Source organism: Alligator mississippiensis, chromosome 3, assembly GCF_030867095.1.
Source record: "Alligator mississippiensis isolate rAllMis1 chromosome 3, rAllMis1, whole genome shotgun sequence".
Classification (NCBI taxonomy): domain Eukaryota; kingdom Metazoa; phylum Chordata; order Crocodylia; family Alligatoridae; genus Alligator; species Alligator mississippiensis.
The window spans coordinates 134,962,502-135,034,590 of record NC_081826.1 but is presented as its reverse complement, the minus strand read 5'-3'; the positions used below and the strand labels follow the sequence as shown (position 1 = coordinate 135,034,590).

General features: G+C 43.6%; 1 protein-coding gene and 1 long non-coding RNA gene across 2 annotated transcripts; one reads left to right on the top strand and one right to left on the bottom strand.

Annotated features, from left to right (window-relative positions):
* Nucleotides 1-13,135: 13,135 nt before the first annotated feature.
* Nucleotides 13,136-46,480, bottom strand: EEF1E1 (eukaryotic translation elongation factor 1 epsilon 1). Its single transcript, XM_006269672.4, has 4 exons — nucleotides 46,336-46,480; nucleotides 38,408-38,608; nucleotides 22,327-22,422; nucleotides 13,136-13,818 (listed from the first exon to the last, which is right to left on the bottom strand). The coding sequence occupies exons 1-4, from the start codon at nucleotides 46,441-46,443 to the stop codon at nucleotides 13,678-13,680; spliced, it is 546 nt and encodes a 181-aa protein (XP_006269734.1). The 5' UTR covers nucleotides 46,444-46,480; the 3' UTR covers nucleotides 13,136-13,677.
* A 293-nt stretch (nucleotides 46,481-46,773) lies between these two features.
* Nucleotides 46,774-58,009, top strand: LOC109284022 (uncharacterized). Its single transcript, XR_009460872.1, has 2 exons — nucleotides 46,774-46,844; nucleotides 49,789-58,009. It is a non-coding gene; the product is annotated as an uncharacterized LOC109284022 (long non-coding RNA).
* Nucleotides 58,010-72,089: the final 14,080 nt, after the last annotated feature.

The following is a 72,089-nucleotide window of genomic DNA, read 5'->3' as shown; positions in this document are numbered from 1 at the left end:
TGATAGATTTCCGGTGTGCGCTCATTCTGGTGTGCAGTTGTTGTCTGGTCTCTCCTACGTATTTTCCATCAGGGCATTTGGTGGATTGGATGAGATATGTTACATTTCTGGAGGTGCAGCTGTAAGATCCTGGGATGCTGATGGCTCTGTTGTGGGGTGTAGTAATGGTGGGGGTGGTGGAGATGTGTTGGCAAGTTTTGCATTTCTTGTCCTGGCACGGTCTGGATCCTTTTGGTGTGCTCTGGGCTTGAGGAAGTTTGCTTCTGGTGATGAGGTTGGCGAGGTTCGGTGCTTGTTTGAAGGCTAGGATGGGTGGCTCTGGGAAGATCTTTTTAAGAAAAGGGTCTCTTTCTAGTATGGGTTGCAATTGTTTGAGGATTTTCCGTACAGGTTCAAGGGATGGGTGATAGGTCATAACCAGCGGTGCGCGATTTGTGGGGGGTTTTCTTCTGTACTGCAGCAGTTCTTCACGTGGTATCCAGGTGGCTCTTTCAAACGTGCGATCTACCTCTCTGGAGGAGTGTCCTTGTTGGGTGAAAGCCTTTTTAAGATTGGTGAGGTGGCAATCCCAGGTGTTCTCTTCTGTACAAATGCGGTGGTATCTGAGCGCTTGGCTGTATATCACAGCTTTTTGGTGTGTTTAGGGTGATTGCTGGTTCTGTGCAGATATGCATATTGGTCTATGGGTTTCTTGTATAACGTGGTCTGTATTCTGGATACTGATCATCATGTCTAAAAAGGAGATGCTGGTGTTGGAGTATTCTAGAGAAAGGTGGATGGAGGGATGGTGATTGTTGAATTTCTGATGGAACTCAATCAGAGATTGTAGGTTTTCAATCCAAATGATGAAGATGTCATCGATATATCTCAAGTATAACAAGAGTTTGACGGTGCAGTTCTTGAGGAGGTCTTCTTCCAGGTGGCTCATAAAAAGGTTGGCATACTGTGAGGCCATTTTAGTGCCCATAGCTGTTCCCATCATCTGGAGGAAGTGTTGATTATTAAAAGTGAAATTGTTGTGTGTGAGGATGAAGTGTATAAGGTCAGTAATATCTTTGGGTCTGTATTCTGAGTGGTAATCTTGTTCCTGTAGATATGTAAGGCAGGCTTGGATGCCATCCTGGTGTGGGATGTTGGTATATAGGCTGGTAATGTCCATGGTGGCTAGGAGTGTGTTGCTGGGAAGGTGGTCTATGTTTTTAAGTTTCCATAGAAAGTCTGTAGTGTCTTGTACAAAACTTGCTCTGTGGGTGACGAGCGGTTTTAGGATTGATTCAACGAAACCTGATATTTCCTCAGTTAGGGTCCCATGGTTAGATATGATAGGTCTGCCAGGGTTCCCTTGTTTGTGGATTTTAGGGAGCATGTAAAAAGTCCCCGGGTTGGGTAGTGGGGGGATCAAGGTCTGTAGTTTTTCTTGTAGTCTTGATGGAAATGATTTGATGGTATTGTTGAGTTTTTTAGTGGAAAGGGGAGTAGGATCTTCTTGTAGTTCTTTGTACTAGGTGGTGCCAGAGAGCTGTCTGTTGGCTTCCTTTATGTAGTCTTCACGGTTTAGGATGACTATGGCTCCTCCTTTGTCTGCTGGTTTTATTACTATTTGGTGGTTAGATCTTAGAGATTCTATGGCCTTTTTCTCTGGTAGAGAGAGGTTGTTATGGTGGTGTGTGTTGCTGATTATTTCATTGTTCATTCTTTCCCTGAAGCAGTCAATGTAGCAGTCAAGGTTAGGGTTTCGTCCACTGTGAGGTGTCCAAACTGATTTTTTGCGGGGGTTTTGGTGTTGATTTTTTCCTGAATGTTGTCAGAGGATGAGTTGTTGTTGGGAGTGGGTTCAGTTTGGTCGTGGAAATATTCTTTGAGGTGCAGGCATCGGAACAATTCTACTAGTTCTCCACATTGAGGTATTTTGTTAGGGTATTTTTCTGGACAGAAATTTAGGCCTTTAGAAAGGACAGATTTTTCAGTTTTGGTAAGTGTGTGTGTGGAGAGATTGATAATATTTGTGGGTTGGTCGCTGCTTTCAGTTTCATCGAGTCTGAGGTTGGAATGTTGTAAGGTGTTGGTGTTGTTCCTCCGATGGTTGTTTTGTGTCTGGGGAGCTTGTTCTTGGAGTAATTGTTCCATTTCTTCTTTTTATGTAGGATGAATGTTGTAGAAAGTTTTTCGTAGTCTCTTTGTATCCACTGTATATTGTTAGGGAAGATGATTGGATTTCTGTCTTTTAAGTTGTTGTAGTATGTGGTGATTTCCTTCCTGAGTTGGTCTCTTTTGGAGTAGAGTAGGTAAGTAGATGATTTCTAATTTTCTCTGAAGTTCTTCTTCATAGCTGCGAAGCATATTTGGAGTTGTGTGTAGTAGTCAGAGGACTGTAGATGTTTAGTCCTTGGGGAACAAAGTTGTGTTTCTTGCAAAGGCTTAGAAAATATATGTCGCTGTTGAGTTTGGCTTCTTTTTCACATTGTACAGTTTCCATTTTTTCAGTGTATTACATGTCATTTCAGGTCCATAAAAAAAGCAAGCCTTCTTGAGTGTCTTGACCATGCATACAATGCATCACTGAAATTTATTTCCACACCTGAGTTAACGTTCACCTGAGCTAATGGTTTTAACTAGAGTTAAAAACAGTCTGCGGGGACTGTGAAAGAGGACCGATGTTACTAGGATCAGCAAAGGACAGCAAAACAAAAAATAGCTTAATTAGTGGAACACTAAGACCATTAAAAAGGTGAGAGTTGTTAACACTTGGGGAATGAAGAGTTTAGAAGGAATCAAGCAGATTATGAGCCATGAACTCAAGTGTCTCCCTCACCGCTGCCTGAATAGAAATGCTGCTACCACTTCCAGGCAGCTTGTTTTAAACTTTGAGTGGACCAAAGGAATTGAAGTGGGGTACAACTGCACCATTGCACATCCCCGCCCCGCCTGGGTCTGCCTCTGCACACAGCAGGTGTGAACAAGTTGAATGTTCTCACTTTTAGGGAAGAGCCTCAGAAGTTACTCTGGGTGATAGTCAGAAAAAAAGTGCCTTTTTTGTCTCCCAGTAAAAGATACCTTTACAGTACCATCAGCAGTTGGACTCTCTCTGTATTCTCTGCCATAGTCTTAAAAAAAGGCACCTACTTGGAAGGGGTCAATGGCATTTAAAAAAACTGCACAAATGGAAAGGTCTGCCTATATGGTATTTTTTTTAAATAATTAGAGACACTCAGTTTTTCACCAAGCATTTTCAAGTATGTTAAAATATACTCATTAGCTTTCTTTGGTGTTTATTACATGCGTATAGTGCAGGGGCGGGCAAAGTCCAGCCAGGGGGCCGTACTGGGCCTGCTGCAGGCTCCATTTCCCAGCAGCTCCTGCCTGCATCACTGTGACCAGTTTCTATGGAGACCCCAAAAGTGGCAGGGCCATGACAGCATGGGGCCAGGGTTTCCATGGAGATCGGCCCCAGCAGCTCTGGCAGGGCGCACATCTGGGTGGGGAGCTGTTCCGGGGCTGGGATCTTGGCACGGGGACAGCGTGGTCTGGAGCTGGGGCAGAGCTGTGATCCAGTGCCCCAGGCAGGGGTGCACAGGCAGTGGATCGTGGCTCTGCACTGGCTCTGGACCATGCTGCCACTACTGCAAGATCCCCTACCTACTACAAGGAAAAATCTTTTTTTATTCATTCTGCCTTTCAAAAACAAGGTGTGTATTATATTCAAGGGCATGTTGTATGTGAGAAAATATGGTATTTTGTTTGCTCTCTCCTATTGTTTAGGACATAGCTTCATACCTTATTTATTGTATACCAGGGCAGTCCAACCAGCCACCAGTGGAGTTAACACCAGGCCTGCAGGCTCCTGCCCAGCCACTGCTTTTCTCTCCACTCCCATTACTGCTGCCAGGGTCTCTGGGCTCCCTCTCTCACCTCCAGCTTCCTTTTCCTGCCTGGCTTGGGGAGCAGGAATGTCACAAACTCTGTCTGCTCTGCACCCACAAAAGGCTGCCAACCATTATATTAACTGATAGCAGCGATCATCTGTTATCCTTTAGATCAGTGGTGGCAAACCATTTTGGCAAACATGTAGGGGTTTAAGTCCAAAGTATAGGATAGCACCTCTTTAATAAGCAGCCACTCCTGTTGCGCAGTGCTGCTGAACCCCATTGCCACTGGGACACAGAAATCCTGAATTTGGCACCACCTACTTTTGCAGCTCCCACAGGACCAAACCCTTGAGGCTGCACTGATCCCTGACTCCTACTCTCCTCCACTCCAGTCTGATTTCTATCCCCTCCCCAATCCCTTCTCCCCCTCACCACCCCGACCCTTGCCCTCCTCTGACTGCTGCTCCAATCCCTGCCCTGCCTAAATTCAGCTTCTTGGTTTGGGAAAAGCAATTGCAGAACAAGGTATTTTCAGCCCTTGAAGACCTAGGACAGGTAAGGGGTCACCTGTGGGTATGACACATGCATATTTTGACTGACACCTCAGAGCTGTGATGGAGCATGCTCATCTTAGATTCTGAAGAATTAACTAGTAAACTCTTAATAAGTCTCTACAGAGCACATACAAATATTTTTAGAAGCTTAGAGGACTTCACCAAATTTGTGCAGTTTTTCTACAGAAGAGGGAAAGGGACATTCCTGGAAGAAAAGTCATCCCTCTGCCAAATTTCAAAGTCCCTGTGACAAACCATAAAGGCCCTAGATCTTCTCAATTAAATTCTTATTACTATTTATCTTGGCAAAACAATGTGTTTTCCCTTAATCTTGTTCTGGGAAATAGCGAAATTATTTTTGTTGAAAATGTTCCAAAGGAAAAAAAACCTGACAGACACCCAACATGGGAGATTTTAGCTTCAATGGTTAAAGTTTGGCAGAGTTATAGCAATTAAAAACAATCTTTTATTGGGAAATGTTGGGTAACCTACAGCATCAGCTCTGCCTGTAGGTGCAATTAAAGTGTTGTCTGCTCCATAAATATTATTCAAAGGATGAATTCTGATATTTGACAGAGCTAAGAAACATCTTAAGCTAAAATCTCTTGTCACTTACATATTTCTACCATTTGAAAGTCCTATTGGACTTTGTAAGTAATAATGATAATTCAATAATATTTTGCACTTTCATCCAAAGTTTTCAAGGCACTTTAGTATAATTAATGGATCAGAATATCATCGCTTCATTATTAACAGCTAGAGGTTACATACTGTTTGTCCCACTGACCCTTACTGATGATGACAGACATACTTGCTCAAGCACTGATTTTCTCCCACTCAGCCCTAGCAGCGTCAACATATCGTTTGCCCCAGGCAAATTCCTCCTTCCATTCTCCATTCCTACATTAGATCCAAACTGCCCACTTTTTGATAAAAGGGAAATTCTGCTGTTGAAGGATTCTAGAATCACTTCATCTGAGAGGGACTTGTTTGTATCATGAATATCAGCATGTGAATGACAACACAGAACCAAGGGCAAATACTGTGACCGACGTGTGCATAAATCTTCATAGCTACTGTTCTGAAATGATCCCTTCCTTTTGTTTGCTTTCTCTCCCTTTTTTAAAAGAAATCATGCCTTAGTTCCTTCATTCATGCTTTTTTTTGCTTTGCTTTCTCACAAAACCCTAACTTATTCTCGACACATACTGTAAAAATTAATGGAGACTAGGGGAGGTGATGACTATAAAAAGACAATATTTGTGGAGTTCCTACCTGTCAGTTTATAAGTAGTCATTGAGTCATAACAATATGGAAATATCTATGGCTTACAGCATGAAAATCAGCATATGTAGTCATCATATATTTTGGGGGGGAAGATTTACTAAACGAACACTGTCACTTTTGCCTTGCAACGGAACCCGCTTTCTCTTTTAGGGATCATTGTGTCATTTGCTATTAATGTTAGCAGCATTCTGGCTTACAAAATCTTCAGATTAACGTGCCAACTCCTGTCAGTTTTCCCACAGGCTGTCTAGAAATGATAATCCACTAAAGGATTGCTTCATCCAAGTGGCGGTGTCCAAGTCAAATGCTGGCAACAGGCAGGGAAACCCAAACCTGTTGAGGCAGACTTTGCCCAAGCTTCAAGGAATTGGAATGACAGCCCTTATAGGAGGGGGTGGTTGAGGGACATATTTTGCGTGAGTAGAATAAGTCCATGGGCTGCACCCATGATGGAAGGCTGAGACTGCAATCATGCTAGTTGGAAGTTTGTGGGCCATGATGCTGATCCTGGTCAAAGTAGGCCTGCGGCTGCACTGTTTGGAGTAGTGCCTTGTCAGATTAGCTGTATGATTACTGTATTTGATACTCAACCTGGATAGACAAGCCTGCCAGGCAGAAACTGCTCAGGCAGATGATGTTAGGAAGGGCAAAAATGATCCACCGCAGGACTAAGACGACAGATGACACCCAGCAGTAACAGCAAGCCAAATCCACAGAATCCACTGTACAGCTGGCTTGCCCTGGGCTGCCTGCCCCTTTGAAGTGGAATAGACATCACAAATGAGCTGTCAAATTAGATCACCAGTTTACAAGTGCTGAAAGAGACTTCGTTCTTCTAATAGAAGGGAAGTGGAATAGATCAAAATCTTCCTAAAAGGGGCAAGGTAATATGGGAGGGGAAAGGGGACTCCTTAAGATTTTACAACAGTAAAAAATAACCTCCCTCCTCCCTGCACAATGAAAGATGAGCCTGGTTGTATTTGGTAGCAGCTAGAATTATTGTAGTCGCTACCAGTACAGGAAATAAAAGTGAAGCCTGCAGGAATGTAAGCACAGTAGCAACAAGTAATCATTACTGTGAAATCAAATTCTCTACCCAATCTACAATATCCCTATATGTTACCCTAGAGCTGGGATCCAAAGTGCTATAAATCCAGTATTTAAGACATGCAGCAGTGGGATAAGAAGCCCCTGTGTGGATCCAAAAGCTTAGCACAGCAAAATAATATATGATCACAACTTTCTCCCCATTGCTTTTGCAATAAAATTCACCCTGAGCACAAAGAAAGGTGAAAATAATTCAGTTTCAATAAATCAAGAATAAAATTAAGATCGCCTAACATGCAGGAACGTGGTCAGGTGTATGGAGAATATGAAATTTAGAGCACCAGTGAGGGACAGAGGCAGGATGATCTAATTATGGATGTGAAGAAATATTGCTCTCTGGGGGCAAAAGTTAAACGTACTAATCTATTGAACAGCCACGTCCCTGCAACTTCTATATGGTAGTTAAAGACCATGAAACATGCCCAAGTTTTATTTAAAAGATGTATGAGTGTGTGTGTGTGTGTGTATACATATATATATATATATATATATATATATATATATATATATATATATATAAAATAAAATGGGAAACTAGAAGGAAAATTAATTTATGTACCTTATTACTTCTCATTTTAAGTATTGTAAAAAAAAATAGTGTAATTTTATTTACATACTAGCTTTTGTGTACATGTATGTGCATTAAAGCCAATTTATAGACAGACCAGTGCAAATGCTCTTTGGAAAAGGCCTCAGGAAGCCCTTGCTCCCCCTGCACCATTGCTGTACACAACTATAGTTCAGCTGCAAGAAGATAGGCAGTACAGAGGACAGAAGATGCCAGTGGATTTCAAAGGGGATATGTACAACTGAGGGACATGAACATTGACTCCTTAAGAGCTAGGACAGCTGAACCGGATGAAGGCCATGACAGACCTGGTGGTGCACCCATGGATCAATATTATCTATCTACAAATCACTCTCAGCTTACAACTGATTTGCCTTAGCTGCTTGCTGTTTAGGGAAAAAGATCCTTCCATTGATGCCCTTTTGAACAAGGCAAGCAGGTAGTGCCCAAGGCCCCAAACCCTGTATGTTCTGCTCCACCTGAAGCAAAACTGTGAACCTCCCACTCAAAATAGCGAAATTATTTACAAACCAAGATTAAGCAGTAGAGAAAAAGCATCTAAAACAGAATGAACACTTCCTTAGCATCTCTAGATTTAAAATGTGCCTAAAAGTCAATTGAGATTAGGCCCTGAAGTTGGTTTTAATGAAAATGAACTAACAACATGCATCTTTCCTAAACAGACCTCGAGATCTGACCCTCCATCAGCTGCTCAGTATCTAGCCCAGTAGTTCTCCACCTTCTTAGACTCAAGCACCCCTCAGAAAGTGCCAGCTTTCTTTGCGCTTGTCTTTTGACTACAGATAAGTAAATAGAGCAATTCTTTGGAAAGTACTCAGACAGATCACAGCAGGTCAGAATGTTTTTGACATTATGGATTTCTCTTTGAAATCTCTGGGTTTACCTTGTGTGTCATCTTTGCACACCAAATAGTCCTAACATTGCATGGCAACCGGAGGCACACTTGAAAGGATCTCAAGGCACCACAGGGCATCATGGTACTCTGGTCAAGAATCTAGCCCTATGCTGGCAAGTCAACAGGTGCATCTGACTTGTATCCTGCCTCTTCTAATTCACTGTGCTATTCCTGGAAGCCCTCCAATCTCATCTTCTCATATTTGGAGGGAAAAGCCAGATCTGTCTACTAATGGTTTAGCGATCCTAGTGCTATTTTCTTTTAATAGCTATTTTAATTGTACTCATTAGTCTCAAAGATGGTGTTTTCTGCCAGTTGCAGATAGAATTTCACAAACATGTTCCTCATCTCTATGTTCTTAAAATAGATAATTAAATGTAGACGACAATACAATCTGATTGTAACAAGCCTTGTTTAAAACTCCCACTTGAACAATTCTAAGAGCAAGAACTGTTCCCCACCCCCACGTTATTGTGGTACACCATATTGACTAACTCTAATCTAGCAAACCACATTTTTAAATTGACTTCTTTCTTAGTCTCCTAGGAATTCATTGCAAGTTTGTAGTCTATCTTCAGGTGCAGTTACTCTTGCATTGATGGTCTCCCCCCCCCCCAAAAAAAAAATCTGATTAGCAAGATTAAAGATTAGCCATATTACTCATAAACAATGAAAAAACATTTGCAATTATGCAATTTTATACATTGCAAGTGTTTCAGGAAAACTATTTTAGGAATGTTTTAGCTTTTTAAAAGCATAAAACTGGATAATCTTTCGCATACATCTGCCTGCAAAATCAGGTGTCTTAGTTCCCTTTTGCTGTACAGCCATATAATTTAAATACCAGAATAACATGTTTAGACCCCATGTCGTGACTTTTGATATACTGAGGCCTTCCAAACCTAGAAGCATGAACCAGTTTACTTATTGAAACCTTTGAAATATTTCCTTTCAAATGGTATCACAAAAGGTTTACATGAAAACAGATTTTAAAAGCAGTTACTCATACATAGGAAGCCATTATTAATTCATCAAAATATTTTCTTTGAGGGTCCAGGAGCAGAGATAAGAAAAGTAAAAGGTTGAAATAATAACCTTTTTACACAATCAAGAGGTTAAAACACTACAGCCCATGGTGTTAAAGCTACACATTCTACCTGAACACTAATTAACAAGGTAATGGAAACTGAAAAAGCCAGCTGCAGATCCAGGGGAGGCTATAGTGGTGCAGCTACACCCCTTTGATTCCTCCTTCACCCAAATTTTAAAAACAAACTGCCTGGCAGTGGTAGCAGCATTTCTATTCAGGCAGCAGTGAGGGAGACACTTGATGTCATGGGTCATCGTAATCTATCCGATTTCTTCTAAACTCTTCATTTCACAGGTATTAATACTCTCTTCTTTTCAAGTCTTAATGTTCTACTGATCAAGATATTCTTCCTTCTACAACTCTGTTGTCTGTTCCCTGCTCCTGGCACTGTAGCTCCTATTTCACAGCCTTACAGACTGTTTCTAGCTCTAGCTAAAAACATTAACTCAGGTGTGGGAATAACTTCCACTGAAGCACTGGATGCACTGTCAAGATGCTCAAGAAGTCTTGATTTCATGAATCTGAAATAGGTTTACGCTTAACTCTAATGACCACAGAACTAGAAAAAGTTTATTTTTTAAGTACATGATATACGATACAGCAAATCAATGTGCATTCCAATAGTTACATTATTTTTGCACCAGTCTTCAACTGAATAATATAGCCGTAGGCCCCTAACCTAATAGTAAGGCTTCTAGTTTCTTTTTATCTGGAGAAACGGTGCAGCAGGAAGTGGCAGAGAGAGAATGACAGAAAGCATGAGGTACAAAATTGTGATTAATGCATGTGCCCCTCTAACAGCTACCCAGTGACAAGAACAAGTTTTTATAACACAGCAAATGAGTTCTTCCTGATTTCTGTTCTGGTGCTGAAGGTCCTCTGCTTTGGATCCCTTTTAACAATCTTTGTGTTCTTGCAAATGGGATCATAGTTTGTTACATGTTGTTTCTCGAACAAAAATATAACTGGAGACTTCCTATCTCATGCATCTCTTTGCTGCACAGCTACTCCGAGTCTCTTCTTTCTTCCCTAGAACTTACACAGTGGCAAATTTAAGTTCTCTTTTCCCCTACAATCCATTATTACCCAAAAAAATAAGAATGGGTTTAGCGACTCAAGTTCTGCTCTGGCTGCACATACGAGACAATGAAGTTACATGTATAGGAAAAAAGTAAATATTAACTAATTTTGTATTTCTAATGTACTGAGGGGAAGGAGTCTCTGGTCACCATTTTTTGTTTGCTAGCAGTGGTCATCTAGAAAGTAGAAATAGTGAAGTCAAATCAGAGTGATAAATAGATAAAGTGCACATTTAAGATGATCACATGCTGGGGTTCCTCTGCTGATTTCTTCAGTTGTTGAAAGGTTGTTGTTGCAGTGCGATAGCACCATATGGCAGCAACCTCAAGTCCTAAGGGCACATACTTAAAAGACCATAACATGTCAGGCCCTTGAATAAATTGGAAAGAACAATTATGTAAAAAAAATACTAATAACACCACAATGATGAGATGCATTACAAGTGGCATTGTTCTGTGCTGTGAAAATGAATTCATCACATCTCCATGGTCATCATCACAATTCATTTGTGAGGCAACAAAACCAAATAAAATCCCAACACAAAAGTTATTGTGCCCTTAAGCGAACACAACTTTAAGAAAGCAAATGGGGACTGAGGGAAGAAAAGAACTGTTTTTGTTGAGGTTTAACAAGTGGATAATAAAATATTACAAAACAGAAGCAAAAGGACATGAAACAACTGTCTTTTAAATAGAGGAGCATTTATCCACCCACATTCCTTACACAGATCACCAGAATGTCAATTTGATAGAGAACATCCACTCTAATAAATGAGCATCAGCAGCACATCATGTGAAGATTAGTTTTATTTTTAAAAAATGCGCCCCATACATCTTTAAATAGGCCATGCTGTATTACTGGTCATTATTTCTCAATGCTCCCATTATATATCTGATTACTATGAACAATCCAAAATATTAATACAGAAAATAAAAAGTCAACCTATGTTTTCCAGACTTTCCTCTCAATACAAAAGGATTAATTCATTTTTTTTATCTTCTGCTCTGAAAAGCCCCTTTGAGTCTATCTATCTGTAGGGGAAACAAAATCAGAAGTTTTAACAATATTTGTATAATTGAAGTCAGAACATGCTGCTTAAGCAAAGGCCTTTCCAGCCGGGGTAATGTTGTTCATATCCTTTCTTCTCAAAACTTCATAGATACCTGGGAGGGTGTTAGTACTGGCCAAAGAGCATTCACTTCTGTTTTCTCACTACTGTTTCTAGAAAACTCTAGGGCAAAACTAGAGCAGCAGTCAGCAATTATTTTTGGTGGCAGGCCAGAATAACTCAGCTTGGATTAGAGGCAGGCTAGGGCTAGGAACTGGCCAGTGCTGCTGCTTCTCTTAGTTGTGGCACAGGCAAAGCTCCCCACTGCTGCAACATCACCAGAAAGCCATTGAAGCCCCTGAGCTCTATGAGTTGGATCCTGCAGACTGCACAGGCTATACATTACCAACCACTGAACTGGAGCATTGGCTGGTAGAGAACAGTGCAGACTTTGGATTCTGCAGGGCTACAATCAAATTCCCATGCATATGTAGGCACTGTGGGTTAAAAACCTATTCATCTTCTTTAGAGTGTTTATCAACCCATGGGTCGCGACCCAAAAGTAGGTCGCAAGAATATTTCTAAGGGTCATGAGCCTGTGCCAGAAGAATGTGTGAAAGCACAGGTTTCCCCTTGCAGGACGACAGCGTTCCAGCCTGCAAGGAGAAACCTGGGCGTTCACATAGTTTCAGCGGCTGCTGGGGGCACGGCCAGGACGCAGTCAGGCAGGGTCGTGGGAGCAGCCCCAGCAGCCAGATGAAGGTTGGTGGGGGGGGGAGGTGGCTGGGTGCTGAGGCTGCGGCAGGGCAGGGTGGGGCTGGGGGACTGTGGGTTGTGCACTGGCAGGGTCAGAGGGGTGTGGGTTGGGACAAGCCATTGATCTTGGCAAATGGGTCCTGGTAGGAAAAAGGTTGAAAACCACTGCTTTATAGACTCCCAATTCTGACTGGAGAACAGGGCAAGTCCACAAAGTAAGCCTCAAAGATCTTCCTGGATTCTAAAATAAAAGCATGGTTTTTCTTCCTTCCTTTAACACCACAAAACAAAACAACCCCCTCCCCTTCCTCTCCCCCAACCCAAAATACAAAGCAAACAAAAGCATCCTCACCACTGCTTTTACGAAGTTCTCCGAGGAGTTAGAAAAGGGGTCAATTCAATCTTACCAGTTCTTTGTCCCACTCGCATATGAATGCATTAGACAGAGCAGTTATTTATTACCGAGGGACGATGACAATGCATTCTTTAAAAGATAGGTTTTCATGGTCTTCAGGCTTCACTTTCCTTTTGTGTGGGAATAGCATATAAAATGAGAAACGTGTGGAAACTGAGAAACCCAGAACACTACTGTGACAGGTGCTGCAAGTGTTTTCAAACAAAAAACAGGCAAACCTGCAAACCCTCAAGATTCGATTTTGGGAGAGACAGTCAGAAGCAATAGCTAACTTTTGGTGTGTATGTTGTTTCTACCTGGTCAAGATTTTTTGTAGCCTAAATCAAGATAGGAAATGCCACAGTAATTGGGTTTTTTTTTAAAGCTTAATTTACTTCAGACATTAAACTTGGAATTTTATACTGAAAAATAATTGAAAAAGATTAAAGTATCACACCCAAATTAAGACTAGACTTTAAATAATTTATTAGATCACATAAATATTTGTTTTCTCCCTTTTTCACATCCTTGGCACATAATATAGCTCTTATATAACTTTTACAAAACTAGCGTAAACATCCATGGAAAACAAAATGGAAACAATGAGGTACAATATATGTAAAAGTTCATTGAATAGCAAAAGGAGTGAAAATTGAAGGAAAAACAGTTGCGCTTTCCTACATTAAAGACTGAGACATTACAGTCTAATTTGTATGATTAAAAGGAACTCTCAATTTAAAAAAATAAAAAATAAAACTCAATGCTTGATTTCAGTCTTTTACTACTGTTACACTTGATCAAATAAGCCACATAATTGCTTTTATGAAGTTCAAATCCTTAACAAGTGATAGTTATTCAATGCAACTTTATTACTTGAGGCATCAACTGGTCAGGTTCACATAAGGAAGTACACATCAATGCTTGCAAAGCTAGTGGTTTTGAAGACTGCAGTTTTGAAATCCAGAAAAAAAAATTCCCAATTACCCTTCCAGATTCCCTATTACATATCTCCTAATGAGCATTAGTATAAAGTCTATTCTTGATGAAGACAATACTAGACAGATGTTGCCTGATACCCGGGTAATGTTGAACATGATTAAACCAGCGTGACACATTAAGATATTTCTCCTTCTCTTGCACTGTAAGGTCAACCTAAACAAGGGAAGAAAAACAAGAGCTTATAAAATCATACGACTACTGATATTGTATCACAAACAATGTGGTAAGTTCCAATACAATGCAGTTTTAAAGTTAGCTTGATTAAGTTATGAGTCTAGAAGCCACGATAACTTTAAACCCCAAGATTTTCAAGAATAATTTGCATAATTTAATAATCATATACAGAACAGAGGCTCAAGAGAGTCTTCCCTATTGGGCTCTAGTCTTGGATGTTGTTTGGTGAAAAAGACTCATGTCTCAGGCCGGAGACTAGTTTGCATGTGAAGGTCAGCAGTGTAGAAAAACATATGTTCAAAATACATTCAAACCAAGCAATAAAGAATTAAAATCTGGTTTCTAATAGGGCAATCTGATCTTGAGTATCAGCAAAAGCTGCTGGATTGATTTAATCATAGGAAATCTCATCCTACAATGGAGTTATGCTCCCTTTAAACTACTTGTTTTTCAGATAAACGGCTCAGTTTAGTATCTAGGACAGCAGTAACTACAGTGGTTAACTTCACTGCACCTTTGCAAACCCCTGCATGACAATCGTAGGCTGAAATCAAGAATGTGGCCCGTTTTCCCTAAGAACCCCTAATTTTACAACCACATTTTCTTTAATGCCTCAGGGTGTGGATAGATGATCCATTTGCACCACTGTAGTATACATTGGCTTTGTATCTACAGTGGACAAACTAGCAGCTATTTCAAGATGGTTGGCTGCCTTAGGCATTATCACCATATCGTAAGGATAGGTGACAGGTAAGCTTCCCTTGCTTGCTTTGGGCAGACAGCTACCCTGGGATGGAAGTAGACAGACAGCTACAGCGGTATTACTTACCCAAGCAGTTTCTTGCTTGATTTCTCTCCCACACACTAATTCTATAACAGCTTACAGAAAAATTACATGGGTATAAACGTGGTGTTAATCCAACCCTAGGAAACTTTGCATTGGAATTTTAACTGCACTGCTAAATATTTTCTCTTCATTTCCTCTGTTCTCCTTTCACTAGGACAGGGATTTTATTTCTTTTACTAGAATTACATCCTCCACAGCCAGGTTAAAGTTACAATGTGCTCATACTATATGCCTCCCTCAAATCTTTCCATACTAACTGGCATAACAATGAATGACTAAAAATGGTTTAAACCCAAAAGTAGATTGCAAGCACTTCAGGCAACACTATGTACTGCACCAAGACTAGCTGATAATCGATTCTTCAGGGCTTGTCAAGCAAGTGTGAGATTTAAATGGAATGTGGCTGAATGTGTTCACTGCAAATTAGATTTTGGACAGCTAAACAAATTCACACCTATTATTCCTCCTCTTCAAATCTTCAACATTTTAAAATAAATTTAATGAGTATAGAAAACCTGAAGTTTCAGCTAAATGATTTTGCTTCAATGCTGGCAGACTGCCTCCTTTAACTGCCTTTATTCAGAAAAAAGTACTATACTGAAATCACTTCATCTTCCCCTGAAAAGAGGCTGGATTGACAAATCCAGCTCTACCTAGAGAACAAGTAGCAGTCTAATTTTCCCTACAAAGAACAGCAAGACAATAGTTCAGTTTTCTGCCTGGCAAGGGAACCATGTAAAAACTGGTCAAAATATTTGCACCTCAAAAATATGTATTTGGGATAAAGTTGGATAAGGTTTTGAATGCAGAGATTCTCTCTCAGGTCTCATTTGAAAGCTTGTCTAATTTTATCCCAACTACTTTAGTTGGTCTAATAAAAGCTATCACACTAAGAAATCCTTGCCTCCTAAAATATTTTAGATTATACTATTTTATTTTAGTGACAGCACTTAAAGTTAAATGTGTAATTTTAATGGGCAAAACCTGGCTATAAAATGTAGTTACACTAAAATTTAGCAGTGGATTCAAACCTCCACATACTAGTTGTAAACTAGTAACTTGTGTTTTACTTAAGAGAAAAATCAGTTGGGTTATTTCTGTTGGGTCCTGTTTAGCATAGGCAGGGGAAGAAAGTTATCAGAAGGGCAAAAATAGCTAGTTTGAGGACTAAAAACCTTTTATTCTCCTGGCAGAACAAGCAAATTATTTTTGCTTATTTACATAATGTACTCTCTATTGGTGCAATATATTAAAAAAAGCACTGTGCGTCTTGCTCTACTTTTTACACAGAACATAACTCTTAGGTTAATTGTTTAGAGATCACTTTCATGGCATTCATACAGCATTTTGTTAGATAGATATTTTCTGTTCTTCTTCATTAAATTAGATAATTCCCCCAAGTTAGGAAAGGCTGCTGTTCTGCTAGTACAATAATTATTTGCTATTTAAGCAATTATTTTAATAGCAAAGCAGCTGCTGCTCAATTTGGTTATTTATTTATTTGTAAAAAAAGGGGGGGGGGACCTTGCTGGTTTTATGCAAAGTTGATAAAAGGTCACCAAAGCAACCATCATAAAAGAAGCCTAGAACTCAGCTCTTAAATAAACTATAAATCCTATCTGTTTTAAAGGGTATTTGCTTTTAATGGTATTTTGGAGGCAGGCATAAGTTTTCCTCCTCCAAATTCTGTGAACAAGAGTCTTAAAGTTGTTCAAGCAGCGTGCCTTTCAGCTAGCAGAACATTACGACATGCTAAACACTTGAAAGAATTTAAACAAATTTAGAAGCAATGTGGAGGAAAGAAATGAAAAAATAGTAATAGCAATTTAATAATGCTAACTGTCAAGATAGTATTTCATTAGGATAGCCCAGTGGTTTTTAGCCTGTGTTCTGGGGAACTCTGGGGTTCCACGATAGGTCATCAGAGTAGGGCAGGGGTGGGCAAAATGGCATATCCGGCTGGCAGTCAGATTTGATTTCCCAGCAGCTCCTGTCTGCATGGCTGGGGCCGGGCTCCATGGAGACCCCAGCCGCAGCTGCACTATGATAGCGCAAGGCTGGGGCTGCCACGGAGACCTGATCCAGCCTGCACACTCCAGGCAGGGACCTGAAGGCTGCAGATCTCGGCTCTGCCCCTGCTCCAGACCAGGCTGTCACCACTGCAAAGAGCTGGGGCAGAGCCATGATCTACAGCCTGCACGTCCCTGCCCTGAGTGCGCAGGCTGCAAATTGCAGCTCTGCCCTGGCCCCCAACCAAGCAGCCCCTGCCATAGGATCCCAGCCACTCTGGAGCAGTCCTCTGCCCTGCCAGCGGGGCTGGGGCTGGTGTCCATGGCAACCCCAGGCACCCTGCCATGTGCCCTGCCAGCACAGCTGTGGCTGGGGTCTCCATGGAGACCGGCCCCAGCCATGCGGCCAGGGGCGCTGGGAAATGGAGTCCACTGCTGGCCGGATCCAGCCCGCGGGCCGGAGTTTGCCCACCCCTCGGGTAGGGTGACCATATGACCAATGTGAAAACAAAAAACACAGTATCTTCCCCCACCCTTTTCTACTGGGGCACCACTGGTATTACTGTTCAGGCAGCTAAGGAGTCAGTAGCCAATAACCCATTGCTTTCTTCATACATGTTAACAATCCCCTTCTTAATGGTCATTCCACTAATCAAGCTAATTTAAGGCAATTTTGCTGTCTGCTAGGGCTTCCTATTTCACAGCTCCTGCCTCCCTGCCTGGGATGCTTGTTTTAAATTTTTACAAGTCAGTGAGGACTGGCTTCCAAAATCCAGAACTGCCCCAGCCAATCTAGGACATATGGTCACCTTACATCAGGGGTTCCGCAAAGAGACTGAGGGTAATGGTGGAGCGGGGTGGAGGGCACTGTGCTGTTGCTGCCAGGCTGTATCAGCTGGCTCTGCATCAGTCTTTAGGACAGGGATAGGGATTCCGTGGAAGAAGTTAAGAAGTTTGAAAACTTTAAGACGTTTTAAAACCACTGGGATAGCTGGATACATTACCTTATAAATTGAGAAATACAGTATCAACTTCAAACAAAATACTGCACAAAAAATAAATGAAACCGTGCTTCATAAAGAGGTGCCATATAGCAGTCTGGTCCCTAATTTTCAGGATGCTATGCATCATAATAAAATCTAAAGCAGAAAAAGGCAATAGTTTAAAAATCAGTAGGCCCATTTCATTTTTTTAAAATGAAAATGAAAAAGAAAAATGGCCACATGCAATATGCAGCAGAATAAATACAATCTCTCATATTTTCCCAAATAACCTGTTTCTACAAATAACCTTCTTGCCCCATTTGGAGCTGTAACAAGGCAGTTTGTCCCTTGAAGGGAGGCAGCCAGCCCTGGGGTAGAAGCCCAACTGTGAGGGATTAGTTGGCAATTTAAAGCCTAAGCAGGGAGAGGAGGGGGGAAGCAGAGAAATTGAGCGGGGGAAGTAGCAGTTTGTGGTCAGGGATTAGAAAAACCCAGAAGCACTTGCCTTTAGGAAGGGGTACAGCTAAAGGGCCTTCTGCTTGGAGAAATGCTGAAGGTTTACTATATTTTTTTGTTTGTGTGGGCTAAGGATTATTGTTTGTAGTTACAAAAACTGGATGAGGGGCTCCCAAGGGAGGAAAGCCAGACGTGGATCTGCGGGCACTTGTGAACTACTGTGTGGACTGTCTGAAAGTCTCTTAATGGGGAAAAGCTGACTTGCATGGCAGCAAGCACATCAATTCACTTACAGGGGCAAGCAGCAAGAATAGTTTAAGCATGTTAAAATTTTCATTAGAATTCATTTAGAGTGATTTTTGGAATTAAAGCAAAACAACAAAAGCTTGGCTAATCTCTTCAGCTGGGGACTTGTAGGTAACCTGGGAAGGTAGCCTTCTGTTCATCAGATAAGATTTGAATAGGAACCATCTAAGTATTTGATCCAAACATGATACTTTTTTGTTAGTCAGAATTTTCTGTTATATTTGGAGGTAGTTTTCTTGGTGATGAATGTTAAGTATTATGGGTAATTAGTGAACTTCATTAATTCAGCAAGAAGCCTCAGACTTATTTATTTGGTTCCAGCAAGATTTGGGGAGCATAAACAGAACAAATAAGCCCTTGCACTGAATATTTCTTAAGCGTCTCTAAAAAGCATAAACCACATAGTTTTGCTAAAAAGTGTATTACTTTTTTTAAAAGCAAAGTTTCTGTACCAAAGCTAATCTAACTTCTTAGTCACAGAGGAACTATTCTTACCAAATGCTCACTGACTGAGCTATACCCTAACAATACTGCCAAATTCCTCTTTTTCCTGGAACCCTTGTTTTTAACTTGGCAGCTGTTCCTCATTTGTCCACCCACATTCAAGGAATATGGATGTTTAGTTTAAAGACACAAGAACAAGTAACTCATGACTTGTTTGACAAAATCCGGGTCTTACACAGGGTTGGGAAAAGGCTTCTTGGGTCGAAATGATGTTTTTATATTTTGAGTGCGAACTTTACTGTATACTGAGGTTCTGAATCAAAGTCTTTATTATATAAGATCGCTTCTAGTCTTCAGGGTTGAAAAGATAAGTCTTTAATGCACTAAATGATGATGATGATAATGTTAAAGATAAATCTTTAATGTGCTCTCTCAAATGGATTTCAAACAACTTGAAAAAAAAATGTTGGGTCTGAACCCCACTTTCCTCATTCACTTATTATGGTTCCAATTCCAGTTTTTAAATACACGTTGACTGTTTTGTTACTGTCCATTTTAACAGATGGGAAAGCTAAGGCGGTTGGCATGCAGTCCTCGTGTGAGGAGTTAGGAAATGCTGCCCAGAAGAAATTAAAGTGAAGTTAGTAGTCAGGAAAATGGGAGGAAGGAAGAACCAGAGAAAGAGAGAATGAAGAGCTGAAGTATTAGTAGTCCTAAAAATAAGCAGATTTTCTTACAGAGGTATGAGGAATGAAATGAGATATATTTAGGGTTGTTTTTCCTAGTGATAGAATTACTTCACAAAGGTCCCGCTCTGCCTTGAACTTTTACATTAAAATTTACTGATATCACTGAGGGACACTAGTAGGTAAGGTCTTACGTTTATATCCATCTACAAATTAAGGCATGAAAAATGATGCATCTAAAATAGAAAGCTGTTGTTAAGCAGCAGCCTTTTCCAATTATCCACCCAACATTTTTGGAAGGGCAGTTCCTCCATCTACACCCTCTCTCCTCTCCTACAGCAAAGAACAATGGGGAAAATTTAAAATTTCTCAACCATCAACTGATCAATGTTGAGCCGGTCCTGAGGAATACCATAAGACAGGGGGTGTTAAAGATATGGCCCTATGGGCCAGAACTGGGTTGTGGAGCCATATCATCCAATCCCCACTGCTAGTCCTGTGTCTCGAACTGACTCAGATCACACGTGGCATGTGCTGGACCAGTCCTGGACAAAGGGCCTGGGATACACGCCACGTGTGGCAGCTGTGTGGGGCCAGTTCAGGACCTCCCCCACATGTCTGATCCAGCCAGTGCAGGATACACAATACCCACTGCAGGCATTCTAGGGTGGGCAGCGCAGTCCTAGAGCTACAGAGCATTGGATATGGCATATGCAGGGGATTCGGAGGAAGGGAGGGAAGAGGTGTCCATAGGTCTGATCCAGCCCCATGCTGTTCACTGGGCCAGTGAAGTGGCTCACACCACTCATCTGGCTCATGGAACCCAATGAGGTTAACACCTCTGCCATGAAAGAACTCAGCACCTTCCATCCTGAAGCTTGGAGTAGGTAGGAATGAGCACTGTGTTCCTTTTCCCAAGAACAACTACCATATCAAGAAAAAATAAATGTATAGGACTTTAAGCTTTTAAAATTTTTTATCCATTTACTAAAGAATAAACACAGTAGAATTATGAGAAAAGAATACATAATTCATAATTCTTAGCTCCTATATTTCTTCCCTATTTTTGTAAGAGATCCACCCCACTATTTGCCCTTTATATCTTTTGAGCCAGAAAAATTTTCTTCTATGAAACATAATAAATTTTTTGGAGACTAATGTTATGCTACATACTCTCCCAACCAATATCTAGACATTTGTAGTCACCCAGGAGCACCAAGTCATTTGTTTCTGCCATCTGTTCTATTTCCCAAAGGAATAACTTCTATCTATTCTTGATTAGGTGGTGGTCTACTCTAGACCAAACTTTGAATTTAAAACATGCTTAAATTCCCCCACCTAATTTTTAACCACATCTCATTTGTATTCTCATAACTGACTATAAACAAAACAAAGTGTACACACAATTTTGTTTAAAAACAAAAATTATACACTTTTAGTCCTTTGTATAACATGTAAAAAATGGACATTCCTGAGATTCTAGTCCTGCAATTCATTCCACTGGTATTCTAGGACAGGGATTAGCAATACTAAAGCAGCTGCTTTAATGGAGCTTAACATTGAGCACAAGCCACTTCAACCAGCCCATACTACTGCTACCACCAGAAATGGAGTCACTGCTCCACCCCTGCAGTCTCCCCACCGTGATTTCTGCCTGTTGCAGAAATACTGCTGAAACATCAGGTGCTTGGCCAGTGCCTTGTCATTTCGAACTGTATGCTGAGCTCTGGCCAGAAGCCCCACATGCCGCTCAAGTTGACCTGGCAGGCACTGACCAGACATCATCCCCCATGTTTCTGACTAGCACCTGCCAAGTCACTGTGAGCTGCTGCCCCAGCAGCAGGTGCTAGATCAACTAGTCACAAACTGGCAGCCTGGACGAGTCTCTTGCTATGTGCTCGGTTGCTCTAGCACCTGCTGTTGGGGCAGCAGCTCACAGTGACTTGGCAGGTGCTGGCCAGAAACCCTGCATGCTGTGGGGACAGTGCCTGGCCAGCATCTACCAGGTTATTTCAAGCTGTGTGTGGGGTTTCTGGCCAGAGGCTGTTGAAGCAACTTGGCATACACTGGCAGGCGGCAGCTTGGAGTGACCCTTCACCAGCTGGCCAGGAACCGTAAGTCTGAAGGGAGCCTGGGCACCCTCTGTTGACTGGCCATGTGCTTGGTGGCCTCACGTGGCCCTCTCACTAACGCTTGATTCTCTCCATGCTGAATGGGGGTGGGGGTTAAAGATGAGGCCAAGGACTTCAGCTTATAATCAAGTAAATACGATACTTGACATGTGTGACTACTCCCATCACATTTTTTGCCAGCAAATTAAAACCCCTTAAAATTATGCTTTAGGATTCCAAAATGCATTGCAACTTGTCTTAATGTAGCGCTGCTAAACATATAACATAACCTGACCTACACAAGAACTCTAGACTTGCTCTTCCCTCTGCCATGCCTCTGTTTCAGTCAGTCTGTGCTAGATCTCTGGATTTTGCTCTTCGTAAGCAATATTACCCTATACTACTACATTCATTATTCCTTTTTGACAGATCTGTAGCTAAATATTACTTTAAATAAGAATCAAATCTTTTACAAAAAAATTACATATAAAGCATTTCCGTGAATCTGCGCATTTTCTATACTATAATTAACATTTGTAAAAAATATATATTTTGTTTTCCTTTGCAACTACTAAAGCATGAAAATGTCTATTCTTTAAATACATAAGCAATAGCTGTTATAAACAGAAAAAAAATATTACTTACCATGATGTGATGTAGTCCATAATACATTAAAATATCTGCTAAGGTAAAGTTGTTTCCTGCAAGGTAGACTTTGTCTTCCAGGTATGAGTTAAGATCCTAAAATAAAATAAAATAACCATTACAAAGGCAATATAATGCTAGCGTCCAGGAAAACAGTGACACAAGTTACATACTGCTAAGACTTGCAGTACTTGAAAACGTCCTTTGAAGTCAATTTATCACCTTTAATAAATCAAATAGTCAATTTATTTCAAACCAAAGTCTGCAATATTTCCTAACAGACAATATTAAAATGTTTCAAAGCATTTAGCCTATCATTTTTATATACAAAATTATACTGTAAATAAGAAAATCTGAATATGTCTGTGAATAGTTAAAGCATATAGTGTATTCATTCCTAGACTAACATTTAGTTTTATTTTATCTTGTAAAGAAGTCTAAAAGGGTGGTTTCAGGGGGTGGTGGTTTTGGGTATTAGCTAGACTCCACAAAAATAGGTTTTCAGACAGAAAGGTATTCACATTTTAAAATGGGTTGATATATGTATCTCACAGGCAGAAAGTTGTGCTCAAACATTTTATGAAGTTCAAAGTGGGTTCCTCTCTAAAAGACTGTAATTGAATATAAGAAGCATTCAAAAGAGTGGGTGCTAGAGGAGGCATACCGAGGTAGAATTTCAGAGTAGTTAACAACAAATGAGGAAACATATTCAATGAAAACTAGTTTTATATCCACATTACTGTACACTTTGAGTGCCTTTTTATAGAGTTTTAAGTACTCAAACCATAATTCAGATAAAGGGCTCTATTTTTCTGCATCTCCTTACATTCATCTCTTGTATACAATGCTACTCTGGTAAGAGCCTTGCTGACCCATTTAGGTCTCCATATTCCAAGAACAGATAACACAGCTCAGTCTTACTGCTCAATGGGCACATCTACGATGTTACTGCACAGAAGTGCCAGCGAACAGGGGGCAAAGGGAGGGACTTCTGGTGGCAAAGATTAGGGGTTAAGGGGCGGAACTTCTGGTCACAAGATGGCAACCAGGGGGCGGGGCACCTGTCAAGGGGCGGGGCTACCCATGTGGCCCTTGATGGCTTGCCAAAACTTGGTAAGTGGCCCTCTGCTTGAAATAACTGCCTGCCCTGGTCTACTAGCTATACCTGGTTTCTCTCCTATTTCACAGCCCCAAGACTATTTTTACCTCTGTTCAAAATCATAGACCCACAGACAGCTGCAGCTACAGTTACAGCTTTTGTTTGAGCAGGAAAGGTAGGGAGAATAAACTGAAGATTAGGCTCTGTGTCTGCTGTATGCTCTGTAAGTCTGGAAAAATATTTCTCTCTTCATTCAACCTTCCCAAAAATCAATGTGTGTGTGTGTGTGTGTGTGTGTGTGTGTGTGTGGGGGGGGGGGGGGGGGGGGGGTATGTAAGAAAATACCTAGAATAGACATCCCACCAAAAATATGAAGCTGCTTCTTAAGGCCAACACCACAAAGTTTGGCTTGTGGAAAGTTTTAAGTAAAAAAACTCACAAATCCTTTTTTGATGTTTTTCAAGTCTCCCCCCAAAAATTCTACCATGGGATGAGCTGGGTACATAGCATCTCAAGGGGGACTAGCTTCATTAAAGAAATCTGGGGCAGGGGAAAACAGTGGATAATCAAACGTACAATTAGAAACTAGACTCTAGTCTAGTTGGTCCCTACTGTTGCTCCCTAATCCCTTTTTGTCTCAAATATACATGGCACAGAAAATCAAAAAATTATTAAGAGAGAGAATTTACAAACCATCTGACCTCAATACAAAGAATATGGCAACTAACTTAGTTATACCAACTTGCTGTTCACACAATAACCTCTTTACTTGATTTTTCCCTATAAATGGAAGTGTTGGCCCCTACACAGGTTAATTTCAAGGTAGGGACCTACAACCTGCAGAGCCTTATCCTGGCTGCGGTGTTGACCGTGGGTCTTGGACTAGACCTTTATGTTTCATTCAGTGTGTGGGGCTGGGTCAGGGCTTGTGCTGAGTGTGGTGCCAGTGCCAGCCCAGCCGTACGTACTGGATCCAGGGTATGGAGCCAATCTGCAGACCTGATCATCTGGGACTTCACCCGACCTCCAAGACTTAAGGGGCTCCAAAATTTTTTATCTTATTAATCATATTTGACTTACTAAATGGAGCCATACAGGCATAACAAAACTCCCTGGGGAGTCAACACTGCAATCAGAAGTAACCACTAAATACAGTTTTAGTTCTGCCTCCCTTCCACTATTTTTCCCCGGGTCTCTATTGCACATAATAGGTGTTATACACCATCAATTATAGTATTTTATATATATGTTTTTACTTATTCTTCAGTGAACAAAAAACCATCAACACTTTGACAACATATGTTAATAAGCAATACATTTTCTGGTTTTGCTACTTTCTGAAAGGCAGACATTTAGTTTGGGCAAACTAGCATTCTTACATACATAGGACTGCTTATATGTTCAGGGTGGGTAAAATAAGTTTGCTACTTGTTTATATTAAATAAATTATTGTTAACATGTGTTATTTAGCAAACTAAGTTTAAAAAAAATCCCATTTTCAAAAAAAGAGTTTAGGATGGACAAGTTGAGCTATTTAGACCTGAAAAGTAATAAAGCTTAGAAAGTCAAGAGAGATTAATTCAACACACAGAACTTGTTCAACATTAATTATTCTTAGGGAAATTTTTGCCATTCTGTTTCCGAGTATATCATTTATCAGCTATTCCTATTCTTGAAAGAATAGCACAAAGATTCCATTCTACCTACTTTGTGAGTGCTAAGTTAATTTCCTGCATCATAACCATGCAATAAGGCTTTCCACAGATAAGGACACTCCAGTAGCAACTGGGACAGTAACTTCTTGGTTGAAATTTCTAGCACCAGTGATGAAGTGATAATGGTATTGAACTGAAATCTTCCTCAAGCCCTAAGGTGATTGGCAAAAAGAATATATGCTCCTAAATGGACAGCTTCCCCTTTCTTAACTCTTTCTTTCAGGCTTTTTTGGGGCTGTTCTTCATAGAAATACTGACTGCCACATATGACACCTCATTCTGAGTGTTTCAATCTGTTGGCACTGCAAACTGATTGTATGTAACCATCCAAGTATCTAGATTAGTGGTGCTCAACTTTTTGGCCTTGCGGGCCACATGAGGGGATGGCCCATAGCCTGTTTGCAGTCCAGATCAGGTCCTCGGCCTGGCACCACATCCTTCCTCCTACATACCAGAACCATGTTTCTGGGGTTGGCCCCCCAGTTTCATAGTTGGTAGGGTCGGAAGGGAACTGAGCAGATCATGAAGTCCGACCCCCTGCCATGGCAGGAAAGGATGCTGGGGTCAAACAACCCCAGCTAGGTGACCATCAAGCCTCCTTTTGAAGACCCCCAGGGTAGAAGCAAGCACCACTTCCCTTGGAAGTTGGTTTCAGATCCTAGCTGCCCTGACTGTGAAGTAGTGCCTCCTGATGTCTAGCCTGAATCTACTCTCCATCAACTTATGGCCGTTATTCCTTGTTACTCCTGGTACTGCTCAGGGGAACAGGGCCTCTCCCATGGCCTGCTGGTCTACCTTAGCTATTGGACTTGGCTTTGAGGCACCAGCTCTGGTCCAGCCTTTTCAGGCACCACACCCCTGTGTGGCTTTGTGGTCTTCTGCTCTGCCTTGTTCTGGGCTCTGTACTCACTTGGGTAGTATGGCAGGGCTCAAGGCAATTGTGTGCCCCTCAGGTACTAATAGGACCTCTGTATACTGCCCCTTACTGTCCCAACCCAAGCCACCAGTATGACCAACACAAACACTAAGCCCCTGAGCTATAACAAACACCAAAAGGAGAAGCAGCCATCTGCCCCTTTAAGAGGGAAAACTTTCCCTGACCTCTCAACTAGGATAGCCTCCCCACCCTGGGCTATCCTTGTGAGCTCCCTGAGCCTCACCAGGGATCCACATGCAGCACCACAGTCCCTTCAGGAGCCCATTTGCCAGGAGCTCTTCACCTTGTGGCTGCCAGGGAGAGACTAGCTTGCTAGCCTAAGCCTCAGGCTTATATTGTTCCAGAGCCCTGTCCCCTTCCTGTCAGTAGAGTCCCTGGGCTACCTGCAGGTGCCTGCTAATTGGCCTAATTGCCCCACTACCAAAAGTGACCTGCAGCTGCTGTGCCTTGCCTGCCCCGCAGTTCTCCATTGCTGGGCTGCTTCTTCCCTAAAGGAAGAGAGCGCCCCAGGATCTCCGTTACAACCTTCTAGTACCAAAATAGTGTACTCCACTGAGCAACATGGCCTGTCTCTTAACATGTATCGCCTCTTCAAGAGTCTCAGAGCTCCCACTTCTGGGGATGGGTATTTGGAAATACTTTACATAAGTCTCATGAATATATTAAACTGCTTCATACAATTTTCTTATTCTTGTATGCACCTTTACTCAAGCTTTTGAGCCTCCAAAAGCAGGAATACAATCTGACATTAAAGCCATTGTAGACATACTCAAGTTACTGAGATCAGGCACTTGAGTGTATTCCTAAAGATACAATTACTTCCTTACTGCATTTACTTTACCTGTTCATGTGACCAGTCTTTACTGTATGAAAAAACACTATTCAAAAATACTTTAGTGCTAGTTAGTTACTACCATCTTCTGAGGCTACCCTTCAATTTCTATTTACATGCTAACTAATGTTTAAGCTGCCCGAAACAGGAAATAAAGGTTGCGTACACACATTCAAATAATCCGGAAGAATTCTCCCAGGTTTGCTCTTGTGGTAGAAAAAAACTTACCCAGAGCTGCAGGTAGACATTTAAATGCTGAGGACCTGATGAGTGGACAGCTTGCAGTGCTGACAGTGCAGCCAGGTGAGGGCCCTTTGCACAGAGCATGCCTGGCAATAGATGACAGTAGTGCATAGGGTAGCCCTGACTGGCAAACCCAGATGGCCCATTGTCAGACTATGTTGTCAACATATACAGACATTTATTCTCCCAGGGGAACCTCGTGATTTAACCCTGGTTGTGCCCAGGTTCTCTCTCTCTCTCACACACGACTCAACATTAGCTTCAAGAATCATAGAACTGATCCAAAACTTAAAAAAGGGCAAGAACCTGGATTTAACCTAGACAAGTTTTAAATACACCACAGATTAAAGAATTCCTCAAGGAAAATAAATTAATGGACGGATAACAGGGACTGTCACAACCCAAAGTTGTGATTTTTTGTTTGTGCGTGTGCTTCGGCACCGCTAAATTATTTCCCGCCATTTTTGTCGCTTTCTTTGCACGGTAGAGCTCTCTGCTGCTAGAGAGAGCTCTGGTGCAACGGGGGATTTCCCGCCAAATTACAGCTTCTTTCCAGTGCGGATTCCTTTTGCATCGTAGTGATGCTCACCGCAAAGAAGTTCCCGCCATTTGTATTAGAGTCCACGCCCTGTTATTGGCCGACTTCTAATTTAGGCACACGTGGCGGCTAGCGATTGGCTTGCTAGCCGTACATAAGGCTTGGGTAGTTTCCGCCCAAGCTGGAGGAGGGAGGAGAGAGAGATATTCTGTGTGAAGATCTCCAAGCGCTGTGGACCCTCGTGGACCCGGCGCGCCTCCCCTAAGCAGGCAGAGAGAGGCAACAGAGCCGAGCCTACAGAGCTTTCGCTTCTCGCCTCTCCCCGTCGCCAAGTGCAATCCTAGACGTATCCCTTTCCTATAATTTCGGACCCCGCAGAGCCTAGCAAACTCTGGGGAAAACTTATCAGACCCGCGGAGCCTGAATAGCTCCGGGGAAACTTCTCGAATTCAACTTGACCGGACCCGCGGAGCCTAGCAAACTCCATGGGAGCAATCGTTTTGTCAGAGTCCTCCAACGAGGGTTCAAGTGGGAACTGTGCCTGGAAACTTATCCAGCCTACACCGATACCATCTTTGGGTGTAAGTAAACAATCTTTTCAATCAACTGTTACGCCTCCGTGACTAATTCTAACTCGCGTGCACAAGACCATCCCGCGGTTTCTCCCACCCTGCGTGTCCGGGCTGACGGCCATAGCCCGCGTGCACCGGAGACGGGTCCGGTATGACCTCGGTTCGCCCCCGGCTTGTCCATGGCGGCCAGAATGGGATCGGAATCATCGCTGCACATGGCAACAAGGGCGGGCTCGGGGCCCGGCCCGCACAGGGACAAAACTTCTGTTTGCTAGTCTGTTGGAAAACTTTAAGTTTTCTTTTGATACTGCATTGTAGATCCTTCAGATCCCCATGAAGACAGTGCAAAAGTAGTTCTAGAAATTACTAGACATTTTGCACTCCACGTCTGTAATGTTTGCCTTGGCTACTTATAACAAGTTGTTGAAACGGGCTGAAGGCTTGTGGCAACTATGTTTTAAGAAGCAAATAGAAGAAATCAAATTCCTATGATTTTTAAACATCCTCTAAATTATTATTATTTTTTATCTTGAGAAATAAAGTGTTTTCAGGCATTCTCCTACCAAGGGTATAATGGGAAAAGAGGCCCAATTGCTCCTTGGCTTCTTTGTCACTGCAGAATCCTAGAATAGCTGGACTCATGGTAGCAGGTAATGACAGTGGGTTGGGGAATCTCTGTAGATAATGCATCTTTGAGAACCAGTTATTGTAAAATATGTAATTGTTGAGTGACGGTCTATAGATTCTATAGCTGGCAACTAAAAGTTTCTCCTTTCCCCTAAATTCACCTGGCACCTCTTGCATTGCTCTGAACTTTAGAAGGGAGAAAAGTCACTGAAATTGGACAGAATAATCCTTGCTTAAAAATTCCAGGACAGTGAGTAGAGTGTCTCAGTCAACGAAAGGGCGGGGGTGTAGCTCTTTATGTTAAGGAAAGCTACGCGTCCCTGCAAGCCAATATTGGTGACCAGGGTGGATGGCTGGAGACCCTCTGGGTTAAAATCTGTGGGGAACACGGCACAGGGGACACAATGGTGGGAGTCTATTACAGACCTCCCACCCAAAGTCCTGAGCTAGACCAGGAGTTTGCCCAGGAACTGGCTGAGGCAGCTTGCTCCAGGACCATGGTTGTCATGGGTGACTTCAATTACCCAGACATCTCATGGGAGAATCGCTCAGCAAAATCTGAGCGGTCGCAGAGCTTCCTCTCGTGCATGGATGACTTCTACCTGACTCAAGAAGTCTATGGGCCAACGAGAGGCAAAGCGCTGCTCGACCTGGTGCTGGCTACTGGGGAGGACCTAGTCGGCGACCTAGTGATCGATGGGAAGCTGGGTGACAGCGACCACGAGCTGATCACCTTCACCATCTGCCGAAAAGCTGGCAAGTCGGTCAGCAACACGCAAGTCCTTGACTTCAGGAAAGCTGACTTTGACAAGCTCAGGAGGCTTGTCAGTGAGGCCCTAAGGGACTGTGACCGCAGGGAGAGGGGAGTTCAAGAAGAGCGGTTGCTCCTCAAGGGAGCGATCCTCAATGCACAAACTAAGTCTATTCCATCTCGGAGGAAAGGCAGCAAGAGGGCACAGCAGCCCCCCTGGCTCTCCAGGGACCTAGCAGACCTCCTGAGGCTAAAAAGAAAGGCCTACAAAGGATGGAGGATGGGAGTCACCTCCAAGGAGGATTATTCTGCACTGGTCCGGTCCTGTAGGGAGCAGACCAGGAAAGCCAAGGCTGCAACTGAACTCCAGCTAGCTTTGAGCATCAAGGACAATAAAAAGTCCTTTTTCAGATATGTGGGGAGCCGGAGGAAAAGCAGGGGCAACGTTGGACCCCTGCTGAACCAGATGGGGCAACTGACAACTGACGCCCAGGAAAAAGCCAACCTATTAAATAGGTACTTTGCGTCGGTCTTTCATCAGCCCCATGGGACGCCCGTGCCTGCTACGGGGCCGGGAAGTCCGGGTGAGGGTGATCCCCTGCCCTCCATTAATGCTGACTTTGTGAAGGAACATCTTGAGAAGCTGGATACCTTCAAGTCAGCCGGCCCTGACAATCTTCACCCCAGGGTACTCAAGGAGCTGGCGAGCATCATAGCCCAGCCTCTAGCGCGGATCTTTGAAAACTCTTGGCACTCTGGTGTAGTGCCCGAAGACTGGAAGAAGGCCAACGTGGTGCCTATCTTCAAGAAAGGGAGGAAAGTGGATCCGGCTAACTATAGGCCCATCAGCCTGACTTCTATCCCGGGGAAGATCTTAGAAAAGTTTATTAAGGAGGCCATCCTTAATGGACTGGCCGACGCCAACATCTTAAGGGATAGCCAGCACGGGTTTGTTGCGGGTAGGTCTTGCTTGACCAATCTCATTTCCTTCTACGACCAGGTGACCTATCACCTGGACAAGGGAGATGAGATTGATGTCATATATCTTGACTTCAAAAAAGCCTTCGATCTGGTGTCCCATGATCGTCTCTTGGAGAAACTGGCCAATTGTCGCCTTGGGTCCCCCACGATCCACTGGCTGGAAAATTGGCTCCGGGGTCGGACCCAGAGGGTAGTAATTGATGGAAGTCACTCATCGTGGTGTCCTGTGACCAGTGGGGTCCCCCAGGGCTCTGTCCTTGGACCCATACTGTTCAACATCTTCATTAACGATGTGGACACTGGAGTCAGAAGCGGACTGGCCAAGTTCGCCGATGACACCAAACTTTGGGGCAAAGCATCCACGCCAGAAGACAGGCGGGTGATCCAGGCTGACCTGGACAGGCTCAGCAAGTGGGCGGATGAAAATCTGATGGTGTTCAATGCCGATAAATGCAAGGTTCTCCACCTTGGGAAGAAAAACCCGCAGCATCCTTATAGGCTCGGCAGTGCTATGTTGGTTAGCACTATGCAAGAAAGAGACTTGGGGGTCATCATTGACCACAAGATGAACATGAGCCTGCAATGCGATGCTGCGGCTAGTAAAGCGACCAAAACGCTGGCTTGCATCCATAGATGCTTCTCAAGCAAATCCCGGGACGTCATTCTCCCCCTGTACTCGGCCTTAGTGAGGCCGCAGCTGGAGTACTGCGTCCAGTTTTGGGCTCCACAATTCAAAAAGGATGTGGAGAAGCTTGAGAGAGTCCAGAGAAGAGCCACGCGCATGATCAGGGGTCAGGGAAGCAGACCCTACGATGACAGGCTGAGAGCCCTGGGGCTCTTTAGCCTGGAAAAGCGCAGGCTCAGGGGTGATCTGATGGCCACCTACAAGTTTATCAGGGGTGATCACCAGTATCTGGGGGAACGTTTGTTCACCAGAGCGCCCCAAGGGATGACGAGGACGAATGGTCACAAACTACTACAAGATCGTTTCAGGCTGGACATAAGGAAGAATTTCTTTACTGTCCGAGCCCCCAAGGTCTGGAACAGCCTGCCGCCGGAGGTTGTTCAAGCGCCTTCATTGAACACCTTCAAGATGAAACTGGATGCTTATCTTGCTGGGATCCTATGACCCCAGCTGACGTCCTGCCCTTTGGGCGGGGGGCTGGACTCGATGATCTTCCGAGGTCCCTTCCAGCCCTAATGTCTATGAAATCTATGAAAAAGGACGATTCCCAAGGGAGAGGGTAGAGACTTCAGGGTTTAGGAGATTTCCTCACTTTCAACAAGCAGAAGGTATTCACTGAAGGGTATTGTCGCAGGGCACCTCAGTGCCTGCTCCTAGAGAGGAGAAACCACCAGGGAGAGAGCCCTAGCAGAGCCTAATGAGCACAGCTGCGAGTTGCCGGGGCAACTAATAAGAATCAGCTGGCCAGAAGGGGGCAGGGCCTGGCCCTCATAAAGCCCAGGGCTGAGGGCAGGCTGGCATTTCCCTGCTAGCAGCCGGAGAGGCAGGAGCTCCCTCAGCCAAGATATGGGAAGAAGCCTGATTTGCAAGTACAGCTCAGGATAGCCCTGAGAGGATTGAGCACTATGGTTTAGCCAGGAGGCTTTGTGTTTAAGTTATAGCCAGGGGGCTTGAGGTTATGTTTGGCTCTGTTATTACACCGGAGGTTTGGGTGAGGCTGTAGGAGGCCTCATAGGGACCCCAGAGGGGTGGGGCCCCAGTGCCTGAGTGGGGGCACAGTACTCTTAGGGGGAACCCCAGTGGTATGGGGACCCCAGCGCCAGTGAAGGCGCAGCTTGCGCGCCAGTGAAGGCGTGACTGGTGACGAGGAGCTCAACCAGTGGGTTGCGGGCGGGGAACAGAGACCCCAGGTTGTGTGCGGGGTACGTAGACCCCAGCCCCGGAGAGGGGCGGCTTTGTGAGGCCCCAGTGTGGGCATAACGAGCCCCAGAAGGGGGCACTGCTAGGAAGCCCTAGCGTAGACGTGGCGAGCCCCAGGAAGGGGGAGTGCACTTTAAAGGAGCCCAGCATGGGCCCAATGAGTCCCCGAGAAAGGTGGGGGGGGACTATTGAGAAGCCCAAGGTGGGCACAGCAAGCCCCGAAGAGGGGGAGCGCCATATTGAGAAGCCCAAGACGGGCGTAGCGAGCACGGCCGTAGGCTAGTGCAGCAACAGCCCTCAAGCAGAGGCAGGGTGCTGCGGTTGTCCCCGGAGAAAGGGGATAGCAGTGCGGTGAGCCGGGATCAGACAGGGTAGCCGTGCGGTTGGCCTAAAGGACCGGAGACCCGCTAAAGGGTCCCTGAGTGGGACCACACTTTTAGAGAAGGCCCAGAGTGGGTCTCAAGAGTCCCGGTGAGGGGCACTGTATTAGGGAGAGCCCAGGAAGGGGCACTAGTAGAGAGACATACGGAGAAGGCCCAAGAGTGTGCTAGATTACAGGAGAGGACCCAAGGAAGCGGGCGTGTACTGTGACCGGACAACGTCTATCCCATCAGTGAGGCTTGGGGCATGGTATTAGGGGTTGGTAGGAGCCACGCATAGCCCATGAGGCTAGGGTGCCTGGGGAGCACCCATTACACCAGGAGAACCCCAGGGGGGTCCAGGAACACACAGGGACAGAGGTCCTGAGTAGCCATGCCCAGGGAGTCGTAGGCAGCCTCCCAACTATATACAAACATCAAAGACGTGGCGGGCGAGATTAAGAGGGTGCCTTGGGCCGGCCTTGACACGGAGTGAGGGACTTTGAGGAGATCACGGCCCTCCTAGAGGACCCCGCCGTGACGGGTATAAAAACAACATGGCATCATCATTATATATACAACAAACCATATCCAGCAAAATAGGAGAATTAGTTAGACCTACCCAGAGAAGTTTTCTCACTTAATGTCATTTTTAAAACCTCTGAATTGATGGTGCACCACTGTTACTAGTGACCACAAGACTGGATAAGTGCAAAATATTCAAAACTTTCAGGGGAACTTGATACCTTCTATTTGCTTCTTTAAACATGGAAGCCCATTCCAACATACACTAACAAGTAGGCATGGAAAACCTCAGACACGAATCGCAGAATGTCCAGTAATTTCTATAACTTTTTACAATGCAATATCAAGGGAAATTCCTAAAATCTTCCAACAAACTAGCAAGCAGAAGTCCTGCGCCCACTGTAAGGGAAAGACATTGCATTGGAATTAATTTATGTTCTATTTTCTACAGATCTTCTATTTTCTGACAATTAAGCTGCAGGCTGAGATACTGACCCCCTCTTGCAGAGGCCCATGTCATCCTGTCAAGGTGGAAATGTAAACTTAACTCTGGCTACATTCCCCCAAGAGTCCAGTAGGGCCAAAACTGTATTTTATAAAGTTGAGCTCAGGCCCATCAGGGTGGATACAAAGATGAATGTTTCTTACAAGGTCTAAAAGCTGTACACGCTCACCAAGAGTGTAACCCATACAAATAATCACTACAAGAAAAAAGGCACATAAGAGATGGCCAGGAAAGGACTGGACAGCAGAGAAACACATGCCAGAGAGACAGACAGAGACACAGACAGACAGGAACAGAAGTTTGGGCAGAAATAATCAAATGAAAAGCAAGAGGAGATTCTGAACAGTTATGCCCAGGACAAAAAATTCTTACAAGCTTAGATAAAGAGAAACAGGCTTTTAATCATCCATATAGGCAAGTGAATGTAACTGCTGTAAGAATACTGGGCACTTGTACACATGCATAAGGAGCTGCAGTACACGTAGTAGTGTAAGTGACAAAATGTGTGTTAGTCCAGAGAAAATGGTGCTGGCACGCTTTTGAACTAAAACACGTCAGAAGCTCTTTACTTTAAAAGCGCCCTGCTACCATTTTCTGCATGCTGACACACATTTAGCCGCTTATACAACTGCACGGGGTGCAGTACAGTTCGCATCAGCATACGGGTGGAGCAGACTCAATTAATAGAGTCTGCTCCGAAACGGTGGATCTCTAGCATGTCACAGGATGAAAACGTACAGGCAACCCCTGCTTAGCGCTCTTAATTGGTTTCTGAAAAAATGAGTATTAAGTGAAACTGAAAGGATTTGATGACCCAAAATAGCAACTGCGAGTTTTGTAACGAAACTCGCTGAGCGCTAAGTGAAATGAGGTATAAATTTAAAATGAGTGTTATAGCAAAATAGCACTAAGTGAAACAGCGTTAAGCAGGGGTTGCCTGTATGTGTTCCTTATGCCCATTGGTTCCTCACGAATGGATGCGAAGATTATCTACCATTCATTCTCTCAGTGATATATATGGTCCTTGCTAAGAAAAGTTTTGAAGACTTGTTGATACAGAAAAAATTCTTTGTAGCAGTGATTCTCCACCAGGGTACTACAAGGCATTTGGTATGCAAACACTTCCATCTGATTCACAAGATAGTCAGAAATTTCAAACAGAAATCCACAGTTTAAAAAAAAATTCTGACCTGTTCTGGTCTGAGGTCTTTGCAACATAATTGTTCTATTATTTTTCTGTAGCCAAGAAAAGAATGAACACTAAAAGCTGATAATTTCTAAGTGGTGCCTTGAGTCTAACAAGGCTGAAAAATACTGCTTTAAAGATTGGTTTTGATGCTATATAGCAGCATAATTCAATACATCAAAAAGATCAGTTCAGGTATTTTATACATTTTGTTCTCAAGACCTAGACAACAAGTTGGGTTTTTTGCTGTTGAACATATTACCAAGCACCAACAGTTTTGCTAATGAGATTTTTCCAGAATTGTTGCATATTACTGAAGAACCAACTTGAGAACTTATATTTTATAGCAGAGGTGTTTGCTGTTTTGGCACATGCAACACAGAGCTGATTTAAATGATGGCTCTAGGCTGCAGCTGTCCCAGGACTGGCACTGTGTGTTTCTGATACATTGTAAAACTAAAATTCCATACTTGTTTGCCTACTGTAGTTTTTCCCATGCTCTCTTTTGGCACAAGATACTTATCTATCTCAGTGTTAAAGCAGTTTCTTGCTCTCAACTATTAACTCAGTGACAAAAAGAATAGCAGCTGCTATACTAATAAATTACTCTATTAGAGTATTTCTGCTTCAATACTATGTCAGGATGAACTCTGGCCATGCTTCAAGTGACAGAAACAAACTTTAGGAAAGCGATGACTGTACACTGTTGTTGCTTAAAGTAAGCGCTGCAACCACCCCTGACCTCTACCATCAACTGTCCTTTCATGTGTTTTGATCTTGTTTGGCAATTGTATATTTAAGTTCTCCCTTTGTATTTCAATATTCTGATTAATGTGTTAAAACTGTGATGAGAAAGGTATCCATGCTGCAGCCAGATTATAACACTGGTCTATGTTTTCACTCAGAATTCAGATCCTTAATCACTTCGTTTGCAGACACAAACCAGAACATAGACATCCAAGTATTAGCAGTTATACCCCCCACACAACAGATGCATTTATGGCCAGTGAATATCAGTTCTTTCATGTACGCTCCAAAACAGCAACAAAACTAAAAGCAGATATGCATTCAGGTATTGTCAGATTAAATTTAAGTGGGAGATTTGTGGACTGCAAAAACAACATGGGATGCCAGAGATTTTTTGAGCAAGAATTAAACTAACATAATATACCCACAAAGCTTTGCTAGTGTTGCTGAGACTTGTCTAAAAAATTACAATACAGCTAAGTAGGAGTGGATCCAGAGGGATGGTTGCAGTGAGGCCCAACGCTGCCTTTGGCTGTGTTGCATGTGGCTAGCACAGGGTATGTATGGAGCTGGTTTTTGTGAGGTTTTTGGAGTGAACACTGCCACTGCTCCTTTCCACTGCAGCTGAATTCAGCAGGGAGGGGGAAGAACAAACAGCAGCAACATTCAACTGCTGGGCTCAGAAGCCATGTGAAAGCAGAGAATCTAACCAGATCCAGCCCTGATCAAGTAGTGAGCTCAGAGCTCACTGTTTACTCCTGGCACAGCCCAAGCTGGGGGCTACACCTGCTTTGCCCAGCTCCCGGATCAGCGACTACAGCTATGATTACAGTATTAAGAACATATTTAAAAAAGGTGCTGCAAAACATGTACATTGTGTACACATGTAGGATTCCTCCTATTTCAAACTAATCCATATTCTAGTTTATTTCCCCAGTACTTCGCCGTATCAATCTTACCCCACCATGACAGTAAAGTAAATGTTTCTGGTATTTTGATGATTTGTTCAAGGAACAAGGAAAAGTGATGTAGATAATAGTTTTTAGTTTCCCTGCTACTTGTTAGCATCCAAGCCAAGCGAGTGATACTGAAGGGTTACTTTTCCCCTCTCAACAAGCCCCTCGGAAGAGACCGGAAAGCAATTTTGGAGTCTCAGAGTGAGAAAATCATATTAAATTAGAAAAGCTGGAATTTTAGTTTGTGAATACGAAGATGGGAGTTCTACAACATTTTCCCCATCAGTGATTTCACTCAGCAACATCTCACATTCAAGTGTATTTTATTAACTTGTCTCAGCACCTGCAGTATGTAGGTTGGAATATGTCCCATACTGTTAACAAAGCAGAGGGGTTCTCAGTGCCGTAGACTACAAATGTCATCTTGGAAAAGTGTAGCACAACAGTGTCTATGCACGCTGGGACTTCAAAAAAAGTCTACAAGTGCAATGAAATATTTTCTTTGCAGAGTTAGAGGACTGAAAAACCCAGTATTTCCTGGGTATTACAAGCAATTATATTCTCTGTTACATTCTTTGACATTAAACTCTTCCAAGTAGTACATAAAGCAAACCTTTAACCCAGGGATGGACAATTATGTGGGCCTATGGGTTACATAGGGCGTTCTGCTGAGCAATCGAGGGCTGGGTCAGCACCCCACAAGCAACAGCTTACCAAAGCTCCCTATGTGGGATGGGCCCCTGGGCAGGCAGGGCGCAGTGTTCGGGAGCAGGATGGGCAAATGAAGCGAGGATCACAGGGTGGAATCGTGGGGCAGTGACAGCACAGGCCTGAGACCCAGGGCAGAGCCATGATCCACTTCCCACAAACCCCTTGCAGGTTCTGCAAGCAGGGGCATGCAGAAAGCAGATGGCAGCTCTACCCTGACCCCATATTATCACCACCCCAAGATCCCGGCCCTGGGCACAAACTCCCCAACAGCTGGTGGCCCCATGCTGCACACCCTCCCTGCTGGCTCCTGACCATTTCTCCATGGAAACCTCAGGATCACAGGATGTTGACAGTGCAGGACCAGGACAGAGCCACAGTCCACATGCCCTTGTCCACAAAACCAGAGCTTAGCCCCTGCCTCATGCTGTGACAGTCGCTTGTGGCCCTATCCCAGTCACCCAGCTGAGTGCTCTGTCCGCATGGGTCCTGCCCCAGGATGGATGGCTTAGGGTGCCTGTGCAGCAGGGCTGGGGCCAGCAGCAGCAGCCAGGAGCCACTGTTTCCAGGAAATGGAGTCCTGCTGCCATGCCACCCCAGCCCCGCTGTGCATCTGATGGGCGGCAGGACCAGCTGCACGTGCCATGCCCTGGACTGCTCCCCATGCCTGGGCTGGATGGGACCAAGGGACACGTCACATGCTGTACAAATCCCTCAGTGAGTAATATCCAGCCTGCAAGCTGTATTTTGCCCATCCCTACTTTAACCCTATAGCAAGTGACTTTGTAGCACCTCAACATTTGTTTTTTTACTAAATTATATTTGTGCACATAAACAAGCTGTGCTTGGGTTGTTAAATGTCCAGTGACTTCAAAATTCAGTATTTTAATGGTACAGCAATTAACTTATCCTTACCTTCAGAATTATTCTAGTATCTTCTTTATTAGACTGGCCATCGACTTGAATAACTCTATATTCTAACCATTGCTGAACTATAGCTTTCTCTTCTGCAGTATTTCCAAGCAGCTGCTCTTTCTTAGCTTGTTTAACTAGATGGGTGGCTATAGTAGTCAATCCTATTAGGCTGGGTCCATTGTTTGTTTGAAGAACTGGAGTCTAGGAAAAAAGACAAATATAATTTAAGTTGCAGTTATTTTACCAGAAACTAACTTTTCAGCAATTTGAAATAATGAGATCCCTGTAGATTGCTGTTTTCCAAGTTACATTTAGATTGAGAACACACAGATTTCTAATTCAATACCACCCAGCCATGTCAAGATCAGCATGATTAACAAAATGAACTAGCATCTCTAAGAAATCTTACTTGGTAGCTTTTGACTCATTTTAAATTTCTAAGTGTAAGAATTAATGTTTGCACCATAGAATAAACACATATCCAATCTTTCTAGATAATCAAAAGCAAACAACACTTATTTTTTTTCAATGCTTATTAACAATTATTGCTTGGCAGCTATAAAAACCTAAGAGTTTAAAACATGGCTGAATATGACATTATATTAAAGTGGGAGATACATAGACTGCAGAAACAACATAGGATACCAGAGATTTTTTTGAGCAAGAATTAAATTAACAAAACACATCCACAAAGCTTTGCTAGTGCTGTTGAGACTAATGTTGTTAAAACAGTTTTGCACTACAGTTAAGCAGAGTGGATTCGGAGAGACCCTGCCTTTGGCTGTGTCGCATGCAGGCTCTTAGCAAAGGGTCTGTGTGGAGTCTGTTTTTGTGAAGTTGAAGCCCCAAGGGTAAACACTGACATTGCTATTTGTCCTCTTTCCCCTGCAGCTGAATTCAGCAGGGAGGGGAAGAACAAACAGCAGCTGCATTCACCTCCTGGGCTTAGGAGCCATATGAAAGCAGGGACCCTAGACCCAGCTCTGATCAGCTGGTGAGCTCAAGGCTCTCTGTTTCCATGCAAATCAAGAAAAAACATACCACCTAAAGTTCTGCAAGTACAATAACTAAAATTGTGATGGAAAATAAGTTGTTTCAAGAGCAACTACAAAATGTATTGCTTCAAGTTTTAGAAAGATGAATTCTGTATTATACCTCTCCATTTTCCATTCTTGAGATTAAGCTGCAACTCAATGGCACTGATTTTTTAAATTTATATTTATGTTAAATTTTAAGCTTAGTGGTTTTTTTTAACCCTTCAAATAAAGCATAATCATTTTCTCCTGTAAACAAGAATACCTGTCAAATTATTCAACCACCTCTTGTTTCAGTTACCAAACAACAGTAAATGTTGTTCCACTAGACTAGAAAGAAAAGAAGATGCAAACACTGTTATGAGTAGTCTGCCCTGTTAAGGGATGCCTAAATATACTTCAGTCAGTGGCAGTGAAAACTAAGGGAAGCTTATCTCAAGTGTCTCCAATAACATGTTAAAATTTTTATAAATAAAACATGGATTCTGTTCAAGGGAATTTACAGTATAATGACAATTGATAAAAGCAACAAACAAAAAAAGAAAGGCAAAGGAGCACAACAAGGCCACACCTATATATATGTGCTGATAAATATTTTAGTTAGAAAGGACTACATAAAAGTCGAAGGAAAAACTGAGGATAGCAAGAAGGTAGGGTATGTGTTGGGAGACTCTTAAGACCCCAAACTGCTTGGTGTGTCACTTCCTCCTTGCAGACAGAGGCCAGGTACTGACATTATACTTTTACCAGTATAAGTGATCAGAAACCAGTCTATACCCATAACAGAAGTTCAGCACACAGACTGGTTTAAAAATGGCGAAACCCAAACTAAGATTTGCACCCGTCCTACCAAAGGAGGATATATATTTTGTTTGCTACCGATCTAAACTACGACACTTACTGAAAACCATGCAACTTAAACTGATTCTGCCTTGGGCTTTTTGAATGTCTGTACCTAGCCACAATGATCTCAGGAGCAGACCAGCCTGAATCAAGGGCTATTGACAGACGTGAAAACTCCCTTCAAAAAATACATTTTACTGGAAGAGGCTGTGCATTAGTTCAACCCAGCTCCACAGCATCTGTGTATATCACACAGTTCAGCAGGGCTTTTTGGTACTTTTATCTAATAGCTGATTCAATATTTCAGATTCAATCAGCTATTAGATAAAAGTGCAAAAAAAGTGTACTGCATCCAGTTCTGGGCGCCGCACTTCAGAAGGGATGTGGATAGCATGGAGAGGGTCCAGAGGAGGGCAACCAGCATGATCATGGGGCAGCAGGGCAGGCCCTACAAGGAGAGGCTAAAGGACCTGAACCTGTTCAGCCTCCACAAGAGAAGGCTGAGGGGGGTCTAGTGGCCTGTTACAAACTAGTCAGAGGGGACCAGCAAGCATTGGGGGAGTCCCTGTTCCCCCGAGCACTACCAGGAGTGACTAGAAATAAAGGTCACAAGCTGGCAGCAGGTAGATTCAGACTAGACATCAGGAGGCGCTACTTCACAATCAGGGCAGCTAGGACCTGGAATCAACTTCCAAGCAAAGTGGTGCTGGCTCCTACTACCCTGGGGGTCTTTAAGAGGAGGTTAGATGAATACCTTGCTGGGGTCATTTGACCCCAGTACTCTTTCCTGCCATGGCAGGGGGTCACACTTGATGATCTGTTCAGGTCCCTTCCGACCCTACCAACTATGAAACAATACCTAAAAAGGCAATTAAAAAAATGTGTTGTTTTTTTTTAAATACTGTCAGTCATATTTTGGGAGATCATTCAGCTGCATGCTTTCATAACTTCACAGGTGTCAGGCACAATTAGTGCCATTGTTCAATGTCTCACTTTACTTACTTCACTTACTTTTGCACTGAATATTTCATTCATACTAGGGGTGCACTGATAAAGATTTTTTTGGTTGATGCTGATGGCCGATTATTAACCAGCCATATCAGCAGATACTGATATGACAGCCAACGTGCAGCCCAGCAGTTTAGAGAGCAGCATCCAGCCAGTAAATCTGGGAGGCAGGGGGAAAAGGTAGATCAAGGCCTCCATGGTGAGGGAGGGAATGGGGCTGGGGCTGCCCAGCCAGGACAGGGCAAGGGACAGACCTACTGATGGCTTGTTTGGTAGGGGTGGGAATTCCCAGATGCTGCCACCAACCCCGCCCCTCCCAGGCAGACATGGAAGGGGGCGTGTGCCTCCCTCAACCCGATTTGTGCAGAGGGCAAGGGCAGGCTGTCCACTGCAGGCTCAGGGCCAGGGGCTGCAGCGGCGCTGCGCTTGGGGTGGGCAGGCAGCAGAACTGGGATGGGGGGGCTACAGAGTGGGCTACATCCACCCCAAAATTCTCTGTAGCCACCCCAGAGCCCCCCTCTCAGTGCTGCTGCTGCCCACTCAGCCCCCGCCTGCCCTAAGCATAGCCCCAGTCCAACTGCCCCACTGGGAAGAGGCTGCTGCAGCCCTTGGCCCTGAGCTGACCCCTGCCCCACACACAAATCCGGGGACACACACACACACACACCCCCATGCTTCACCTGGGGGTGCATGCAGTGGCACTGAGCCGCCCCTCCCTCCCTGGCTGAGCAGCCCACAGCTCCATCCCATGTCCCACCCTACTCCGGCTGGGCAGAGCCTGCCCCATTCCCTCCCTCACCATAGGGGCTTTAATCTGCCCCCAACCCCCACTTCCCCACCATAGACTTACTGGCTGGATTCTGATCTCCAAGCTGCCAGGCTGCATTCCTGGCCCTGTACATGCTGCGCTTGCATGTACACATGCACCATTTATCGGTGACATAATCGGCTACACCGACCAAAAAAAGCCAATTGCCAATAACGTCAATTTTCCTTTTATCAGTGCCTACCTGATTCAGACCAATGTATTGTTGTACCTCTAATTCATACTGCATACGAAAGTTGCCTCCAAAACTGTGTGCTTTTTTCCCCCCCGCACATTTTACTGAAACACCATGGTGGGTCTAAGACGTTTTCATGTTAAAGCCTGAGCATAATTAGGAAGTAATTATATTTAACTTAATTCCATTTTTCCATAACAAACATGGATGTTGCTTCACTTCTAAAAAGAAGTAATCTATATTAGCTATTTCCAAAAAAAATTGAAAAATGTAAAAAAAAAAAAAAAATGTATTGTGCATTTTTATAAACTACTCCCAGTAATATTCAAGAAAACTATCAAGTACTTGAATATTCCCCTTAAGCCATTTAGATACAAAAGCAAATGCTGAGAATACATAGTATCACTGGAGGGAAGTATACTGTGCTGTTGCATACCCATTCTTCCCCATAAGAACTTATCACATAATGCAGGCTTTTCATTTTCATTTTCATTACGTATTTTAAACAGAACAAAACTAGTAGTCAGCTCCTATTCTTTTTGTTAAACCAATTCATAAACTTAAGAACTATGGTGAAATTTTCACAAGCTCTGAATTTAAGCAAGTATAAGCTCCAAATTATTTAAAAAACTGTTCTGTATGAAACACTGCACAGCAATAAATATGTAGTCTTATTTTTATGTTATAAAATGGGGGGAGGGGGACATGCACACTATGCCTAAACTAACATTTTTACACATAGCATACACAATGAAACAATATTAATCTAAATAAACAAAATTCCTGAACAGTAGGAAATGGCCACTGTGACATTTCAACAAACACTTGGAAGCAAAAGAACCAAATTATGTATAAAACACCTGGATGAATGGTATCTTTTAGCCCCACTGTCTACTTTGGAACTTGGGTTAAATGCATACTAACTTCAAAAGTCTATGCTAGAGTACTCCCTTAGGCCAGGTACAGATATTACACTTTTACTGGTATAAGGCTGCTTGCAGACATTTAAACAACAAAAAAAGAACATGGTTTACCAAAAGCAGCAGCACAGTACTTCAACCTGGCTCTGTCACGTCTTTATAGAACAGGCACTTCAGCGGGGCTTTTGGGAACTTTCAGCTGATTGGGTTGGCTTTAGCTATTAGAGAAAAGTGCCAAAATCCCCCCTCTAAAGCGCTCGATCTTTACAGACATCACGCAAACTAACTAAAGCACTGCCTCTTCTCGGCACACGTGGGGCTCAGTGCAGGAATGCATCAGGTTTAAAGAAAAGCGCTGGGTTTTTTTGTTAATGGCTGCAAGCAGCCTTTGTGACCAGAAATCAGTCTATACCCATAACAGAAGTTCAGCACACATAGACAAGTTTAAAAATGGTGGAACCCAGTCTAAGACTTGCTCCTCCCACCCAAAGGGCAAATGTGTGTTCTGCTCTAAGCAATCTGAACTACACTGGTTACAGAAAACCATTCAACTTAGATCAATTCCGCCTCAGGCTTTTTGAATGTCTGTACCTACCCTTAAACCGTACCTGTAGCAATAAAGTGTTCACAATTGTCAAAGGCTGTATTAGAAACCTTAAAAATGACTTAAGCTAATCAATTTCATGTCTGCTATCTCTCCTCCTTTTCAAAGCTTATAGCAGCAGTCAAGAAACTGACCGAGGGCTACTAATGTCTAAGCACTGGCAGGGCTTTATACTTAGGAGCATCAATTATTTACATTACATTTGAAAAAGTGCCTAGCTTTCTTTACTCCCGGGGCTATGCACTAAGCAGAGTACACTATAGCCATACAAATTTCTACTGGATATTACTGCTTATAGCTGCTGAATACAGCCATACCTCCAAGAACAGAATTAAATGTTTCACACTCTGAAATATGAAAATTTTCACCAAATTCAATTTCAATTGCCAGAATAATTTTTGTTCATTTGCCCTTAGATAAAAATAGATGGGAGGTTTAATCAAAGATATCAAAACTCAGCAATAACATATTTGGAAAATTAAGATCTCCTTAAGAAAAATAAGCATATGGGGCACAAATGTAGGTTGCAATCAACACTGAAGAGCAAGGGAGCATACAACCATACATTAGGATTAACTTCACAATAAGAGTAAGCTGACCAGTGACTGCTTTCATCATTTTTCAGCCATTCAAAATTGATTCAAGTCAATATCCAGAAAACTTGAAATGAATGCAATTATGCCAAATGTAACAGGCAAGTATTTTGAATCACATATTTGGTATCTGTATCTTTCTTTTTAATTTTGTCATTTGAGAAAGATTAAGGAGGTGAACATTAATGAAAGAAAGTGTGTTTTAAAAATAATCAATTACAAAGGACACGCAGAAAAAAACCTCACGGGTATCTATTTAGAATGGAATGATTTGAAAACAGAAAAAAACAAAATGTATCACTGACTTCTGTGGCTTGATTAAACTAAGGAGCAAGTTTATAAGTGCAATACCTACTTCGATATTACCCTCTTACTCCAAAAAAGTACACTGTTCCTGTTTAGCAAAACCCACTCTGAAAGCAGAGCAAGATAAAACACATCTAAACAAACCCTCAAAACAATCTTGTAAAACCAAGTTGCCAGTCTTCCATATTAATATCATGGGGGAAAATGCTATTTCTGGGGGTGGTTAATAGATGAACAAATCTTGGCAGTCAAGCATATGTGCGAGCACAGGATGCAGTTATGATCAACTCCTCAAAGGTCTGATTGAAGGATCAACATAGCTGGAGAGAAGGAAATGTATCTGCAAGCATATTTGTCTAGGGGCAAGTTTCTTATTGCTACTATGGTTTTCATACAGCAGATCTATTTCTGCTGTTGCCCTTTTCTGACAGTCGTACACAATTCCCTTCAGCTATGCCTCCCCAAATCGTGTACCAGTTTTATGCATTGCTGCTTTCCGAGAAGCAGCATCTCCTGCATCTCGGGTCCGAGCTGCATGCACTTTAGGAACCAATTCAAGTGTCTTAGATTTTAACAATATCCCTGTAGAATCTGTGAATATACACACATGTGCATGCATATACATACACAAACATGAGAACATATATGAGAATACAGAGCTATAGATGTATATCTATATCTCTATCTATATTTATATAGCTGTGTCCTCCATCCTCATATATAGATATATCCATCTCTACATCTATACTTATATAGTTGTGTCCTCCACCCCTTTTTATATATATCTAGATCTGTGTTTACATAGCTGAGTTCTACATTCTTTTATTTATATCAGCAAATTGCCTATCATGGATGAAAGGGGAGGAGGAGTGCCACCACCCAGCATCCCATGGTGTCACTGCTCTGCCTCCAGCCATGTGCCCCCCCCCCCCCCCGATCCTCCCTCCCTCCCCCCCCCCCCCCCGCCACCTCCCTGCCTGCTGTTGTTAGGGGGTGGGGTGGCATGACATAGCAGCTCCCTCCGTCCTAAGGCTCTGGGCCCTCACAGCCAATCGGCACACGCCCTCTCAGTGATGCATATGCAGCTGGCCCCAAGCGTTACAGACAGACAGACAGAGGCTTTTATTATATTAGAATAGATATATCCATCTCTTCCTCTATTTATACAGATGTGTCCTCTACCGTCTTATATAGATATCTTGACAGGGATTTCTATATTTCCATAGCTGTACCCCCCCACCCTCTTATTTATATATGGATATATCCATCTCTACTTCCATATATTTATATAGATGCGTCCTCCACCCTCTAACTCTAGATAGGCATCTACAGTTAGATATCTACATCTGGATTTATATAAATGTGCCCTGTACCCTCTTATGTAGACACTTATGTATAGAGGCCTAGGTATAGCTATCTATTTCTGTATTTATAGACGGGTGCCCTCCATCCCCCTACACAGGTATAAGTGGACAGAGGCGGATCTCTAGACGTCTATAGCTATATCCGTACAGCTGTGCGACGACGGAGGACGCGGTTGCTCCCCCCTCCCCCCGGGGCGGTTGGGCATGCGGCCGGGGGCCCGATAGGTGCTCGCGCCCTCCCCGCGCGCCCTTCACCTTCCGCTCCCCCTGGGCGCCGTACTTGTTCCCTTTCGCCAGCCCCAGAGACTTCTCCAGCAGGCCCAGTTCCTCCGCCCCCAGCCTGGGCCCGGCCGCAGCCGCCATCCTCTGAGAGAGGCCGGCTGGGAAAAGGAAGCAGTGGGCTATCCCCCGCAGGTAGTAAGACGCTGCTCGATTGGAGAAACCTCCCCCTCCCTCAGTAATCGTCACAGCTATTGGCGGAAAGGGAAACCCCACCCTGCGCATGCGCTGAGAGAAAAGTGCCGCATTGTGTGAAAAATGGACTGGCAAAGCGCGACGGCTTTATGTTAATCAGGCCACGCCTTCTATTTGTGACGTAAGGTCCGGCCGGGAGGAGAGCGTCCCTCCCCTCTCCGCGCCCTGTGCGGGCCAAGTCCCTCCTACGTCACAGCCCCGCCCCGCATTCCAGTGGCCCAGCCCCTTGCATAACTTGCCTTGCTGGAGGCACTCCGTGCTTATTCGGAACGAAGCTGGGCGTTGGCCAGGTTTGGGAAAGAGTGCGGGTTAGCTGGGCAGGTGTGGCCCCAGGCATTGCAAGAATGGGAGGTGGGACCTGGTTTCTTTGCACTGGAGGGTGGGGCAGGAGGTGCAAGAGCCCCTGCTTACCCAGGCTGTTGCAGCTTTGAGTCTGTTTGTCTCCAAGGTGCACCCCCAGCCTTCACATGGAGGGGCCCAGTGGGCATCTCTGCCTGGGAAATGGTTCTGGAGGTAATGGGGCCGTGTTGCAGGGTAATTTTGGGTGCCTCCTGGAGCTCTTAGCCCTTAGATGCCCGCATGTGGACACCTTAAAACACTCCTATAGCTGCGCAGGCAGCCTACTTCTGTGCTGGAGCAGGGAAAGTGACATGGTTCCAGCAGCTTTCCGTGTCACGGTTAGCAGTGTCCCTGAGCTGAAAAGATGGCAGCGGGGTGTTTTGAAAGAAAACATTTGATGAGCTTGAGTTCAAAGCGCCCAGCAGCCATTTTTTTCAGCATGGGGATGCTGATACATGTGATGCACAGGTACTTTTAATGAGCAGAGCTCCATAATTAAAGCTCCTGGAGCATGTGTAAAAATGCCCCTGATGCACCTCAAAACTACACCACTCCAGGGCTGGTGTATTTCTTGCTCCCCCCAACCCAGCTCCTGGTTCATTAAAGTGTTGCGCCCAAGTTGAAGGTATGGCTGCTCTAAACTCCAAGCTAGCACCAAGCCAGTCAAGCTGACTTTGTGTGGCTCACTGTAAGGCAGGGGCAGGCAATTATTTAGGGCGGAGGGCTGCTTACTGAGTTTTGGCAAGCCATTGAGGGCTGCATGACAGGTAGCCAGGCCAGATAAATATTAATTTTCTAAATTTTTTAGGGGCCCCGCAGGCCGGATAGAATGGCTTGGCGGGCCGCATCTTGCCTACCCCTGGTGTAAGGTGTAACAAGGTCCACCAGGAGGTGCAGTGCCAGGGGTGATGCCAGAGCTTCTCATAGTTTGTATGGGGATGTGGAAGACTGAGGCCAGGTCATAAACTAGACTGAAGGTAGAAACATGCATCTCCTGATTTCTCATTTGTGACACCTGGACAATTTTTGAGGCAACACAAATGTGGAGCAAACAGATGTCCTGAACTTTTGTTGCACCACATGATAGGAAAATCAATGGTGAAACAAAGGGAAGTTATAGACTACTGCTTTTTTATGCTTTCCATCTTGCACCATCACCTTGTAGCACTTTCTCTGCCACTCCAGACCTGCACCGTGGTTCTGAAGCAGTGGGGAAAAGTGTTTCCCTGCTCAGCCAGTCCTGCAGGTCTGGGAAAGCAGGGAGATCACATTGCCCCTTGTCCTGCACCACCAAGGGCAGGACAAGGGGTGATGTGTTTTGCGCAGTGAAGTGAATCAGCTGTGCCATGACACTGGCACAGCTGGATCACTCCATTTGGCAACGTCTATTTGTAGCTTGAGGGCCAGATGTAATGAAGGGCCTAAGTGCTCACAGTGCGACTTGGGCACAGCAAGTCAGCTAAGCAACCTTAAAGCTCTCATTCCCTGCTCCTTCCTGCCCCTTCATCCTCTCAAAGATGCTAAGGTCATTGCCCAAGTCACATTGTCCCCCCAGGCTGCAGTTCTGTGCATGCAAAGAGACCAGTTACTGATCTGATGTATTCACTGCATTGCAATGATTTAGGTAAAGGAAACATAAAAAAACAGCAGGTAACGGGGAAGTTTGCAGCTCAGGGAGCCATCTTCTTTCCAGAATGTGTTTATATAAGTTCCTAGGGGATGGCTTGCAACCTACTTCATTTGCAGTGGGATGCTGAATATGAAGCAAGCCCTTCATTTGTTTCCTGGAGCTATATATACCTTCAGTTAGTTCATAAAACCCTTATCTTTGCAGTGGGGTAAGGAACCTAGTATCCAGGGATCTACTGTATTTAGCTGCTCTGAGTCTTTGTGGGCAGGGGAGGGCATATACATCTAAATAATAATTAAATACATACATAAATGTTTAATCTGCAGCCTGTCAGCCTATTGGGTCGCTGCCACAGGACATTAAAAACACATGCATTTATTTTAATAGGGCCAGGGTTTCTTCCTACCCCATTGTCCAAGGCACTGGGCAAACAGAAAGTAGATAGCCTCTCCATAGCACTGCTAATGTTCAGAAGTGACCAGTGCTCCCCTCCCCACCTTAACTGAACCAAGCATTTCCTTGAGAAGGGGATATGGAGTGATATGGGGAACAGCCATATGTCCTTTGTGAGAGGAGGTTACAACTTGGGGGGGGGTGGGAATAAGGGGGTGGAGGAACTGTGAGGCAGGGGATTAGGTGTAGGTAGAGCTGGGAAGGAATATAGGGGGAATGGTTTTCTTTTATTGAACGTGGATTAGGCCATGAGGTTGGATTGGGCCAGGTGAGGTGCTCTTCTTGGGCAGAAGCAAGGAAGCAGGTGGAAGATAGATTGCTGTTTAATTTGGAGGGGCATGGGGTTTTGGTTTTTTTTACCTCCTTGTTTTAATATTCTGTTTCTATACTTTTTTTGTTGTTTAAATCTGTCCCTTAATTTTTAATCCAAGTGAAATAATATGAAAGCAAATATTTGGGATAAGAATTTAAGAGACTTGAGTAGCTAGCATGACATCTATTTCACCAGTGCAGAGCAGCAGTCATCCTGGTTGTAAGAAGGGGCCATCAGAATACATCTGCACCTCTGTGCTATCTTGTGATGTACATAATTGAGGAACAGCACAAGAGTTAACAAGAAAACTTTTTTTTATCTGGAACACATATAGTGTCCATCTAGTATCTACCACCATGCTTGTTTATATTTTAGTCAGGTTATGATTTGCTAGAGGAATAATAAAAAGCAAGAGATTCGTTGTAAATACTTTTCAAGGTACAATTTATTTATGAGAGATGAATATTTTTCTTGCCTCTTCTCTCATTCATTTTTTAAGCTGTTGGCTACAACAACACTGCAGCCCTAACAGAATTTGCTTTCAGCATTATGATCGCTGGAGCCCTGATTGATGGAATATGATTTCAAAGGTAACTGAGCCAAAACTGTCTGTTGCAAAGTATAAATTAGTTTATTTACATGATATCCTTCAATCCCTTAAGATGTCATAAAGCTGTCTTGAATTTTTTTCTCATTATTTAAGAAATATTGTATTTTCCAGTGATGATGTTACAACTACAAAAAGAAAAAAAAAAAATCTGCAAGGTATAGGAAAAACATGGCAGCAGTTTCCCACAGGCCATTACTGTCTTTTACATGTATTATAGATAATGTATTTTATGGAATCTGTTATTATCCAGGTAATATACAGTCTTCTGCAGCGCAATGTGCCCTACATTTGATAAGATCATAAACGTTAGAGATACACTTAGTGATCCAAAAGTTGTGGCTTATTTGCCAAAAAGAAGCATAGCCTTTGACTCAGGTTGTATCAAATATCAAACTTTCAGCCAAAAAGCGTATCGACTCTAGAGGGGCCTGTGTTCAGGAATTTCGATATCCTGCCATGCTGCCTCATGGCTGCCTGTTTAGATTTATGTCGCCTAAGAAAGATGCATCTGGTGAGCAACCGGTTTTATATTTCAAAAGCTCAACTGAACATAATGCTAAAATTGCTTTTGTGACAGTGGCAGAAGGTCTAAAAAATAGCCACAGATACTCTTTGTGACTATGGAGCAACCTTAAAATGATGACTAGAATTTTCAGGTTTTGCTGAACCCTGCCATTTCACTCTTTGTACAAATGCTCACAGCAATTTTTTTAACAACTGCATTTTGATTTGGAAAATTGTTTTCTTTTGGTCTGAAATGTAAACTTTAAACTCTTTAAATTTGGTCTCTGCTGCAGCATCTCTGTTGCAGCTGTTTTTAAAATACCAGCACTCCAATTACATTCCATTGATCCACTTGCTGTGTGAAGAAGCAGTGCAGGGTTCTTGAAGCTTCAGCATAACAGCATATAATAGTCCATCCATCTGTACTTGAATGTATATATTTATTTTGTATGTTTTTTAATTTTTCAAGTGCTTTGGATCTTTTAGCATGTAAACCATTAATACTATCAACATTACTGTAAATTGCACACTATTATTACAGTAGTAATGATTTTATCCCGATGAAAAGATTTATAAGAGTTAATTCTTGTCCTTTCTCCTTCTTCCCCAAAGCTTGCAGAGTTCTTGCAAGGATAAGCTTTAGCTATTATATACATACACATACCTGCCTGCAGCTCTTTTGGTGTTTTACTTTTGACTAGTATTTGTACGGTAATTCTATATTCACTCATGTACAGTTCTCCCATTGTTCCAGTAGATGGAGCTTTGTGATTGAGGCTGCAAAAGAAACTTGACTAAAATTACAAAATAATCACAACAGGATGGGAAGGGGAGGAGGTGGAGGAGGTCTTAGTGTACTTTGCTTAGAGGTATCAGTGTCCTGTATACATGCTTTGATACGCAAAAATCAGTATCAAGACCCTCATTCACAATGAAAATTACTTGAAAAATTGATTCTGTCAAATGGAACACTGCTCTAATCTGCTGTTATCAGAGTCATGTTTTAAATCTAAAATACCTTAGGTTATAAATTAAATGTCAAATATAATTAATTTGGCACTTGAAACATGAAGTGGATGACTGTCCTTTGGAGAAAGCCTGACAGCTTTATGTTATGTCACATTGGTAACTGTTAAAATGAGCTTTACATGCCAGACAATCTTAAGAGCAAGATGACACACAGCTGCACCATGATTTTTTCAATGTAACTGTAAGTCCCAAGATAGTTTTTTCTTAATTGTCTGAAGCTTTGAAAAAATAACAAAACCAGACAATGTTTCTCTAATCAGTTGATCTGTGCTAAATGTTACTGGTTTTATTATAAATCAGATATACTGTGCATTGCACACTAGAGAAGGTATTGCAGAAGAATATATTTATATTGTGCATTTCACACAAATGGGGAAAATGTTCTGACCTACACCCAGCTCCACTGCAGTTACAGCTGGGGCTCCCCCCCCCCCCCCCACTTTTATGAATGCATCAGTGATGGTCAAGGCACACACACTTTTCCTCTGCATGAGAGTTCAGGTGGTAGATATACATAATCCAAGATCACCTGGCTCCACTCCTTCTCCAGCCTACCTCCTTTCTATGCTCTCAGACAACGAACCCATTGCAGAACACAGGTGAACTAGTTCCCTTTGCTTATTTATGTATTTTTTTCATGTATATATTCATGTATTTATTTACATCATTCCTTTTTTGTACAATGGAATTGGTCTGCCTATTCAGTCTTATGTGTCCGTGGGGAAATGGAAGGAGCAGGATTTGCTCTGTAGATGCTTATGCTATTTGTTACATTATTTTAACAACTACAACAACTATTTTGTTATTACTTGCCACTGATGCACTGTAATCTTTCTAATCCAGACTGTATAAATAACAAAGATCAGCAGCTTCTCTCCATATCTGAGCAAAGAGTTAATATTTGGGTGTTGCAGCAAGGGGTCATTGCTCAAGTCTCATTTTTTTTTTTTACCTGAGTAAGTGTGTTCAATTGGGTCTTCTGCCTGATTCAGAGAAGATAAAAGTATCTTGTTAGCAGCTAATAGAGCTACTCCTTCCATTTCAAAAGTGAAACAAGGGTGACACTTATTTCAGGTGGCAGAGTTCTGTGTGATGGATCCAACAGGTTCACCCTGCTGATAACCCACATGGTTGTCAGTCTGAGGCCACTGTATTTTTTTCAGTTTTATTTTGTTGGAAGTCTACAAAAATACACACAAAACATGCAAACATACAGAGCCAAAATGAAGGCCATGTATGCAACCTTCAGTTGGCCTCTTATACCTATGAATTATGAGATTCAGTCCTTACTTACAAAATCACATTATGCATGAGATCCTAAATCTTTGTTTAAAGTCATTAAAATGTGGGGATGCACAAGAAATGCATATGTGTTCTGAAGGATAATCTTCCTGTGTGACTTTCAGGCTTGCTCTTTTCAACACTGGTGGCACAGGTGTCTTCATAACCAGCCTGCTATTGGTCCTCCTGCTATACATGTGCTTTCCTATTTCCTCTGCAGAGGGTGTAAATAAAATCTGGAAGAATCAGCCAGTACTGCCTTTGGATGTTTCCAAAATTGTGTCTTTGATGATCATGACATCAGGACCCAAACAAAACTTCCCATCTACCAGGCCGTTGTCATCCCTACCCTGTTGTATGCGTGTGAAAGTTGCATGATATATTAGAAACACCTGAAAGCTTTGAAATGTTACCATCAGTGATGTCTTTAGAAAATCCTCAAGATCAGTTGAAAGGACAGAAGAACAAATGCCAGCATTCTGCCTCTAGCAAATGCCACTAGCATGTAAGCCATATTTATATAGTACCCCCTGCATTGGACAGGATGTGTCCTAAAGTTGCTTGACAATCAGCTCCCAAAACAGGTTCTATACTCCCAGTTCACCAGGGGCCACTGCTTTAGAAGTGGACAAAAGAAGAGATCCAAGGACATCTTGAAAGCCCATCTGAAGAAATGCGATATTAAGATCAGTACCTAAGAGACTCAAGCACTGAATTATCGTCAGTGGCTTCATGATATATGATGAGGCATCAATCATTTTGAGCAAACTCACCTTTCTATAGAAGTGGGTAGATGAGAGACATGAAGGGAAAGATTTGTGACCTGACATCACCAGGATCTACTCCTTTTACTCAGCTACATCTGTAATCAAACACATGGATCTCAGGTTGGCCTCCTCACTCACCTCTGAACTCACTGATGACTCTCCTATTTACTGGAAGACAATCACCCTTGTATCAAGGGACTGCTGCTGCTGAAAAGGGGTGCAAATTTGGGACTAAAAGGTAAGGAGTAGGAAATGCTACTGTTCTGAACAATATTTACTTCCACAGACCTTTTTGCTGTAAATTTAGGCGGGTTCTCCAGAAAGCCATCAAACAAAACAACACTTTCCTAAATCTAATCCTTTCTAATCTAATGCGCCACATGTTTCCTTGGTTTCCTATATCCATGTGAATGAATCTGAGGGATTGCTTAGCCCATATCAATCTTTCCTCTGTTCCTTGAGAGTTCCACTTCTATTCCACCAGATTTTCCTCCCATTTGGTCAGTTCTGTACTGCATAGTGGAGCTTCTAGCCCCAAGTCTATGTAACAGTCAAATCATTACTATTGTCAAACTATATGATCCAGGCTGCAACCAGATAAACTTAAAAATACTATTTTAAATTATGTAAGTTCAACATCCTTTCTCTTTTTGTTTCGTTTCCCACTAGGTCCTAATCAAATGACTCTTAGTTTGAAGAGGTTATTTTTGTTTTGTTTCTTGGGGTTTTTTTAGGTTGTGACTCAGAGGTGCTGCTATTTGAAGAGCCGGTGAGTTTAGCTTAAGCCAGTGGTTCTCAACTTTTTCATACTTGAGGCATCCCTCAGAAAAGGCCAGCTCTTTGCTTTCACTCATTTCTTACTACAGAAAAAAAATACAGAAGAATTCTTCTCTTGCAAAGAACTTAAAGACCAAAACAGGCAGAGTGTTTTTGACACTATGGACTCCTATTTGAAATCTCTGGCTGCATCCAGATGAGTACAAGCATTTGATTCCCTGGGAACAAGAAGCAGGAGAACATCTTGTGCTGCTGCTGCTTGTCCCTGGGGAACACCCATGCCAGGTGCCCTCTGGCGTGCAGCAGATTACCCCGGGTTGGGTAGGGGAGGCTGGGGCCAGCCACTGGCCTTACCTGAGGTTCTGGAGGCCAGGGAAGCTGCAGCCATGGCCCTCCTGGAGCTTGGAGCCTGGCCAACAGCCAGAGCACAGCTCCAGCAGGCCAGGCTCTGGTTTTGGGTGGTGCACGCTGCAGCCACATGCGCCACCCCACTTTTATTCCACATGGGGGTTTTTTTGACCCTGAGATCTCCCAGGGTCAACCCCCCCCCCCCCCAAAACAAAAAAAACAAAAAAAACCCAAACCCCCCACACTGCAAGATAACAGCACAGGAAATGCCTGAATGTGCAGTGTGTGGTGCTGCAGATGGATCTGCAGTGCCACATACTGCTCTGGTTGCAGCCTTTGTGTTAATCTTGTGAATCATGTAGATATTTGCCTGTTCAAGAGTGCTAATATTTTGTAGCTCTCTTAAAAGGATCTCATGGCATCAAGGCTGAGAATCATTGTCTTAAACACATGTGAAGGGACAGCTCCTTCCTCTCGACAGCTCACCACCATGATAGTGGGGCACGAAAAAGAGAACAAGTGAGATCTGTCTCATTCCTGAGGCAGCTGCTCTTCTCCTCTGTGTGCCTCTATGATGATGGGTTTTTGAACCCGAAAGCTTGCTTAATAATTGTTTACCAACTATTTAAGTTAGTCTAATAACAGATATCAGATTCACCCAAAGAACCTTGTCTTTCTATTCAGCAAAGCACTTAAGCATCAGCTTAAATCCACTGATGCTAGCTAGGTAATAGGATGCTTTTACCCTATTAAGATATCTCCTAGAAAACCCTGAACTATTTCATTTTTTTTTCTTCTTTCCTCTCAGTTTCCAGTAGAGGGAGTGGAGAATTGTCTGCCTTTTGGTTCCCAAATTGCTTGTGGCTCATGTTTTGAGCTTCAGTAACAGAGATAAATCTAGATCAGAGTTTGGATTTGCTCAGTCAAAAAATCTTTTATTTTCAGGTGATTTTGGCCCAAAGCATATGTACTTACAGATGGGAGGTTCTAATTTAGGACCATCACCAATTTTCAACAAAAATGATTTCAAAATAGTATTTTACTTGATTTTTTTAAAAAAAGATTTGAAAGAGTAACAAAGATAAGTTAGGAAAGGGAAAGTGAATTCACTAGCTAGTGAATGATTCTCTCAGAAACACCTCCCTTCAGGAAGAAAAATGTAAAAAGTCTAGATGCCTGGAATCAGAAGATTTGTATTCTGCTACCTTTTTCTCTCATCTCTCTGAGGCCAAATTATTCCTCCCCCACCCCATCAATAAGTTGGATGAATAAGTAGCAGTAAAGAATTGTGGCCAATGTTAATTTCACAGCGCATGTGTACATGAGATGCTACTACTGTGCAGTCGTTACTGCACATTTATTTAGTACTTGTATTAGCAAGCTCTAAATAAATGCATAGTAACCAGAGTTACTATGCAATAGCACCAGCAAACATCTTTTAAGTGACACTACTGTGCAGTAGCCTAATAATACTCTGCAGTAGCATATTAGCACTTTCTGTGCTGTGACATGCTACTGCACAGTATTATTCGACTAATGCACAGTCAGTGTTTTGTGTACACGTGCCCACAAGGGACCAAATTTATACTTGGTGTAACTGCTATACTGATTGGCCACATAAACATTTTGTGGCAAGGACCATTTTTCAATGTGTTCATACAACACCTACCACAAAGGATTCTGTCCCCTAACCAGGGCACACAGATGCTACTTCAAAATAAATAAATAACAGGTTGGTTTTTTTGTGTAATTCTACTAATTTTAAAGTACCCCCCAAATGTGTAGTTTATCACTTGTGAATGAGAAGAACTTGACTGTAAAAATATAAATTGTTTTTTCTCTTTAGAGAGAGCAAACTAAATGCCATTTTTGCCATCTATGTCTATGAAAACAAACACAATCATGCCAGCAGCGATTCAGTTGCAGTGATGTTCTTTGGGGCATGCAGTATTTACATAATACAGATTCCTGTGATGAAAATGATGAGATTTTTTCAACATACATTGTCAGTAATGGTCCATGTTAGCTGAGATTGGGATTGTTCTTTGTTCCGTGACTAGGTAGCCTATGTTGTGCTGAAAATGCATTCTGAACATACACTAGATGGCAGGCAGATTGGATATATAAAAGCAAGTGTAGCTGGATCATCATACATCCTCCTTTTCTGCTTCCAAAAAGATCAATTGGTCTTCCTCAGGCCTATGTAGAAGCATATTTGGATCACTGCACTAGAGTACATAGTTAACAGACAAGATGATCTAGCCCTCTGCCCACAGACACGCCAGGCCACGTTGTTTCTGACAAGATTGCTTTTGCCTTTTAGCCTGATCAGTAACAGCTCGAGTTGTAGCAGCTGTTGCTGAGAATGAGGCTTGTGTTCGAGAAGTGAATGTGTTAAAGAAGTGCTGTCAGCACCTGAGGCAGACTCTGATGGCTTGTCTTCAACAGCAGACTCCTGGATTTGCCCTGCAGGAGAGGATGGCAGCTTGTCGCAAAATTTTTGTAACAGAACATCTTTCCAATGCTCTACGTGTGCCCAAGGAAGAAAAGATGCCCTCAACGTTGCCCTTAGAGTAGGGATTTAGTTAAGTTGCCAGCACACAAAGCAGTGTACAGTCTCAAACATATTGATGTTCCTTCTTGGATGACTTGGGAGCTCCAGTGACAAAGGGTCAAGTTCAGCTCTGCTCTAAGCTGTTGTGATACCCAATTGGCTCAAAATTCTCTTGTTAGTTTAATGTAAGTGATGGCAGTTTTACCTTGTCTTGATGTCCTCAAGGTTAGTATATATTTGAGAGAAGGTTTGATATCACTATCAATCTATACAAGGGTTACAGGTGAGTATCAAAGGGCTCTAGTAAATGATCTTCCTTTTTAGTTTACGTTTGAGTTTAAGGGGTACTGTGAGAAAAAAATCTCCTTTTGAGTCAACAGACAAAACAGGGAAAGTGGAAGAGATGGCACTTTAATGTAGCAATCACATGTGCCTTTGAATGCAATAGGTTCTTTGGTTTCACAGTAAAGTAGTTAAGTACTCAATGAGCACTTCATCTTTGAATTTCATCACTATTGTGCTGCCCAACTAATTCCCAATACACAAAAGCAGCCTTGGAGATAACTGTACCGTCTCAGCCTATATTACCTAGCCAGTTAGGTGATGCTGCTCTCAGAAGTACCTCCTCTTTGTGGACAATATCCTAAATGGTCCCAGGTGAGGTTCTTCAGGGTGGCAGTTGCCTACACTACTGTGATCATACAGTATAATTATATAGTAAACTGGCTCAATTGCTCTGTTTACATCTTTCTTTAAAATATCAAGGGCTTTGTGACACAACTAACATTGCAGCTTCTTAAGTTTAAAAAACTTGTTAACTGAATCAGTAATAAAAGAGCAGTCGTACTTATCAGTCTTCACTAGGAATCCTTTTCTGCTGACATGGTAGATACAATCCATGTCACTGACTCCGCTAGGCCAACCATCTGATACTTTGCAAAGTAGCTTTGAATTCCTTTTGACATGGCAGAAAATAATGGTGGTGGCAACATCTGCCTCTGGAGGCCAGCCATAGCACCTCCTAGCGGCCACTTCAACCCTGTCCCACCCACTCTGGTTTCTGAGGCTACTGCCCTGACACTACCTGCCACTCATTGGTGGTTTATATGAATTTGTAAGGCTGCCCTCAGATAACCAGAATAAAACCTGGGTGCTTTACTCTGCCTTGCTCATCATCGGATGGCCGTATTCTGGCCCCAGTCCCTGCCTTGAGCAAGGCTCAGTACTTGTGACTGGCCCAGCCAATCTAGTTTCCCCATCTCTCAATCTCAGCTCCAAGTCCCTTGGCTCTCCCTCTCTGCTCCAGGGTCTTAGCCCACAGCTGGGTACCTGTCCCTTCCAGCATGCTCTGGGTCCCTGGCCCTACCTTACAAAGGCCCTAAGCCTGCAACTAACAAAATGCAGGATACCTCCTGGCATCCAGTGGGTCCTCCACCTCCCCTTTAGCCACTCCTAAACTTCATGATTGCAACACAGAATCAAAGAGAAACAACTATAGAACAAAAGGATTTTCTCTCTATGGGCTGCTCAGTAGAGCTCCTACCAGAAGATCAGGCCTATATAGCCCTTCCAGTCACCTGATCCCCTCACATCCCAGAATTAGGCTCAGCGGCTTGCTGTTGCTGGCTAATCAGCAGGCTGGCTGCTCTGCTGGTTTTTCCTCCAAGAAGCATCAGGGCTTCCTCCTTCTTCACGAGCGGGCTTCATGCTCCTACAGCCTGCCACTCTGCAAGGTGCTTATGCCAACCTGTCTTTCATAGCGCTGTCCACTTCTACCAGCTGCTCCCCTCCAGTCACTTGTCTCACCATCTTTTATTGCAGGGGTGTCAAACTTGGGTCCCCATGCCAGATCCAGACTGCAAAGGCTCCTCCCAGCTCCAATTCGTGAGGCCACATTCAGGTGGCAATATGGGTTTGGGGTTTTGTGGCTGCATGAGGCTGCATTCTGGCAGTGCGGAGCCAGGGGCATGCATCTGTGTGGATCCAGGAGCTATGGCCGAGCAGCAGCACGGAGCTCGGGATGTGCACCTGAATGAAGCCAGATTCAGGCCATGGCTTGGAGCTGGGAGTATGCAGTAGTGTAGACATGAATAGGGCTATGGGTGGCAGCCCCCTAGGTATGTTCTGCTGCCCAAACACAACATTCTGTAGCCACACACCTCTGGTCCCAACTCCATCCTGCTGCCCAAACATGGGTCCATGCTACTGCCTGGCCAGAGTGCCACGCTGCTGCATGCTCTAGGCTCTGCACCAACATAAACCTCCAGCTCTGTGCTGACTCATGTCCTCAGCTCCATGCTGCTACCCAGCAACATGGAGCTCTGGCTGGTTGGAAGTGCAGAGTCAAGGGCATACACTTCTGGTGGCCCACCAGACTATCAGCAGGCCAGATGCAATGGTTCCACAGATCGAATCTGGCCTGCCAGCTGTATGCTTGACACCTCTGTTTTACAGTATTAGGGGGTAGCCCCCCCCCCATTGCAATGACACCCCACTGGAACATAAATAAAACTGGAAGAATAGCCTCTTTTATAGCATCAAAACTACATTATCTCTACAAAGATGGGCCTTTAGAAGTAAAAAGAAAAATAGAAAACAAAATATCACAAACAAGCTCCTGTCCATAAGCAAAGGCTTGCAAAAACTCCCACTGTTTTGAGATGTTTCACATGTTGAATGAGGAAAATCAGAATAGAGAGTAAGAGACAAAACAGATGGAAGATATGTTTGGAACATGTATCTAAAGGAATAAAGATGCAAATTGTATCTGGTTATTTTATGAGGTTGATGCACGGTGAAGTCCTTAGGAGCGGCTACTGTCAGTAAAAATAACAGTGTTGTTATACCCCTGAATTTTGCTGTCTATTTTTATTTTGCTTAATCACAAGCACAGTAGCATTCAACTTTTAATGGTTGATGGGACATTGCCATTAACCTGCAAAGTAATAAAACTGCTAAAAATATAAAAGAGTGAATAGAAAGGGGTTGGGTTTTTTGGGGGGGGCGGGGTTTAGCTAATACATGTTTTCACAGAAGAGCAACATTCTTATAGCACTATCTTTAACTTCAAGTGGTTAAAAATACAGATTCACTCATCCATTTGTGTGAATCTACCTCTGTAAGAAGGTGGGTATATTTCAGGGCAAAATGTGGCCCGCAGGCCAGATAAGGCCCAGCAGGCCATTCTAGCTGGCCCGCAGGGGCCCTAAATATTTTAGAAAATTTAATATTTAGCTGCCCCTGACTACCTGTCATGCGGCCCTCGATGGCTTGCCAAAACTCAATAAGCGGCCCTCTGCCCGAAATAATTGCCTGCCCCTGGTATAGTTGGTGGTTTTTTTGGTGTGAGCATGGGGGGAAGGGGTATATGTGCACACATGTGTGCATACATATATTTATTTGAAATTGCCAATAGCTATACCCAAGGAAAAAGGTACTTTGGCATTAAGATACCACAGAATGCAGTAGAGTGATGCCACAGGATTGTCACAGAATTGAACAGAGAACCAAATGCAAAGCCGAGAAGAGCCACTGATGTGAGAATCTTAAGCTGAGTAACATGGCAGAAGAGCTTTATGATTTTGAGATTGATTTTGAGTCAAGAGAGAGATGCAAACCAAAAATTGCCCTCTCCTGAAGTCTTCTCAGAAATTATCCTGTCCTCAGTTGCCCTTCCTCTTTTTTTGGCTTAGGTTCTGACAAGTAACTCTTTTGAATGATCTTTCAGCCCAACAACTATCATGACCAGTTGTTTCTTTTCCTCTGTACCTTTCTAATACTGTGTGGTACATGTAAGGGGTAAGATGATGGAGGTCATTTCTGTTGAGTAAATGAAGGAAGTATTATGCATGAGGAGGAGGAGGTTATAGTTATAAGCAGTCATGTGTTGCTCAATGTACCAGTGACATTTTGAAAAATTTACTTTTAAAATTACTTGAGCCCACAATCCGAGGCTCTGCAAATTGGATTTTGCTCTACAGGGGCACAGGTAATAGTTTATAAAATATACACAGAGATCAAAGTGGTTTGAAATTCAGACTGATTTTCTATCTTTTTTTGGTGGGCAAAAATGAACAAACCATCAAAACACTTTCATTTAAGGCCAGTTCTTGCTAGCAAGGGAAATTTAATCCACTCAAACCACCAAATCACCGAGTACATTTATTCATTAAAGTGATCAATCAGTAGAAATAGGTTTTTCTTTTTATATATTAAATGGCAAAAATGATGAGTTCATAAAAATGTCAAGAAATTTTCATCTCTGCTATCTCTTTTCTTAGGTCAGCTGTCGTCAAATGTATTATCCTATGTGTGGGAGTCCTACTTATTCTGTCTGTCTCCTAGAAAGCAAAGTATTGAGTACTATACAGAGATTAAGTAGAAACTATAGAAAATGTCAAACATAGCAGAAATCATGACACCTGCTCTTTTGACTGGACATAAAAGCATCAATTTCTTAATTTCTGAAGCTAGTATACTGGCAGCGTTACATCAATGTGTTACATCAGTCAATGCAACTTTATTTTAACATGTCTGTTGACACCTTCAAGTTGATCAGGATCTATGTCCCTTTCCCTTATGCACTTGCCTTCCTTTACTATGAAAAATGAATGCTTGCCAAGATGGTAGGCATGCCCCGTGCACATTATCATTTAGTAACTTTAGACAAGATGGCAGAGACCATTTTTCTACACTATTTATAATGCACCTTCTTACTCTGAAATCTAGTGGTAGAGATGAGTGGTGAAGGATGTCAACTATCCATTTACAGCAGGAAGGAAAATTTACATAAATGTTTATCTGGATGTTCTGAACTTGAATTCCTTTACATGCATGTGAAATACATTGCAGGTTCTTTTTTGAGCAAGTGTTCATTTACATTCCAGTGGGGATTGTATATGAATGTAGCATATGTGCTACAAGTACTTAAGATACTAATCTGTTGGTCAGGGGTGTCCATTGGAGTTGTGCCCTGAATGTCCTTGCATCCCTTGCTCTACTAAGGATATAAAGTGCAGAGTGGGCCCACCTGCCATTCAGTCCTCCTTGATGCCTATGGCTGTAAGACTGAATGGAAACCAAGTCTTTTACGCACTCAAGATTAAAGCTACATTTTTTTAGAATAGTACTATAGTTACTTGAATCCAAGATGAGGTTTTTTCCTCAATCAACATAGGAAAAAATGCCTTGTCTTGGATTTGAGTACCAGCTGGGGCAAGTGGCTGCTGCAGCCCTGGGTCTGGGCCCAAGACAAAGCCAGAGCTGAGCAGCCACCTGCTGCAGTCTGGGGTGGCTTGTGCTGTATGTGGGGTGGTGCATGACAGGGGGAGGACAGCGAAGATTGCATGGTGGGAGAGTGGTGACGGCACCACACAGTGGGGGAGAGAAAGTAGGGGAGACCACGGGATGTGCAACTCATGGGGAGCACAGGGAAGACCGTGCAGCCTGCCGGCTGTCACTTGCCCTCATGGCTGCTTATCTTCTGCTCTAGCTCTAACTCTGGCCCGAACCCTGACTTGACCCAGCTGCTCCTGCTGCTTCTGTCTGGCTGGGTCAGGCTGGGGACAGGGGCTAAGGGCCACTACTGCTGACTGCCCTGGAGCCAGAGCCACAGCAGAAGGTAAGTGGCAGGATGGGCAAGTGGCTGGAGAGGGTGGGCCGGGGGTGGCGTGCAGGTGCAGGTATGGGGGTGGCAATAAGGGGGCAGCAGGTGGAAGGGGTGGGGGTCTGGCCGTATGCCCCACCCCCACTATTTTTCCTGCTGCAGCATTGAGAAGCAGGGGATGGAAGGGCGACAAATTTAAGATGACCCCTGAATAATTAGATTCTGTACATGGAAAATTATCTTTAAAATTGTAATTTATATTTTTCCATGTATAGAATCTAATTATTGGGAGGTCGTCTTAAATTCAAAGTAATCTTGGTTTTGGGTAAATGTGGTAATTGTTACCAAAGAACAGTATTTTTCAAGAAAGTTTTCCATCTAGGTATTTTTCGCCCTCTTTTATAGTTACTCAAGATTGGGCTTCAGGCATCATGGCTGAACAAAAATCCCCAGGGTTCAAATACTGTTCCTCGCACCAAGTAGGTAGTCTTCTCAATGACAGGGACCTGAGATGCTTCCTTTGTGCGATTAACCAGCATGACATCTTTGTCAAATCCCACCCCAAAGTGAGGTAGGCTCATTCAAAGCTACATCTACTGAATGAATCAATTAGGTTGGCTCTGGATCCAGGTAAGCGAGATCTACCAAGATTTGACCAGTTTACAAACACAAATGCTCCAGTGTCCACATCATCTTCTGGCATTCCCAGGGAGGGCCGCTCTTGAACTTCCTGCCCAACTACACCTGCTGGAACAAAGCTGGGAATGCTATGGTGAGGTTGCTTCAGGGACATCCCTATCGTACTTATGAGTAGCTTCCCTGCTGTATTTCCAGATTTGGCACATGGAAGTAGTATCTGGGGTGTGCATGACAGCAACTACAAGACTTATGGACTGAGACAATCTCCTTGAATTTCTTTGGTGGGGGTGTACTTCCCATAGGTTTTCTGTTGTTTGATCTCATGGTTAGTGTGATGAAATTCCTATCTCAGCCTAAGTCACAATCGTGCTCATGAATTTTTCTGGGTTTGTTTTAAATCATCCTGGAAATGTTGAGGTATTTTCTCTTCTGATTAGCACTCATCATTCTGGTGGCACCATTTTCATTACCAGGTATTTTGGGTGGATAGCAAGCAATGACCTGGTGCTGTTTGAGCTTGTGTCTGTTGCTTTGCTGCCATTCGTTGCTGGCTTGTAGAACTTGGTCTGGATGTGTTGGCTCTTTTGGGGTGATCTAACCTTGGCTAATCCTCAGTGCTCATTCTTCCTTGCTCAAATTCAGCTGCCCAGTGTTTTACAGAGGCATCATCCCTCAGTGTTGCCACTCTATCTTCATGGATTTCCTCCAGCATCAGGCCTTTCTTATGGAGTTATTTGGTAGTGAGTTATTTGGTAGTGTTGGAGTCATGTTGTAGCCATGATGATCCATAAATTATGCAAGAGGCAAAGAGTTTTTTTGGGTGATATCTTTTATTGGACCAACTGTATGGTTGGGATAAAGTTAGAAAAGCTTTTGAATGCAAGGCATTCTTCATCAGGTCTGGAGAGAGAAGCATGTACAGCAGTTATTAAGAACAGTGGGTAGAGCTGTGCGTGAAATTGGAGAACCTGGTCTATTTCTCCAGTAGAAAAATATGCCCTGTCTTTGAAAGAACTACCCAAATACCCTGCAAGAACTTAGTACAATACAAAAAGAAACCTCCCTGTAATCTCACATCCGTACTGGTCACCTACCACCCCACATTGGAACTGATTAGAAGAATCATCAAACAATTACAGCCTATACTTGACAAAGATGAAACCTTGAGAGAAACAGTCCCAGCTCCTTTGCTTCTGGCTTTCAAAACCCGGCTAATGTGGCCTATTTCATCATGAGAAGAAAACTCCCCACCGCTCAGTATACATCAAATGGGATGCAGTCTTGCCTTAACAATAGATGCTTAACCTGTCAACACATCTCCACTGCTAGAATAATCAGCACCTCCTATAATAAACCCATCAAAATCCAAGGAATATACACACACCTTTCCCAAAATGCAATATATCTGATTCACTGCACCAAATGCCTGCATGGTAATTAATGAGAAACTAAACAGAAACTGTGCAGCAAAATGGACTCTCACAGAAAAAAATATAAAGGACAGAGAAGCACAACCATAAGTAGGAGCACATTTTTCACAGAACAACCACTGCCTTTATGACTTCATGATCTTTGTGCTCAAGGGAAATCTACCAAACAACTTTGAAAGGTGAGTTTAGGAGCAAAAATTCATAAGCTGCTTGGACACTAAGAACTAAGGACTGATCACTGATCGGTAGTGTAGCAAGGAGTGGGCGAATGGGGCACCCATCTTGAGCACTGTGTTAGAAGGGCTGCCAGAATTGTCCCCCACACTCACAGAGACTGTGCCTCTGCAGCAAGAGCAGACCCATAATTTACCCATGCTGGAAACTCCAAAACAGTCCCTGGCTGCTGCTATGGTTTTAAGAGCAACAGCCAGGGTGGACAGAGCAGGCAGTGGTAGTGGCAGCAGCTTATTTAGGGGCTATTTAGGTTGCGGGGTGGGCAATTATTTCAGCTGGAGGGCCACTTAATACATTTTGATGAGCTGTCAAGGGCCTCACACAAAATATTTCAGAAGATATTATTTTAATAAATTATAGATACAAACATCATATACTAAAAATCAAACATCTACTATAACATATTTTAATTTTATTTAAAAGTATATTTTTGTCCTGATTTATGTTTTTTGAGTAGTGTAGGTAGAGGTGATTGAATAATAGCTCAAAATAAACTCGTACTCTTATATATTGTGTGTGTGTGGGTTGGGGGTTGGGATGTGTGGGGGGTGTTCAAGTGTGCATTTGTGTGGAGGGGGCTGCTGGTGTGCTAGGTCCCGGGAGCCAGCTGGGGGACGGGAGGGTGAGGGGAGAGCACGAGCAGCAGAGCTTGCCTGGGCAGTGTGGTGCAGGTGCATTCTGCTCCCCACCTCATCTGGACTATGGCTGCCCCTGTCGTACTCTGCATGAGGCCAAGCCCCACCTGCACCCACCCAGTGCCTGCTGACAGCTCACCCCAGCCCTGGCCCTGGGCAGTGTGTACAGCTTCCCAGCAGGGCTGCTCTCACTGCTGCTGCAGCTGCTCAGGTACTGCTCAACTCCCCCCCACCGGATCTCCAGCTATGACTCTTCCTGCCCCTGCCACACTTCTCTGGACACCTGTTATCCACTCAGCTGCCCAAAGGGGCTTCTCATTGCATCCAGTGAGCAGAGTGAGTAACTGGAAGGTGGCTGGGAGCTTGAGTTGGAGCCCCATGTGCTGGGGCAGGGGCTACCTGGCTGCAGCTTTCCCCATGCCTGGAACGGCACAGCAGGAGCAAGAGGAGGAGAAGGGGGTGCCAAGCAGTACTGGGGCAGCTTCAGCAACATCCAGAGTAACCCTGCCAGGAAGCTGTGTGCACTGGCCCAGCCTAGGGCTGTTGGCGAGTGGGAGCACTGTGGGGGCATATGTGGACTATATACAATCAGTTGGTGGGCTGGATCTGCCCCGTGGGCTGTATTTTTCCCAACTCTAGTTTAGGAGTGCCTGGAATGGGTAAGAGTGCTATATACCCTCCACCCCTGGGACCCGTGTGTGCCTCCCACCCCCACTCTCCTGCAGGATTTACCCAGCACACCAACCCTGCTTGTTATACCTGTGACACTCAGGGTGTTGTTACATGTTACTTTTCAGATGTGTTAAGGGTTCTTAAAACAGGAATGTCAGTGTCCAAATGTTAAAGCAGGAAAATGCCAGCTATGTGCCCTCTGAGCATCTCAGAGACAGTCTTCTTCCAGTTTGGATTATCTCTAGCTCGTCTTGAGCAGCTCATGTCGTAGTCAGCTCAGAGTGCTCCAGAAGGCCAGGATGAGTTGGAAGCAGCATCCCCAGAGACACTGCTCCCAGCCTTCCCCACTTGGACACTCCTGCCCCAGCATTTCAACAGGAAGAGCAGACAGCCAGAGAAGCCTTAAAGGTAAGTATTTTCCCCCACCCTGTCCCTAACCCTCTGTTCCCATTCTGGGCTTACCCTCCACCTACAGGGCTCCCACCTGTGACATCCCCCCCATCCCATGGGGTCCCCTCTTGCCCCTCCAGCTTGCCATGGTATCTCAGGGCTCACTGCCCTGGATCACCCTTCTCCTTGGCTCTTGTGGCTCACCCTCTGGATCTGCTGATGTTACCTCTCAGCTCTGTGTTCTTGAGGAACCCTGGCACAGGATGCAGTCTGTCTGACTCACAAAGAATTCCCCCTCCTTCCCCTCCTCTACCTAAACGAAACTGATTAAGGTGCAGTGGGAGACACACCTAAAACCCTCCAGATAAGGGTGACAAGAGTGAAACAACTGCCCTAGGTCTCATTTGCATCCAAGATGGAACCAGATGACCATTCATTTACATGGGACATGGAGAACAGAAAGCCTGAAGCAGAGACTGCAGTGAATTCTGGGATCAGAGAAGCAGGGGAGCACTGCATGATGGGGAATCTGTGCTCCAAATGCTAATCAACCCACATTTACACATACCCAGCTCAGCATTTATCAGACCAGTTCTAATCTGGATTTACAAAGGACTTCCGCCCCCCCCCCCCTCTAAGTTTAATAGGCATCTCAGGCTGTACATTCCCTGGTCCCACTATGGGAGGCCTATTTAAACTTGATTGACTAAAATTCACTTGCCGGGTTAGGGAATTCTGAGGCAAAAAGACCAAGTCAGAGGGGGTATGGGCAACATTTGAACAATAGTAAAGGGTTCATCACAGCGTCCAGCCCATTGGAGTCCTGACCACAAGTGTTGTCATACTTTTCCTGGGATGACTGGTGGAAGTCCTCCCCCCACAAAGGTTATGAACACTTCAATAATTGCCTTAAGTCTGTTAAAAGACTATAGTAAGATCTGGAAAAGTCATGCTAAGCTGAGGCTTGTGCACAACAAGTAAAAATCCAAAACCCTGATGCTGCAAGCTATCTATTGTTTCTGAAGAAATCATGAGATATCCCATCAGTATATCTGCTATCCATAGGAATTTCAAGCTGGCTCTCAAGTGTCTGGTTACTCCCTAACCTTATGTGTTTCCTAATTATCAATCAGTTTATTGAGATGTTCCAAACCAGATAACCCCTTGTCAGCAGAAAAGACAATGATTTACACTATTAAGAATGCTTTGAAGAAACTGAACTGAGGGTATAAAAATCTGTAAAAAAAGCAGCAGTGTGTGTGTGCTTCAAGAGGAGAACTCTCTCTCACACCAGCCGCTATTCTTCTTGAGACTCTGGAAGAAACAGATTGTCTCCCTTCAAGGATTGTGCTAAGAACTTTACCTGCCAACCCGAGTGCCTTGGACTGGTGAGATCCCAGCGTTTTCTCTCTCTCTCTCTAAGCATAAATTTCTGAACCTGAACTGTATTAGTTAAGCCTGAGCTAAGTTTCCTCAAATACTTAGTGAAACCAGGGTAGTATTGTAATTGTTTGTGTTTGTTTTTCCTTTTGCATGTCTATTACTATTGGTACCATTATATATTTCATATACTTAGCAATAAATTACTTTTATAGTCAAACTGGTAGTAATTGGGTATATTTTTCCTTCTCTGCTTCTTTTTCCTCCTGTGCTCTGCAGCAACGCTTCGTTTACCTATGCTAAAGATCCCTGTGAAGCCCAAATTATTGTGGGGTCTGCTCATCAAGAGGCCAAAGATTGGGATGTGCTGAGTTTGAAACACATAAGAGGATCAGCTTGTACAGGCTGATTGACCCAGTTTGGCTCAGATGTGCCCTAATGAACTGAATGCTGGCCCATGAGGGTGTCAGCTGGACACCCAGCCGGATTCAGAGGTATTCTGTTTAACTGTGTGCTTGTGTCTGACTGCAGTGTATTGTTGCTCTGATGAACTGATTCTTGGAATATGAGGGCGTCAGCCTGTCCACGCTGATCAACCTGGCCGGGTCAGGCGTGTCATGTTAATTTGTGTATGTTTGTGTGCATGACTGATTTGGTGACTGGATGAACCCAGCCCCATTGAAACTGAGTCCTGCAAGATAGCTCCACTGGGGATGAGGACTTGCAGAAGGGAGATATACAGCTCCGTTTAGAAACACAAGTAACAGAAGCAACACATTGATGGAATTACCAAGACCCTAGAAACATGTCTCTAATAAATGAGCACACCCCAAAGTGATGGGAAAATCTGGTAACACTGACCTCTTCCCCCGGTTCACCCTCCATCCCCTGATCCCTGCTTATCTGCCTTGCCAGCATTGTCCTTGGGGAGCAGGTAGGGAAGGGGAACCTGTCTGCCTGTCACTGCTGCTCTCCAGGCTGAGTTCCCCTTCCCTGCCTGCTCCCACAGGACACCAATAGCTATAGATGAGCAGGGACTTTCCAGGGAGCTGCTGTGGGGAGGCAGGGGAGAGGGGACCTGATCCAGGCTGCTGAGCCCAATCTGGGGCAGCAGGGTGTGGTGGTGGCACAATGGGCCCGATCTGGGCTGGAAGCAGCTGGCAGGCCTGATTCATGCCAGAGGAGGGGTGACATGGGCCTGATCCCAGCCAGCAAGGCATGAGGGATGGCGGGCCTGATCTGGGCCAGCAACTTGTAATGCAGGCCCAATCTGGGCTGGTGGGGCCTGGGAGGGACCCAATACAGGCTGGTGGGCCTGATCTGGGCCACAGAGCCTGTTCCTGAAATCTATTCTTGCCCTAGAGAGCAGGCAAACAGGGCAGGCACAGAGCAGATGTGGTAGCTCTTAGCCACAACCCCGCTTGCCAGCCCTCTTTAGAGAGAGGTCGAAGCCATGCATCCTAGAGAGGGTATTATTAACCCTTTCATGGTTTCATAGTTGTTAGGGTCAGAAGGGACCTGAGCAGATCATCAAGTCCGACTCCCTGCCATAGGCAGGAAAAGATGCTGGGGTCAAACAACCCCAGCTAGGTGATCATCAAGCCTCCTTTTGAAGACCCCCAGGGTAGGAGCGAGCACCACTTCACTTGGAAGTTGGTTCCAGATCCTAGCCACCCTGACTGTGAAGTAGTGCCTCCTGAAGTCTAGCCTGAACTTACTCTCAGTAAACTTGTGGCCGTTATTCCTAGTTATTCCCAGTAGTGCTCAGGGGAACAGGGACTCTCCCGTTCCCCGCAGGTCCCCCCTGGTAATGGCCACCAGATCCCCTCTTAGCCTTTTCTTGTGGAGGCTGAACAGGTTCAGGTCCCTTAGCCTCTCCTTATAGGGCCTGCCCTGCTGACTCCTGATCATGCGGGTGGCCCTCCTCTGGACCCTCTTGATGCTGTCCACATCCCTCCTGAAGTGCGGCGCCTAGAACTGGACGCAGTACTCCAACTGCGGCCTGACCGGTGTCGCATAGAGGGGGAGGATCACCTCCTTGGACCTGCTTGAGATGCATCTGTGGATGCATGACAAGGTGTGGTTAGTCTGACTGACCACATCCTCACATTGGCAGCCCATGTTCATCTTGGAATCAATAATGACACCAAGATCCCTTCCTGCCTCTGTGCTGGCAAGAAGGGAGTTCCCCAGCCTGTAGGTATGCTGCTCGTTCTTCCTCCCCAGGTGCAACACCTTGCACTTGTCAGTATTGAATCCCATCCTATTCTCATCCGCACACTCCTGTAACCTGTCCAGATCTAGTTGTAGCCTGTCCCTCCCTTCTAGTGTGCCCACCTCTCCCCACATCTCAGTGTTGTCCACAAATTTGAACAAGGTGCTTTTCACCCCCTCGTCCAAGTCGCTGATAAACATGTTAAACAAAGAACTCTCTTATAAAGAGCACCTGTCTTATAAAGAACTCCAGCATACAGAGATGTTTAACATGTGACTGTTCACAAAACATGCTAACTTTAACACAGCTGAACATTCCTTAGAGTTAGCACATGCTAATTGTAACATGTAACTACACCCTGATACTCTACCTGATTCCTGAAATTCTTCTGGTACACTGCAGGCTATAATGGATCTCCTTTCCTTTGATAGGTCTTGATCTCCCAGTAAGCTAGCTTCTTTTCTTCTGCTAAGTTTTTGGTTGTAGCCATCTTGGCCTAAGGACATAGGCAGGCAAGGTTCTTTGGGTATATGTGATATCTTTTATTAGACCAATTGAGCAGCTGGAACAAAGTTCTTTGCAAGCTTTTGGGCACAAGTACCCTTCTTCAGGTATACTCTGTTATTGTTCTGAGATCTCCAAGGAAATCCTAATTCTTCTGCTAATTACTTGCCTGCCACTCCTGGGAATTTCTCCCTTCTCCATTTCATAGCTCTATCCACTGTTCTTAATCATCATCACTGTGAATGCTTCCCTCCTCAGACCTGATGAACAATGGCTTACATTTGAAAGCTTATGTAACTCTCCCCTAACCATGCAGTTGGTCCAATAAAAAAAAAATACTGACCAAAAAAAAAAAAATTCTTGCCTGATCACTGCTTTAGTTTTACTCTTTATGGTTATCATATTTCCAGGGTCTCACTCACTTCTGACACATTTTTTGTACAGGTTCTGCACAAATAAAAACAAATGGCTGAACGCCTCTCATAGCCACCTCTCTTATAAAGAACTTCAGCATACAGAGATTTTTTTTCACAGGCCAGCCCCTCACATAGACTTTTTGACTTCAGTAAAAAACAAAAAAGTCCTAGCTTCTGTTTCATGGAGCCTTGAATTTGGGATCTCTCAGATATATTCAAGGATAGCCCTTGGGTATCCTTAGAACAAATGCTCTCCATGGACATCAGCCAGCCACCAGTCAGACTGCGTGATGCAGAAAGCCTCAGGACATTCTCATACAAAGTAGAAAGGACACTATAAGGACATCTTAGGCAGAAAAGCAAAGAAGTCCTACCTCTGGGCACAGCAGCATAATATTTCTTTAGAAGAATCAGGCATTCCTGATATTTGGGACTACTTAATGTCCTTAAAGAAAGCAGGGCATTCTCAGTTTGATTAAGGTGCACCACTGTCTATCTCAACACACTACCCCACATATAGAATGAGACAATGTTTTAAAATCCTATAATTCATAGATGTCAGGAGCTGGAAGGGACCTTGTGAGCTCATTGGGTCCAGCCCCCCTGCACTTGGGCAGGAAAGACTGCTGGGATCAGATGACCCCAGGAAGGTGTGTGTCAAGTCTTTTTCTAAAGATCTCCAGGGTGGATGACTGTACCACCTTTGCGGGGGAGCCTGTTTCAAGCCCTCGGCACTTGACTTATAAAGAAGTTTTTCCTTATGTCCAGTCTGAAGCAATCTTCAATCAGTTTGTGCCCATTGTTCCTTGT

What these genes read in the sequence shown, in the direction of transcription:
- EEF1E1 (XM_006269672.4), bottom strand. Translation starts at nt 46,443, where the DNA reads ATGGCGGCTGCGGCCGGGCCCAGGCTGGGGGCGGAGGAACTGGGCCTG. An exon ending in ATACTAGAATAATTCTGAAG is followed by an intron (nt 22,423 to 38,407) that starts GTAAGGATAAGT and finishes ATTTTATTTTAG; the next exon opens with GATCTTAACTCATACCTGGA. An exon ending in ATGGACTACATCACATCATG is followed by an intron (nt 13,819 to 22,326) that starts GTAAGTAATATT and finishes TCCCTTGTTTAG; the next exon opens with GTTGACCTTACAGTGCAAGA.